This window comes from Pyrgilauda ruficollis, unplaced genomic scaffold, assembly GCF_017590135.1.
Source record: "Pyrgilauda ruficollis isolate IOZ18807 unplaced genomic scaffold, ASM1759013v1 scaffold102, whole genome shotgun sequence".
Taxonomy (NCBI): domain Eukaryota; kingdom Metazoa; phylum Chordata; class Aves; order Passeriformes; family Passeridae; genus Pyrgilauda; species Pyrgilauda ruficollis.
The window spans coordinates 122-71,959 of record NW_024508324.1 but is presented as its reverse complement, the minus strand read 5'-3'; the positions used below and the strand labels follow the sequence as shown (position 1 = coordinate 71,959).

Here is a 71,838-nt window from a genome sequence, read left to right as displayed (position 1 = left end):
TAAAATGCAGTTTTGCTGAAGATGATGAGGATGTTTATGGCCCTGAAGAAGTCCAGGCCTGAGCTGGCCCTCCAGAAGATTTTTGCATCCTGAAAAGGTGGATTCTCACTCTTTTTGTAGGACGTGCCCTTGTGACAGGAACCTGTCACATCACAGACAGCTCAATGAATTCTGACAGATTTTGCATGTTGTATTTGTGGGAAGCAACACAACACCAGGTATTGAAAAGAAACACTAAAACATTCCACATTGGTCACAGTTTCATGCAGTGCTGGGGGTTTCTTATGTATAAATTTTTCACAGCTTTAGACCACACAAAATTAATTAATTAAATAAATCAATAAATAATTTTGTTTAAACTGTTTCAGAATGGTGCTGGATTTCTGAAAAAAAATAAAGATGAGAGAAAGCATTACTCATATACAGTGCCATGGAAGCCTTAGTACCAACTGTGAACATGGAGTAGTTTTCATAAAAAACCAAATTTCAACATTTTTAATAAATCTTCTGAATCCTTCTCTTGACTCACTCAGAATTATCTGTCATGGTGATGGATTTCAATTCATCCCTGGACAGTTCTCATCTAAATAATGAAAAAAAAAGATCACTTTCTGAGACTCAGATAACAAAAGGCCAATGTGGACTTCGTTGCCCTTCACTACTTCTTAAATTTTACATTCTCAATAGGTTTTCATCCATTTTCTGCTGTAGACAGATGCCCTACCACTCCTATCAGGTGAAATGGCATTATCTAATGGCCTTCAGAAAGAAATGTTTCAAGAAATCAAAAATGATGAGAGGAAATGTCTGCCCTCTGCACATCAACAGCTGAGGTCATCTATCACTGCCAGTAAAGCTTTTTATTTTTTGTGTTCTGGCCCAAATCCAGACTGTGCCAGGTCTGCAAGATTAGTTTTGATCAAATGATATTATAGTTGGCCTTCAGTTAGCTTCCCTTCTTGCTCATCTTTAGCAACCAAAAATCAGAAAAGGCATAAGATTGCAAAGGCATAAGATTGACTATTACTACTTATATTTTTGAGGTTCCTTTTGGTCAAGCTGTTGATAATAATTATTAAGGTTAGAAGCTTACATAAAAAAAAAAAAAAGAAAATAGAAAGCATCTAGTCACTTTGGACTCTCCTGTAAGACGTTAATTAATTACAATTAGACTCAGGAAAAATCTTTCAACATTGGTGTGACAGAATGAATCTTCCATGACTGTAGCTTTTGAAATCCTTGTTGCTTGTGAACAGAAGCCTAGATATACTTGAGGAAGGATTATTGTAACATTTCTCATCTGCTTGTATGGGAAAAAAAAAAAAAAAGTAACAAAAGTGGATTTATTGCTATCAGATATCCAAATCAAATAAACTGGAGAAATCCACAAAATAATGTGTATCTTGTTCTTCTCATGGAAGTTCATCCTTTTATAATTGGACTTTGACATTAATCAGTTTTGTCATTCCTACCTTTTACATAATCTTTATGACTCAGATCTTAAGATCAGACTGAAAATAAAATACTAAAAAAGCATTAAAGGGTACCCATAGATAGTAAATATTTGAATAAATGGATAAGTCCTCTGAAACTAAAACTCTCCAGTGAAACAAAGATGTTTCTTTTAGCTATGAAACAGCTAAAGAACATTACTTTTTTAACACAGACACCAAAACAGTGTCTATGTCTGTGTCTGTCTGGGTGTTTTTTCTCCTTAACATACATCCTACTCTTGCGGTCTAAAAGGCTTCTGGGTGGGTCAACAAAGAATGAGAAAATTAATATACATTGAGAGCCTGTGAGGAATAATATACCCCAAAAGGCACCAGTTCACCTCACTTCACATACAATTAGAGAAGCAACAGTTAAAATAGTAATGGTTTCCAAGAGATGGCAAACATTGGCCTTTTTTTGCTGTTTTAGAGAGGTTGATATATTTAGGAGAAAACCCACAGAAGCCAGATCCACAGTGTGCCGCTGTAGTGCCCGTGTCCCTGGGCCAGGGCCACGTGTGCCTCCAGGGAGGAAGGAGGATGAGGAGGTGAAGGCTGCAGTTCTCCCAAAGCACCTGGCTAACAGAATTTACTGCCACCCCCGAGTGTGATCAGCAAAATTCAGGCTGATGTTACAGAGAGGTGAAATGGAAACAAGGAGCCCTGCCAGCCTGTGTCCCACAGCAGCCAGCTGGTCATGGGTGTTTCATGGGTGTGTCACTTTCATTTCAAATGAGAGCACAGAGAATGTTTCCAAGCTCCTGTCAGTTGACAAGAACCAGCATGAAGAGATTGGAAATTGAATGTACTGGTAAAAAGCCTCTACAGGGAAATGCAAGGTAAACAACTTTGTTGAAAAGAGCATTTCCATTTCTCCCCACCATCTTTGGTCTAAAAACATAAAGAATGAGGATTTTACACTTAAAGAGCAAACATTCAGACAGTTTATGCCTATGGTTTGAATCATTTTATGGTTTGAATTGTAAATAGTTCTGTTAGCAAGGGGTGCAGCAAATTGATGTAGAAGGGAATGATGCTGAGCTCTCAGGGATGTGATGGATGCTCTCAGGTCACTGCAGACCACCCAGAGGACCCAGCTGAGGAGCAGGATGCAAAGGGCACACAAACCTCCCTCTCTAGGTGTCAGCAAACAGCCTGAGTGTGGTTTGGCCTGTCAGTATGAAAGTGAATGTACCAACTGAATTGCTTGGATTTGTCTCATACTTGTGCCCTGCTGTCCTTTCCGAAACAGTGGAGCAATTTGTTCTTTCCGATTTATCAATTCCAGATCCTTTCAAGCTTAAAGGATGTGATTCAATTATTAAGGTCATAAAATGCTGCAGTTTCGAAGAGGCTTGCTCAGATTATGTTTGCTGGAAACACAAGACAGGTTGTAAGCTGGTGTCAGCTGCTCAGAAGGTTCACTCACCATAAGGATGAGTTGCTTTGTCACAAAAAGTGTAGATGTGTCCGTGCTAGAATGCTTGAAATCCAGGAGCTACACGGAAAAGAAAAACTACACCACGTAATGAAGAAAAAGGAGGAGATATATGGTAGCAGACATTCCAACTGTTATGACAGGAACATTTTAATTAATGACAAACCATTTTTTAAGTTTCATTTAAAAAAATTCAAAACTAAATGAAAATATTTAGAGAAAATATGCTGAGTCAAACAGTTATGGAGTTTTCCATTTTCCGTCATTTTCCAAAAGAACTAACAAATCAAGATAAAACACCATTTTCCAAAATGAAAATAATATTTTTTAAAATATCAACCATCTTTTTCATCAAAATGTCACAAAAATCAACCATTGTCTTTCACAGGAATTCAATCTCAGTCCTCTCTGTAGTGGTGAAGAAACAGAGAATTTGGTTCTGTTCCAGTGACAAAACCATCTCCTGTATTATACTGCTGGACTGCATGTTTGACAGCAGAATGCTGGACAAATCTAACCTCTGCTTGACACCACAGACCACAGGAGAACACAGTAGGTCTTTTCAGCTTCATGGGTTCAATAAATCTTGGTTTGTTGAATTAATGATATTTGTTCAAATTGATCTGAACTTCCATGTAGACTGGGCTTGGGAATTCTTCTGACAATGTAGATGACTATTTTATTTCAAAGATATGTACCAAAATTTACAGCATATTAAAATAATACTAACAGTTTCCAAGTGAGAGTAACAGTAACAGGACAGAAAACAGGTATCTGAAAGTCAAATGAGGACTTTTTCAACAGATGTAACTGATTGTTCATTTTCACTATTTCTCTCTCTTTACAGCCATTGTGGTCAATCAGGGAACCACCCCCAAGAGAGCCCCAGTACCTGAGCAGAACACAGTGCATCAACTATGTCATTTCAACCTAACTCCACATTTCCTGACTCTGATGAACTGTAGGAAATCATACCCTTAGTCTAATTTCAGCAAATTTTCTTCATAAGAACATGCTTTTGCATTCTGCTTAAGCATGGAATAGTAGAAAAAAGTAGAATAAAAGTGCTTTAAATGATTGTAAATTATTAATAAATGGGGCTGAAATACACAGACAGAGATTTCTCATTTCAACAATCACAGAGATTTTATTATGTTAACCCCACTGTCCACTGTGAAAATTGCATAGATGAATCATTTTGATTCTGAGGCTGTGCTAATTTCTGGCTCATTTGGGTTTGATGATCCTGGAAACCCTGAGACTGGAGGTGCTTAACAGCTCCCTGCAGAGCCCAGTGTCATTGCAAAAGACAAACCTTGGTGAACATCACATTTTCTTGTTACCTCTGGGTTTCACAGGAAAAGAGTTACCCTGTGCAATTTAATATCATTACTGTGCTTTTCTTAAGCCAGTTTGGCAGAGATTCATCTCACTATCTTTAGACATTCTGGTACACTGAAAATGAGAGAACATGAGTTCTCTGGGCTCCCTTGAGAGCCTGTGGAAAGTCAGGAACCTCTCAGCAGCACTTCATCACATCTGTATCACATACTTACCTTGGCAAGGGATGAATCACCTGCCGGAGGTGCATGTACCTCTTGACAGTGATTCATTTTAGCCCTGAACAGGCTGAAAAACTATCTACAACCAGGTGTTTAACTTCTGGACAAGCTAAAGCAAGGCTGATTAATCCCATCTGAAAGCCCTAAGTAGCCTTTGCTGTTTATTTTGCTTTATTTCAAGTTATAGGAGAAGGAGAGTTTATTCAGCTAAGACCCCATCTGGACATTGTCTCTGGTGACTCCATTTGATGTGCAAGTTATATATTTACCCACTTATATTAATGGTGCTGGTACAAGGAGGATGACACAGAGGCCCAGGGAACACATATATTGTACCTTTACACTGGAAGGGGTCTGAGACAGTGCCCCAAGCTGCCTCTGACATTTATACCATTCAGCTGGATGTTGCACATCATACAATCCTAAAAATGTAGCTGAAGTTTATTATGATAGTCAAATTAGCTTAAAACTGGTTTGTTCTCTCTTGTCATATTTAATGGCTTTGATGTCAGTTCCAGTGCCTTCTAACACCAGGACAAAGAATTTTCTTGTGCATAAATGTACAGGTTTTGGTAGATATGTTAAATGTGTTCAGTCACAGCAAGCATCAGCAAAAAGGTACATAGCATTCCACTGTACCCAAAAGACAAGGAGCAAAATTTACAGACAATCAAATTTAATTGTGCTGCTTAGCAGTAATTCCCTTTTTTTCTTTGTCTTAATATGGGTGGAGGGAAAACAAAAGGTAGAGCAAACAAGCACTTGAAGAACATAACAAGAGCTTCATTGAAAGATCTGTTGAAAAATGGACATGAAAAAGGAAGATGAGACTGAAGGTTCCATATTTAATTCATAAAACATAAAGACCTTTTTTTTATTTATATGTAACACAAAAGAAATGCAAAAAACATATACTATAATTCCAACATATACCAAAAAGACATTATAGAGAGGATTCATGGCAATATTCTGACTTAATCAAGTAGAAAAGTCACAATATTGGGAAAGTGTCAGAGTATTGTGTGTCAGAGTATTATTGTGCTTATAGGGTGTCCGAATTTAATTCCATACATTTAGATTTAGTTGTCTGATGCTCAGTCAGGTTCAGTGACCAAATTCTTGCAAAGTCAAAAAGTTTCCAAGACCCAGACTCAGCTGGATTTGTTTGAAAACTGCAGCTCTCTGTCTCTTAGAGCAAGACAACAGAAGCAATATACCTTCATTAGAAGGGGGAAATTCTGTTAGGACATAAAATTGAATCCTAGCAATGAAGGAGTTGGGATGGCTGCTTGGAGAGATTTCTTTCTCATGAAATGATGAAGAATAAAACCTTCTTGTCTATAATCAATATGATTGTCCTACTAAATCAATTTTTACTTTTTGAATAAAATTAATAGAGTCAGAGACACTGACTCTAATACTAAGTCAAAACAAATAGGATTTGTCCTTTTCAGCATTACTGTCTGAGCAAAAGCAGTGTTATTCATGAACCTTCCATCCACTCACTGCTTGCAGAGGCCTGGGCACCAGTCAGTGCCTTCCAGGTCCATCACCTGCAAGTTCCAAGCACTTCTGGATGTCATGAGTTGTACTAAAGGACACACAGAAGAAAGAATGTGACTCAAATTATCACAGAGGCAGACCTGCTGAAAATGATGAATGGTGTTTAGATAGCAAGGGCTGGGTTTTCTTACAGCCAAGGGCTTCTCTTACCATGGAAGCTGGGTGTGCATGGGTTTTCCATTTGATTTTTCTTGCAAGCAGTAGGTTTCCTCAGCTTCAAGAACTTCTGCACATCTCTGGACCTGGTATCACTAGCAAATGAATTCACTCTCAGCACAGAGCCAGTGAAAGTCTACTTAAGCTTTCTTAATAGAGGCTCTTAAATGCTTTGCAGATAAGCTATTAAGTGCTTTGTAGATAAATTAAAAGGTGGGGATGAAAATGAAATAAAAGGCTCTAAGAATGAGTTGTATTTAAGTCTTAGCTCTTCTTGTCTCTATAACCACAATTAGTTTATATGTTAATTACTTTCAAGGGAGTGAAAATTAGACTGTGATACCAATTCAATACACTCACCACTAAATGTGGACCATTCTTCCACACTTTTATAGACATGCCTTTTAGTTTTCTCTTTCCTTCCTCTCTGCAATAAGCATTACTGCAGACATTTCTCTTTGCTCTTAAAGTATTCGGAAAAATTGATTCTTGCAATTTGCACTCTTTCTTTTGCCGCCTCTATTCCCATAAAAATTGAAGCAAGATGGCTGAGACAGAACAGGGTAGTTTCATGTAATCATCAGCCTGAAAATCATTCAGATAATTTTCCCTAATCCTTTCTTTTAACCAGAATTAGTTTGTTTCAAATATACCTCTTTCATGACACTTTCTCAAATTGCTCCTTCACAGCAACTCCCAAGAAAAGAAGCAGCATCAGAGTTCCCAAATTTCTAAGAAATTGTCACATATCAGACTGAATACAGAAGTTCTGTCATGCACATACACAATAGCCAAATGGCAAGAAAAGTAAATTAGGATGAGGGTTCAAGGGCCTGCTCTGGATCAGACAATGTAGGGGCTCAGGACTGGGAGAACCATTTGCATTATCAATTCCCTTTTTCACCACAACACAACACACAGTTAAGCCACAAAAGTACCTACTGCATGCATATTTTGCAGCATCCCTGAGGGTGAAAACTAAAACTTACTAGTATGAAGCAGAAAAATTAATGAACAACTGAATACACAGAAGGAGATCTGAAGACACCCGAGACATCACTTACATTTCTGTGATATCACAGCATTTCTTAAAGTAATCTGGCCTACTTCACCTAGCAAATTCAACACACCAGAGAGATTTATTTTGAGCTAATCAGGCCCTTAGGCTATGTCTGTACTAGTACAGTCCTAGGTTGAAGCTCTGGCCTGCGATTATCCAGATTATCCAGACTGCTCCCTGTCTATGTTCTCCCCTGCTCAGCCTTCACCAGCTGGCACTCTCCCAGAGAGTGGGAGGGATATTTGGGAAATACACACCCCAAGGGCTTATTTCCAACACAAAGCACCAGGTATACCTGATTTGGGTCCCTCCATCTGCCACAGCCTTCCAACATTATTCCATTAGGCTTTGCACCTTTTATTTGCCCTTTTGTTTCATCTCATGGCAGACAAATTTTATTAGCACCATGCAAAAAAACAGTGCTACGTTATTCCAGACACTTAAGGATGAGAAAACGTCATTGTACTGTGGTTAAGGGACCTGTGTTAGCGTAACTCTTACCTTCTCAAGCCCATTAATTTGCAGTTGCACAATTACTTCAATGTACTACATCTGAGTTGAGCAGTCCTAATTTCATTTTAAATTCATGTCAATACCAAGCTGACATTCCCATCTCCAATATTTATACTATTATTTGCTCTCTCATTGTTAACCTAATTGAAGAGTGTAAGTTCCATAAAATTATTGTAGTGCTCACTTAATATTTACACTAGCAATGAAAGAGTACTCTACAGAAAAGGATCCAGCAGTCCCTGATACATTAAATGTCATTTCTCCAGGAGTGAAAACTGTGGCTCTCTGCCACCTCTGGAATAGGGTCCTAGTGATGTACTGCCTGCTGCTCAGTAGAGTCACTGTTTCAGCCCACCGCATTATTTGTAAGACATGAAAATATCTTTTTAGGTCCCCTTTGTTTCACTGGTCAGGAAAAGCTATAAAGGCAACTAAATGGCTTTATTCAGCACATGCTTCAGCTCAAAACCAGAAGACATCACCTTGCCTGTCAATGTTCTTACATAAAACTAATGGTGGAAAACCTGGATGCCAAGAACACTGTTTCTCATTTTGTGCCATACAAATGGCACACTTTTAATGGATTCCTAAATATTATCTCATATCTTCATTTTCACTGTAGGAAATTTGTACACTATGACTGTAAATTTAAATCCAAGCTTAATACAGTGTTGCATTGTAAAAGTCAATATATCCATAACGGTAGGAAGGAAGTAAAGAATATAAGTAGTACCTGTAAGTTTCTTAAACTAAAGCAGATCTCATGCTTTCCAGATGGAAGCAAGGCAATAATTCCAACCTGGTTATAATTTTTATCTATTCAATATCATTAAAAGAACAGGAAAATAATGTGTATATCTCCAGGTACAAGTGATGAAATTAAACTGTTAGATGATTCTTATTTTTCAGCAAGAAACTACCGCCTTTTCTGATATCCACTCCAACAGAAGTATTTTTAGGCTAAAGTATATATATATATATGTAATTGTTGCAATAAGAAATAGGCTGAAAAATTACCTTTGATATTGTAATTGTAAATAAAAGATCAGCATTTTTCTTGCAGAAAACTTGGAGCATTATGAATTGTACTTCTCTGCAGTCCAGACTTACACTTTTGTACTCTTGAGAATCAGATAATTTATTACTTATAAACCTGCTTAAGTCAATTCATTTGCAATTTAAGATTAATAGTATATATTGACAAAAATTTGGATTCATTATCCTTATTATGCCTTTTCTACTCTTTAGGTAAAAAATGACCAGAGCAAAACAAAGTCAGATCTCAAGAAGAGCTCAAAGTTTTGAAGTAAATATGATATACCTCCAAAATTTTGCTCCTTCCAAAGGAAGGTTGACATTAAATGATTAAAAATTTAAGAGTACATTCCAAAGGAAGAAAATTGTACTGGGAACCATGTCTGTCCATCCAGTTAGCAGCTAGGTTGAGGAGAAGAGAAACATTCACTTATCTGAGCATCCCCATCCAGGACAGGTTAATCCTCAACAGGCCTTTTAAAGGTCAATCAAATTTTGTCTCACAGCCATGAATTTTTTTTGAGGACATCAGGACAGTCAGATATTGTAACAGCAAGCACTAAGCCCCAAAATCTTTTTGTGATACTTACTGGTTTTCATTATAACTGTGAGCAATTAAAGCTGATAACCAAAATGGTAAAAAAAAGCATAAAATAAAGGAGCATGGGGAAATTAATAAATGAAACAGACAGCTACAATGTATATCAAAGTGAGTGACTTAAAGTAAATAATAAGGGCAATAAAATCACCAGTACAACTTTTCCATTAAAGTTATAATTAAAATAAAGGAATAGTTTGTGATACTTAATCTTAAATGTAATTAACATTAGTTGGCAAGGGCTGGCTGAATGATTGCTGTTTATCAATGTGCCTCCAAAAATGGAAGTGACAGAAAAATGAGTCTTTGTGGGCCTAATGGTCTCTCTGGGAGAATGAGCGTGGGAGAATGGATTCCGCTTTAGGATCTGTGCCTAGGGAACAGCCTTGCTGAAAGGGACCTGGGTCCTGCTGGACAAGCTGCAGATGATTCAGCCCTGCAGCAACAGAGGTGAAACATGTCCCAGGCTGCATCTGCAGGGGCACTGCCAGCAGAGACAGAGATGGGATCATCCCACCCCACCCAGCACTTGTCAGGCCACACCTGGAGCACTGTGTCCACTTCCTGTCCCCAAAATATAAGAAAGACGGGGACAGATTGGAGAGGGTTCAGAGGAGTGAAGATGATATCAGAATTTTTAACACAGTGAGAACAGTCAGTCAGGACAATCTCCCCAAAGACATAGTAGAGTCCCCATTACTGCAGGTTTCCAAGATGTGACTGGACAGGGTGCTAGATACTCTCATTGAAGATCTCCTTCCCATGAAAGTTTGGACCAGAGGAAATTTCAGGATTCCTTCCAGCCTGGGCAGTTCTATAATTCTATGATTCTGTTATTTGGAAGCCTAACCCAAAATCCCAAAATGTTATCAGATAGAGCATATATCTGAATTACATTGTGAAAATCATGCTGCAAAGCAATGATAAAAAAAAGCCTTCTGCAGTAAGAGCACAGTACTCACAAACATTTGCCAAAAATTATTTATTCAGTTTGAGGTGAAAATGTGCATAGTGTATAGGTACACTGGTCCTGAACAAAAACTACCATGTAGAAGGTTACTCATTGTGTCTCACAGTGGCAGGTTTTTTCTGGGGTATATGTTTTTGGCAAATCATTTAAATAGCTAACAACTGAATCCTTTGAAATAGCTGTGCACTTTCTGAAGGATAGCTGTTTATATAATCTAGCATGAGCAATATGAACATATTTAAAGGTAGCACATGTGTTCACTCGATGAATATGGACTATTAAAAGGATTTTATTTTTTTTAATATCCTGCTGTTATTTTTACTGTTCTGAGTAGGCTGAAGTCTCTTTATTTAACTTTATCTCATAGAAAAAGATTATCCTCTCCCTATTTTCTGCTAACTAAAAGTAGAAAGAATATGAAGGAAACTGTGCTTTGGGGTAAAAGTGACCCTTTTTTGACCAAATCTTCCTTCCTTTCTTATAGAATTTTGCTGATGCCAAGTCTGATGTGACGGTGTTTGTAGCACAAAGCTATTTTTAAAGCTGGAGGGAATCTGGAGAAGCGATTTCATGCTATTGCTAAGAAAAGATTTGTCTTTTCTCGTTCGTATGACAAATGCCTAGCAGATGTGAGAGGATTTTTCCCTTAGATTAAAAATGTCGATGCTCCCTCAGAACTCATAAAATAATACGACGGTTGAATGAAACCCAAAATACATCTGTGTAGTATTTCTTCCCCTTTCTGGTGCCAGCATGTCAGGCAGGAGGCTCACACTCAATTAGCATCTCAGCAGAGCCCCAGCCCTGGCAGGTGGTTGGGCAGGGAGGGCTTCAGGCTTCATTTGCAGCTCCTTTCTTCTTTCTGCTGAGTTACCCTTCAGAACCTACACACAGGCCTACTGGAATATTTTCTGGCATTTCCTTCCCCAGAATCATTTACAGTGCTAATCAGCAGCCCCTGACTTCCAAGGACCTACCTACTATTCACTTCAGGAGTGCTGTCCTTTTATACAAAAGCACAAGCAGGTTTTTAGAGCTCTATACCTAGTTCCTCAAACTTGCATTAACTCATACATTAACTGACTTTTAAGATCTTACTTTTCTGATCATAAGAGAATAAAAATTTTTCATCATTTGTGTTTTGGTATTAAAAACAAAACAGAGAATAGGTGAAAAAAACCTGAAGACTACATGGCAGCTCAGCAACATTTATTTTCTGTGATTGTTTCTCTCAAGTACTATTGCATATAACAAGACTCCTAATCACAACTCATTATAATGTTAACTTTGCCCCAGTGCCATCTATGAAATGTCTCTTCCTTACATGTTTCCTCCTATTTTCATTCTTGTTCATGCTGTCTGCTCACCAAAGCACAAAAAAATACTAATTTTAAAAGTTCAGGTTTTAGTGATTTCCAATTACCCACCCGGAAAGGCTGTTTCATAATGAAGGAAAGACAACAGCGCTGTAATGGCTGAGGTTTTTGTCACACATGGGAGCTGATCTGTAAAGCAACAATGCTAAAATCACAATCCTCCAGCGTGGGTCATTAAGGGTCCATCCACATGATGAAATGGAGAACAGACATGAAATCTCTCAGAACTCTGAGATGGCCTCTACCTGCAAAAACATTTCCACAGGCTGAGCCCCACACAATGCCAGGCAGATGTATTAGCCTGGCTTGTAAGCTCTTTAATTGCATCCATTAGGGCAAGTATTTAGTCTAATGAACACAGTTAGATTGTTTCCTGTTTCAGAATTAGCTTGATCATTACCAGTTTGATGATCTGTGCACAGCTCTTAAACTCAGCACAGATACACCTTAAAAGCTACATCCTGAAAGGCATTTAGGGACTTAATTCCTATTTGGAAATATTGTGCAAGTCAAGATTTTTTTTTTTTTAGTTTGATGTGTTAATACTGCTGAAATGTTCACCTGAAGGGCTACAGTCAGGGTCTGTAGCTGATTTTCAGCATCAGACACTGAGGAGGTGGAGAGCAGTCAGGAACACTATATTCAATGTACTTGCTGGAAAAGCTCAGGGTTTTTTTCCTGGTAAACATATTAAATGTGGCAATAACATGAAATATTGTCCACTGCATGTGTAGTAAAAAAAAAAAAAAAAAAAAAAAAAAAAAAAAAAAAAGTGGAGCAGGGAGGAATTATTTTGTCTCAAAGTACAGCATTCTACTGCTGGAAAATAAACCACAATTCCAGCAAGAATGACCTGGTAGCTCAAAATGGAGGAAGTGAATGTGAACAGAAGAAAGAAAAGCACCAGAACCACCTTCTCTATGGTCAGTCCTGTCCATCCAGGCAGAAACAACCTCAGCACCCTGGAATACACCCCATATTTTGGGGAACTCCTTTCTTTAACTGGCACAGGTACAACACTGTCTAAAAACTTTAGGATGACTCAGCCTGATTCCTATGGACTGTTTCACTTCTGTAAACTACAGCAACATGCTAAATCAGATTATAAATGGGCCTGGGAACAGGAATACTGAATTTGCCCCAATAAATCAGATCTGACATCTATCTGGTCTCACAGTCATCAGTATCAGGCATTCTGGAGGTCAGTTCTCATGACCTTATATCATTGCCTCCCATGTCTATCATCACAATTTCTGCTGATTCAATATTAGTTTGCTTGCTGATGCACGAGGTTGAACATCCTTTTGAATTTGTTTTTTTTTTTTTTTTTTAATTGCAACAATATCAGAGATACACGGGAAGAGTTTTCCCACTAAGTCCTTTTAAAGCCACATAAACAGCAGATTTTGCAGAAATGTGTTGGCTTTATGTATAAAAAAGACCACGTCCAAATATACGTAAATCAACACACATCCACCCAGCCCATCGCTGCCCAGGACTATCACAATGCTGGCGCTGAAAGATGCGGACACAAAAGCTATATGCCCCCAGCAGAATGTATAAAAGGGCCTGGAAAACGCCGAGATTTTCGGGATGCTCGGGAGCAGGGACGCTCCTCCCGCCGGGAGCGGCTGCCGAGCGTGGTGTCCTGCTGCCCTCCTGCGGGCCGAGCCTCCGCTGCCGCCGCCGGGACAAACCCCGGGAAAAACATCCAGGAAAGCACATTTTCACAGGGAAACTTGACACGCAGAACAAATCGAATCATGGGAAGTATTCTCTGCTCTCCTGAGCATGATATCATCTGTATACAATAAGTGAGTTATGAAAAACAAACGAAAACCAAACAAAACAGTCCCCCAAGCCCCCAGCCAAACAAAAGGTATGTTTTAGCTGTGTTCCTGTCTCAGAAGGGTTCAAGATCTCTTGTGTCATTGATAGGAAAAAGCTATGCATTTTGTTTTCACACCTATTAACGGAGCAGCATCTTTTAAATGACAAAATCCTAGTATTGTAGAGTCCTTGAGGATGGAAAATACCCTTAAGATCATCTACTTAAATGATAACACTGCCAAAGGTTTGGCAGTGTTGTGGAAATAAGCATCCCAGACTACATGTGACCTAGTGAGACCTTGGAGAGGGCTGGAATAGGAAGAATTAGACCCATGAAACACAGAATAAATTGTTTAAGGCCAAGAGAAGTGCAGACTTGCTAATTTTGCAGTGTTTTCTGTGTCTCTTTCCTGCTCTGCATGCGTTGGTATCACCCTGGGCATCTAATTCTTCTCGTGCATCACAGAGGAATCCTAAAATCCTAGCTCTGGACTGTGATTTTTCTGGGGGAGAGCAGGTGCCCTCAAGGTTATATGTAGCACAACTACGTACAGTACAGTCAGATGCACTTTTATGTTTCTAGCTTTTAACTTGCTTGAAGTCATAATAGAACTGAAGCCTTGAGAGGCTGACCTGGAACAGAGACTGGACAGAGTTAAAAGAATAAAGTAGGTATTTATTAAAAGGCCTTCAAAGGATACACCTTGGGCAGTAGAGAGCCTGGCCAGGGTTCTGTCCAAGATGGACCCAAGCTGGACAACTTATCACGCGTTTTCACACTTTTGTAAGTTTTACATGTTGGGGTTAATTGCCTTATTACAGCTTCAGGTTATGAAGTTCCATCCTCCCAGTTTGCTCTCCTCAATTTGCTGTTGTTTAAACTTTTTGTGCCTGAAGCTGCAGCAATGTCCTTGGCTCTCTCTCTTGGAAAAGGATTGTTTTATCTAACTAGACTGTGAAGAGAACTTGCTAACACTTCATATGAAGTTCAGAGTCACACACTAAGGCAGTACAGAATCTGGAAAATATGAAAGCTAAAATTAAGGCATCAGTAATAATAATAACAATAATGACATGAAGAAGAAGCCAGGTTTTATTAGATGAACCTATACAGCTAGGGAAGAAAAGGCCAAAAATCCAGATCCTTAGGTTCTCCCAGTCTAACATATTCCTGCTCCTTATAAATATTGATGAATATTTTCTTAGCAATAGTGCATTTTTACCAGGAGATTCAAAGTGGATCTAAAAAAAAAGACATTTATAATTCCTTTTTAAGCTGAGCACAGATAGGTCCTCCCCTAGAACATAGTTTTATCCCATATGCTGTAACACATCCTCTCTTATGAGATCTGGTACTGGAGAAAAGGCACTTTGCTTTTGCTGTCAGGTATACAATGGTTAATCCTTTCTACAGAGGTTTTGCATTTCTCTGCAGATTACCATTAACTGAAATGTGCTGCAAGGTAACTCACAGTGCAGAAATAATGTACCTGAATGGCCAGGATGTAATTTAGTTATGTCTACAGCAAATGAGCAGTGCTCAACCCCAAGAGTAGCATGCTCCAAAAGTACTACACAGCACAAAATAATTCTGTGTATAGTTTGTATAAAGCTCTGCTTCCATTTGCATAATTTTTGCAGTGGTGACAAGTTGCATGAGCACAAGTCAGGCCAGATTCAGGCATCTTCTGTGAGGTGATTAGTAATAAATAAACTGAGCTGGGTATTATCATTGAGCTTTTATTCATCAGGTGCCTCTGAAGGAACATTTGCATTTGTGCAAAGATCATTGTTTGAATGAAAAATTATCCCCACTAGAATCAAACAAGAATATTTGACATAAGTACAGAAATCAATTTAGAATCTCCCTTTGCCAAGGGACTCTGGTCCTAAGCCTGCTGCTGTTGAACTCATCAGATAGATAGGGCTCATTATCCTTGTAGGGGATTAAGGACCACTCCTACAGTCCTGCAGGAGGCTTCTAGTCAGCACTAACACCTAAATGTCCCCCTAAGTAACATTCATTCCTGCACAGGCATAAGGCTGCAAACACTCCTAATGGTATTTCCAATACCAGAGAAAAGTCCTGTCCTCGGACTTTTGGGCTATGGGGTCATGCTGTGCCTGTATGAGGAGGGTTTATCCTCAGTATGAAATTTTTCTCTTCCCACGATTTTGGTGAGGAGAAGTTGCAATTAATATACTTCAATTTCAAAAGAGAAAAAAAGTAATTACAAAAATTATAGTAATTGGGGCATTCATCGCCACTTCAAAAGATATTTTCTTTAGCATCCTTGCTGAAAAGTGCTTTCAGATTTACTAAAGAAATGTCCTCCCCCCCATCATTAGTCTTCTTTAGAGATGAATCCTAAACAAATATTATGGAATGAGTATGAAGTCACTGAAATCAAAGGATACAAGTCAATGGCTCTGTTATATTGAAAAGTCCTTGATCTTAAGGGAAAAAACCCCAAGAGATTACTAAAAATTAAATCCATATTGTTGATATTGTGAATGAAAATATGTTTGAGCTTTGGACAATGCTCTCAGGCACATGGTGGGATTCTTGGGCTGTCCTGCACAGGGTCAGGAGTTGGACTTGTGATCCTGATGGGTCTCTTCCAACTCAGGATATTCTATGGTTCTACTATCTAGATAAAATTGCAGTCATACCATAGAGAGACAAACAAGAACAAAAAGCATGGGCATAACCACCTGGTCATTAGAAAAGTTGCTGTTGCATCTAAAATACACGTAAACTAAGCTCTAGGCAGGCCAAGACAAGTTTAAACTAAACAAATTTGACAAGTCTTCATCCCGAGGTCTTGCAAAATCAGTACAAATCAGTACAAATCCTGTGACCAGTTACTAGCAGTTTACCAAGCTACTACGCTGCAGTACACTCACGGAAAACTTTTGTTTTTAGAGAACAAGGCAAGGTGGAGAAAAGGAAGCAGTCTGTAGTAGTGAAACAGCAGCCAAAAGCCTGCAAACTGAATCCTGACTGGAGCCTACAGGAACCGTGAGAAAGCTGACAGTTCTTCAAGAGAACAGTTCTGCAGCAGTAAAAAGCAACTGGTTTTTCCTGAGAAAGAGTTCTAAGACTGTAGAAAACAACCTACTTTCCCTGAAAAAGAATTCTAAAACTGTGATAAACACTAGCCACCTATATAAACTGTTTTTATGCTGTTAGATTAAAAAAAAAAAAAAAAAACCTATCTCTCACAAACATCTTTTCCCAGCACGTATGCACCGAGGGTTTGAGTGACCAATCACACAGAGTAACAACTAGTTACTAATCAATTAAGGATAAACAAGAGATGTTCTTAAAAAAACCTATAAAAGAAAACATGTGAAATAAACAAAAATCAATCCTTTATTCCTACACCATAAAACATGTCTTAAACCAAAATCAATCCTTTATTCCTATGCCATAAAACATGTCTTACATACTTCTTTATTGAACATCACAACAATGCAGTTAACTTCCCTTGTGAGTTGTTTGTTTTCTTTACTACAGTTCTATACTTTCATTTGTTCTATATATCTTCCATTTGTAATTGTCTTTCTGTGGGAAAAAAAAAAAAAAAGAAAAAAAAAGAAAAAAACCCACAATATTTAAAATGTTGGCACAGGTAGGAAGCCAACCTGAGTACAAAAGAGAAAACAATATCTAACAGAGGTCTCAGAGGCATAGAAATGGGACATAAACCAGCCAGAAGTCACTGCAGCCGTTCTCACTTTTGCTTGTAGTGTTTGCTGGCTCCCAGTCAGCAGTTCCTTTGTTTCATGTGCAGGTGCTGCTCCCTGGTTTCACAGGGAGCCACAAAACATCGCAGCATTCCCATGGGAAGTGCAGGACTTACTGGGCTCCCACCCAGCCTAACTTCCCAGATTTACACAGGGAGCAGCTGAGGTATCTTGGTTTGTTCAGCCTGGAGAAAAGAAGATTGAGGGGACACCTCACTGGGGTTTGCAGCTTCCTCACAAGGGGAAGAGGAGGCTCAGGCACTGATCACTCTCTGGTGATCAGTGACAGGACCCAAGGGAATGGCCTGAGTCAAAGGAGGTTTAGATTGGATATTAGGAAAAGGTTTTTCAACCAGAGGGTGGTTGGACACTGGAACAGGCTCCGAGAGAAGTGGTCACAGCATCAAACCTGACAAAATTCAAGAAGCTTTTGGAAAATGCTCTCAGCACATGGTGGGACTCTTGGGTTGTCCTGTGCAGGGCCAGGAGTTGAACTTTGGTAGTTCTTACGGGTGTCTTCCAACTAAGGAAATTCTATGATTCTATGATCCCATTTTTCACGTGTTCCTTTATAACCTGGACCAAATGGGTCATGTCCAAGCCTAAAAGATAGCCCACATTGCAGAAGGATGCAGGATGACTCGGGAAGAGACAGCAGGAAAAGCTATGAGCTGTCCCTGGAGTGCTTTAGGACTGCAGGCAGGCTCCTGAAGCCCAGAAAAAGCTGTGTGGGCTCAGGGGTGCCTAGAGGTGTTTGGAAGCATAGCAAAACACTGCAGCACATGTGAGAGCACATGCATCCCATGATCACTCTGGAAGGAGCAGAAACAGCAGGTGACCTTCCTCTCCCAGTGTGCCAATCCCCATAACTTCCACAGACAGTGAGCCTAGCTTTTTTTCACACCAGACACCCAGCTCAAGATGCCAATGCCTGAGCTGTGTTTAGCCATTCTGTGGGTTGCCCACAGCACCCACTGATTGCTTTCTTGCTCCACATCAGGCAGTGGGATCTTCCCTTTGACATACAGAATCATCAAATGGCCTGGTTTGGAGGAGACCTCAAAGATGAGCTAGTTAAAATCCTCTGCCATGGGCAGGGACACCAGACCAGGTTGCTCAGAGCCCCTTGTCTTGAACACTCCCAGGGATGGGGCATCCACAGCTTCTCTGGGAAACCTGTGCCTCAGCACCCTCACAGGGAAGAATTTCTTCTTCATATCTAATCTAAACTGGCTCTCTGTCAATTTGAAGGCATGGCCTTCACTCTATCCTGTCTCTCCAGGCCCTTGTACATAGTCCCTCTCAATGTCATGGTCCAGCACCCTGGGTACTGCCAGGTGGGTATTCCAAAGGGAGGCACCAGCATGCAAAAGCCATGGGCAAAACGTTCCCCAGAGGATCAGCCCTTGAAGAGACCTTTGAATTTGGAGAGCATTGCAACTGCATCCTACTGATCCCATTTCCACAACTGAGAGACAGATCTGTTGGCCATTAATATGGATTTTACATTATTAGTCTTTGCTAATCCTTTGCAAAGACTAAGGCAGTACCACAAGCACTTTAGGGAGATGAGGGCAAAGGAACTGCTCTGTGAATGATCCCTGGCAGAAAAAAGTTGTGTGCTTCCTTGGCACTTATTTAATTTCCTACCTGGAATGTATTTAAGGACTAATAAGAAATAAACATAGCTATGGGAAGAGCAGTTGACTGTGAAAATGCTTAAAAGTAATAGACATGGCTTTCCATGGCCTTTTGTGAGATGTGAATAACATTGTTGAGTCTTCCTGTATCCTCAGAAGATCCATTTACACTAAGAGTGAGCTCCCTGCAGTTTTATGGACTCGAAAACCTCATCTCTAAAACTGGTGAATTACCAATTAAAAGCAGTAATGGCAACTGCAGCAAAGAAGTCATGACAGGTAGTAATAAGATCTTTTCTGTATAAAGACAATGAAAAGTGCATTTGCTTTCAAGAAACGATGATCCTCATAAGAGATTACGAAGACCTTACCTCAAGCTCCACATGGAGTAGAAGGAAAGAAAAATAACACTTGAGATTTGTGAATGGGTCTCCTGTGGGGCTGGTTCGCTGAAAGATCTAGTTCATTATCTGTGGAAATGTAAATGTTGTGTCACCACCAGGGGGAAAAATGGAGTGAACTTCTGTTTTAAAAGACAGAGCCTTGCATTTTCTTTAATTTAGCTGCAGTAAAATTAGTGGCAATCTTAAATCCCTCTTTAAAGTGATGCTCCAAAATCTATGTTTTTATCTAAACCAGCATATTACATTTCTGCGCCTCTGCTGTGAAGAAAGTCTTCAAAACGTCACCTTACCTAAACTCATAGCATATCACTCTCCTTAAGCAGCAAATTATTTGAAAAAACAAAGTCTATTTCTGGTTCTACTGATGTTTTTTCACACTGCTGAGGTGTTGTAAAGGTTCCCCAAAGAGCAAGGACATGGTCTGTGCAGACATGATTTCCTGTTTTGACCTCTGCTGTTTTCTGCTGACTTTCCCTCCATCACCTGTGTCTGCTGCAGAACTAAAGCACAGTGCACAACAACAAAGCTGCTTCCAGAGGTCCACAAGAATTTCTTTAGCAAATAGGTATCACTAACCACATCACTGTTAACATTTCCTGTACATAAAATATTAATTGAAATAAGATTTAGATGTTCTTGTCTCTTACTGTAGTTCTTTTGCCCCAAAATATTTACTACAGTCTGCACTTCAGAACAGCTTTAGAACAAAATAAATATTTGCACTAGTCTCTGTACTCTTGTAACTTATGCTACAAATTACAGGGCAGTTAAGGGGAAGTTAATGACTGATTTTGAAATGCAATAATAATTTCTCCGGTGCTCTTATTTTTCTTTATTCTGTTGTGCATAAAATATGTTTATATGAATTTGTATATATACAAATTTATAATATATCATTTTCACAGGTAATTTGATGCAAATTTATCACTGTAAAGTAGAAATTAGCAAATAAAATGAATTGCTGTATTAAAATTCAGCTCAGAATTTCCTGATGACCATTTACTTTAAATTCCCTTCAAAATAAGCTTTTTCTGTTTAATTACATGTGATAGCCACCTAGGCAATTAAATTTCATTTCTCCAAGAAGGCCACATTCATAAAAGGATGTTTATTCCGTCCCTACCCTGGTGCCATGCAGAACTGGAGGAAGACAGTGTGAGTGACAATTGCAGTGTTATGCTTACAGGAAAACACTATAAATAGAGCAGCTAAACTTAGGGACACACCTGCTGTGCTCTCAGAATTTAATCCTCACACAAGGTGCTGAGTACCGTGAAGGAAAAAGCTTATGGGAATCACTAGGCATTAAGATGATCCATCCACTGCAGAGTGGGGCATGGGTGACAGAAATGCCAGTGTTGCCGCAATGCCCCTGTAATATGTTATTTTGAAGCATACTGAAACACTGTGTCCAGAATTTTCATGGCATGGATACATGCTAAAAAATGTAAGACCAGAAGATGATTACTGAGCCACACCATCATCTCCAGTGTAATGTAAGAGGTGTATAAATGTGAATTTCTGCCACAGCATTTCCAAAAGCACCAGCTCTTCCCAGGAGTAAGCTCCCTTGGTAAGTGCCTGGGAGGAAATTCCCTCAAAACCAACATTTAAAGCCATTATCTAGATCTTTGCAGGAAAATCCCCATCTAGGTACCTTCAGCAGTTCTAAATATTTTTTTCTTGCCTGACAGTTTTTCAATGAGTGCAGTGCACTCCTGCTCTTAACAGGGATTTGTAAGCCTGCCCTTTAGCTAAAAGAAAAAAAACCAATGTCATATACATCCCAGGAATGGGGAATTAAATAAAAATGTTGGGTGGTGTGAAAAAAGGGAAGCTGAAATGTGAAAAACTGGTCAAAGGGAAACATATATTGCCTGCAATGTAGCTTCATCTCCATTTGTGTGTTTTATATGTGTACACCATGATCATAGAATCATAGAATGGCCTGGGCTGGAAGGAACCTTAAAAATCATCTCATTCCAGCTCTCTGCAGGAACATCTTCCAGCATCCCAGCTTGCTCAGAGGCCCATCCAAGCTGGCCTTGAACACTCCCAGGGATGGGGCATCCACAGCTTCTATAGGAAGTCTGTGCCAGTGCCTCACCATCCTCAGAGGGAAGAATTTCTTCCTAATCTCTAATCTAAACCTAATCTCTAAGCAAACTCTGTCAGTTTGAAGCCATTCACCCTTGCCCTGTCACTCCAGATCCTTGTAAACAGTCTCTCTCCATCTTTCCTCTGGGCTCCCTTCAGGTACTGGAAGGCCACAATTAGGTCATCCCAAAGCCTTCTCTTCTCCAGGATGAACAACCCCAGTTCTCTCAGCTTTCCTCGCAGCAGAGCTGCTCCATCCCTCTGATCACCTTGTTGCCCTCCTCTGGCCTGGCTCCAACAGGTCCATGTCCTTCCATGATGATATTAAGGACAAAGGACCTCAGAATTAAGACAGGAATGGAAAATTTCAGTCCCTTAGTCCAACATGATGCTCTCACAGATATTAATTAAACTATTAGACTTTAGAAACTCCCATATGAAAGCTGTCAAGATTTCTCATCACTGTGCTTCAAGAACCTTATTCTTCCTGATTACTAGATCATTTTGCTAGGTTTCAAGATTAACTGTGCCAGCTTATACACATTTGTTTCTATAAACGCACCATTCTTCAGTGTTTGAGCTTTTTCCATCCCATTCATTTGCTCAGTGTACTAAAACAGAGCAATCATATCCCTTCAGCCTTCCTGCTACAAGCTGAACAGAACAAAATCTTACCTTCATACTTTTAGAGAAAGGAATTAATAGGAAAAGAGATGCATAGGGAAAAATCACAACTCTGCCTGGAAAAATGACAAAACTATTGTTTATTTATCCATCACAGTCAGAGCAGTGGTCCATAAAGCACTTCTAGGTCACATAATCAAAGAGAGACAAACCAGAGAGAATGTTAAACACAGTGTAACATCTTAGTCTTATTATGAGATTGTGTTTAGTCATTTCTAATTCTGTGAAAGAGGACTTTTCTGCTAAGTCAGAAGCTAAAAAACTACATGAACCACACAAGTTGAAGGGGCTGTGAATGCTTTGTGTACTTTTTTCCCAGGATGGAAGCAGGGTTGCAACTTTTTTTATTTTCAAAAAAAGATAAGGGATGGATATAGGTGGTTCTGTGTGGAAAACATGGATTGCCAACAAGTGTGGGGTACACAACAACCATTACAGTCTTAGGGTCTTGTTGCAGTGCGTTTTGGGGTGGGGCACCCCGGGATGTCCCCGGAGGGCCCCCTAGGCTGTGAGTTGGCTGGCAGCAGCGGGCAGGCAAGGAGACTCCGCACGGCTTCTGAGGGTGCTGATCAGATGAAGGTTTATTTGGGGTCCCAACCCCGGGAACAGCATGGTTACTGAGGGAAAAGGGGGGAAGGGGGAAGGAGGGGGAGCCTAGGGGAGGGAAGGGACAAGAGGAGGGGAAGAGGCTGAGAGAGAGCAAGGGCTATGAGAGAGACTGATCTCATAGCACAGCTTAAGAGGGGAATTGAAGTGGGCGCGGAATCACATTGGGCCAATGGGATTACAGGTACAGGATGGCTCAGGGCAGGACCACAGGCTTAGAATATACCATACATTTCGGAGGGGTGAGACAGAGCATACCATTTAAATAAAATGGAATACAACAGGTTCTACTGAAGCTTGAGCTACAGGAAATGTAAATGCACTGAGCTCATGACCAGTTCCAAATACCTGCTTTATTTTCTGTTATTTTTATTTTAAAAGCACACAATTTTCAATACCTTATCATTTTTGCTTTGCAAAACAAAAAGAACAGCTGAAAAACATGTCTTACATATGTCATAAACAGAGGGTGGCATGCTCCAAATAGCTGATGAATTATAGCATGCAATTATTCCATAAATAATTATGGCAGCTTTCCAAATCTAGTTTTCTTTTCTTCCAGTACCACTGGTCTTTATCGCAGTAATGGAGTTTGTCACTAGGAACTGTAAATTCACTCAGGAGCTAAAGGGTGTCTGAGAGTTTTGCAGTATTGATTGGAGGGATGCTATGTGGCAATCACTAGTATATCAGCCCAAACAGCTATTACCCCTTCCATGGGTCCCATGAAACCTACCTGGAAGTTTATGGAGTTCTCATTTCCTACAATGAAATAAATTGCATTTAGAAGAAACTCTCAAGGGACTTCCAAAGTCAAGAAAATAGCGCATGTCAGGCAGTTAAAAAATAAAGCAGGAAAAGGTGGCCATAAATAAAAAGTTGCTGGCAGACCTGGGTTCTCTGGTTCTTCACTGAGAGCTTCCCAGGGAGAGATAATTTTGCAGGGCAGGTCAGAGTTGAAGGAGGAAGACAAGCAGGGTTCCTCAGGCTGTCATCCCATGAGTGGGCACGTGTCGTTTCAATTTAAAATTAACATCATTTGGGGAGATTAACTTGTAAGTTACACAGTGCTTTATACGAATCAAAATATGTGAAGTAAATTAACACAAAGCCTTCAGTTTCCTCAAGGGAAACACTTTTTAGCATTGTTTCCAGTTGATTTAGCCTTTAAATGAGCAAGGTTATAATTGGTAATTAAGCTTGCTGCATTTTGGGCATACAAATGAAGACAAAAAGTGAAGTTGTAGCTTCTGAGGGGAAAATGAGAGTAAGCATATGGGAAGCAAATGAGGCTAATATGACACAATTCACAGCTTCATTTACATCAGCATGCAAGTCAGGCAGGCTCCCTTGGATTAGTTAACACTTCACTTGCTGAACTTCAGCATCAGGTGTTCTGCCTAAAGACAAGCCTAAAGGATGAGTAAAAACACAGTTATGAGATGAGAAAGTGATGAAACACAAAATACCTCGAGCCTCACTCACACTCTTAAATGTAAAGATATGCCAGAATGACACTACTGGGTGTGGAAGAGGGTCTGGAGCTCCCCCTAACTTAGAAAACATATCAATCATGTTTGTGTTTGCTAAAGCTACAAAGCAGCTTTGGCTAACACTGTTCATTTTATTTTGTACAATTTTCAGCTTTCTGGATTTGGCCAAGTTTTCTACATTAGCACATTGGTAGAGTATCCAACTGATTTGCAGGAAGAAACAGGAAGTTTCCATACATCCAAGTGAGAGACCTTATGGAAAACTGAGTAGGACAACAACTGAATGGACAACTACCCTTTGAGCCAAAACCCACTGAAATGACTAGGAATCCTGTCTCTGAATTAATGAAGTTTTATGTGAGTGATCTGTATAACTACATGGTAGCACCAAAATTTGGGATACTCATGAGAGAAGTCACTTCCCAATAGCAGACTATGATTTGCACTTTCTTCCAGTTGTAACTTACTAGTCCTTCTAACCATGTTTCAATCCTTTTGGTTGCTTCTGCTGCTATTCAGCAAGGCAGCTCCCTCCAGATTTTGGCATTAATGTCTCTTGGGTGCTTTTCCCAATGTGAGCAGTCAGAAGCAGCTGCATTCAGGATCATGCTTTGTGCAAAATCTGCTGTAATTCAAAAGAGAAACATGCTACCTTGGCATCTCCTACACTCAGCAATAATTTAATTCTACTTATGAAAGAGATTTCTAAATGCCTATGATCCAGAAAACCTCTAGGTCAACAGTCTTTCTCTGCTAGGGATTTTATAGCTGGTACAAAATTCTGCCTTTGACAAATATATCAGGAAGGATAGAGAATTAATGAACCAGTTTTTTTAAAAACACTAACCAAAATATTAAAAGCTGACAAAGCATTTGGCAGGCTTGTGAAATGTTAGCTCTAAATCCTGTATGTCTTCTGAATATAAACGGGATCTAAGCAAACCTGCACTGAAAAGCAAGAGAAGTTTCATTCAGACTTTGCTCAAGATTTCATCAAGACAGTTGTTACCTTTTCCTTCAAGAAACAAGTAGCAGTGTTATTTAACACACCTGTTCACTAGTTCACTTTGCCAAGAAACATCCTAAGGAATAAATTTCTAACAGATTCTCATAGCAAGACCATTCCTTATGGCCAGAATACTTAATTCCACTTTTTTCCTTCCCAAAGAAGCTGTGCTTTAAGGGTTTTTTATGTGTGGGCAGATGGGAGAGAGAAAGACTGGCAAAGAGAGATGGCAGGTAGAGTGAGGGAGTCAGAGGAAGAAATAACGATAATATCTCTCCTCTGCACACATTTGTGTCTGCTTTTTGTAGCCTTGGCTGTGTCCTTGGCTGGCAGAGAATTGACTTTCAATTAGTAGGCATTGCATCACTGTGATGCAAAACGAGGCCTTGTGGGCTGGAGATAAAGTCAAAAGTTAATAAGTGCATTGCCAAAAGATATGTCTAGTCATTTAATGTTTCAAATTACATTCCAGTTTGGGAGGTCACACACTGTTTTGCTGAAACAGAGCCAGAGCTGCATGCTGGTTGCTGCACAGCCTGCTCAAGTAGGTCAGCGCGGCCGCGCTGCTGCTGCGGCGTCTGTCCTCTCACTGCTCTGCTCCATGCAGTGTAGCTCCTCTTTACTGAAACATGACTTTGTACCTGGCACACATTTACAGGTGGAAATCTCCTGTAGTTCCAGCCACTTCTAAGGCTTCTGATAGCCATGAGAGCCCGTCATTTGCCTACTTGTGTTCTTTTCTCAGTGTTATGAAAAGTAGCATAGCAAAAAGGACGAATTGATAAGCTTTTGTTTCATCCACCCAAAAAACATTTTGCCCTTTAAGCTGCTGCACAGAAGAAGGAAGAATCATTCAAACTTCATGGAAAATTAGCAAAGATTTGGGATGATAACAAATACCTTTATGCAAGTCACTGATCCCAAGATGCGAAGTCTGAAATGCATGAAAAATATAAAAATTGGTCAGCTGACAATTGCGTGGTGAAGAGACTGAATGCACTGGCCTTTTTACCTTATCTTTAACGTCACAAGTTTCCTATTCATGACATCAGGTATTTTGCAACTATGCTACTGCAAGTATTTTGCTATTGAGGGAAGTCTTTAGGCTGCTTGTATACATGAATAGGCTGCCCTGGCTTGAAAACTAAACAAATAAACCAACAGAGGACAATGAGGATGTCTAGGCTGAAGAGAATTGAACAAATTATTACTGTAGGCATTCCCTTACATAGACACCTCTATCTGTAAATGTATATGTATATGTACTTTTTAAATAAGTCTCTACCCATTTTAACATGTTCTATATTATTTTAACAAATGTCTAGATATCATCCAAGATAAAGATATTTTGGATAATGAGGATTTTTTTTTCCCCAGGAATTATGAAGCAGACAAAAAATTAATATAGTAGATGCTGAAAGAATAAACAGTACTAGATAATAGCTGATGTCTACACTGAATAATAAAATTTACATAAATATACTTTTATTTCCCCTAATATCACTATATAGCTATTAGAATAACATCAAGCTAATATTGATAATCAATAGAATTGGATCATTATTTCTTCATTATTCTGGACTCTGTGCAAGCATTGCTATCAAGGGATATAAACACTACTGAATTAAAATGGTACATGACACACTCACTCATTCTGCTGACATGGCCTTTGGCAGAGGGGAATGAAAAATGCCCCTCCTTAACCTCTGCTAATAGGTTTTAGATCTTTCTCCAATTTTAGGTTTATTTGGGAGTGAGACGAAAGTCCCAATATTTTTTTTGCAAATTTAATGAAAGTGGGCATGTAGGATGAAGAGATCTTGACAGAGCATTTACACAGGAAAAGAGTACAGTGTGAGGGTATCAAATATTTATTGAGTACTAAAGATATGTGAAGAGAAAGATGTTTTTAATGTCTCAGCTCAAAGAAAATCTCCCATAACTTTATCTCTTCGCACAGACTAGAGTTTACTCAAAAGGTACAAATCTGTAGAAAATTTCATTAGTACTAATGCTCACAGGCCCCTGTGCCAATTCCATTTTCTGGGTATTTCCATATGAATGAAGTTCAGTGTGTGGTTTGGCAGTAAAGATGATCGTTAGCAATCCATCTTTGGTCCAGCTATAGAAGCAAATTTCTTAACAGAATCAATAAAAATAATTTAAAAAAAAAAAGCAAAATACTGTTATATCAATTAAGATATTTTAGGGTTAAAAAAGAAACAGACATAATGCTCATTAAATAGAACCAGCAGGCATCTGATTTGAAATGGGATTAGTTCCCCAATCCTGCTGTGCTGTTTTCATGTACATGGATGGATTAACAAAACAGGTTGGGTTCAAGCTTTTTTTCTTTCCCCCTTATTTCAGATCAGGACTATCAGCCATCGCTTTTTTCTGACTTTGCAGACTAAAACTTTTAATGACTCCATCAATGGAAACTAGGCCACTGTCAATAGTGAGCCTAATACTAACTGGCACTCTTTGGAGATTAAGGCTCGGCCAGCACATAGAGTGACATGTCATTTTAATTTTTATTAAGCAAAAAGACACAGCTTAACACAGCCTTCGCTTCTCATTAAGTTTATTAGAGACAACATGTGTGTTGGGCAGCTGCATGGAGCACCACCTGCATTTTCCAAAGGCTGATAAATGGAACCAAGATAGTCAGGAATCTGGTATGCCCAGGGATACAGTAAGGAAACCCAACAAACAACAGGTTGTTGAGTCTAGTGAGGGACATGAAGAGCAACAAGAGCTTCTTCAGGAAAAATGTGAGCTCACTACTTTGCAGGGCAAGGGATCTGCTGACACAGGAGATGGAAAAGACCATGGTATGGAATGCCTTTGACTACCAGTAAAAACCAGCCTGCAGAAATCACAGGCCCACTAGACCTGGGACCTAGTGGAAAAGTCTGGAGCAGCAAGGGCTTATATGATTGATGCCCTGTGAGAGGAGACATGAATCTTGACTCCATGTTTCAGAAGGCTGATTTATTCTATTATGATATATATTATAGTAAAATGCTATATTAAAACTACACTAAAAGAATAGAGAGAAAAGGATTCATCAGAAGGCTAGAAAGGAGAGGAATGATAACAAAAGCTTGTGACTCTCAGAGAGTCCAAGCCAGCTGACTGTGATTAGAAACAACCAACATGCACCAGTCTCAGATGCACCTGTTGCATTCCACAGCAGCAGACAGTTATTGTTTATATTTCTTTCCTGAGGCTCCTCAGCTTCTCAGGAGAAAAATCCTAGCAAAGGATTTTTCATAAAATATCATGGCTACAGGCTTAACCCTCACTGGGGGAGAATCAGTTAGGGAGTATATAAACAACCTATACAAAATACCCAAAGACCTGATACCTGATGGGACCCACCCATGACTGCTGATGGAGCTGGACAATGTCACTGTGAGGCTACTCTCCATCATCTTTGAAAGGTCAAGGCAATCAGGAGGGGTTTCTGAGGACTGGAACAAAGCAAACACCACCCCCATCTTCAAGAAGGGTCATAAGGTGCTTGAAGGAGAGCTACAGGCTGGGCAGCCTTGCCTTTATATCTGGGAAGAGGATGAGACCTATAATCCTGGAAATCATTTCCAAACACATGAATGACAAGAAAGTGACTAGGACCAGCAAGGATTTATGAAAGGAAAATAATGCCTCATGTCCTGAAAGCCCTCTTCCATAAAATAAGTAGCTGAGAGGATGAAGTACAAGCAAAGGTGTTCTTTATCTTGACTTTAACAAGGCTTTCAACACTGTCTCTGATGATATCCTTGTAGAGAAACTGATGGTATATGGACTAGATAAAAGAGGTGACTGAAAACTGATGCAACTGGGCTCAAAAAGTTGTGATCAACAGCTGTTAGTTCAGCTGGAATCCAGTCCCTAAAGGTGCAGGCCAGGGGCTGATAAAGAGCCAAGACTGTTTAACATCTTCAACAGCCACCTGAATGATGGGACAGTGTGTGGCCAGAGTGGTGGAAAGCAGTCTGCTATGGGCACGAAACTGGGAGGAGTGTGCTGCCCTTCAGATGGTCCTTGACAGGCTGGAGAAATAAGCTGGTGTTCTGAGTTTAACACAGAAGTGCAAAGTCCTGAACTCCAGGAGGAATAACCCCATGCACCAAGACAAGTTGGAACCATCTGGCTGGAAAACAGCTTTGCAGAAAAGGAGCTGAGGTCTCTGGTGGGCAAGTGGGACATAATCCAGAAAAGTGCCCTTGCTGTGCAGAAGGCCAACAGCCTCCTGAGCTGGATTAAGCAGAGTGTTGCCAGCAGGTCAAGGAAGGTAATCCTTTCCCTTTCCTCAGCCCTGGTGAGAATATCAGGACCCTGGAGGGCTGGGTCAGGCACTGGGCTCTCCACTGCAGCAGAGGTGTAGCATCACTGCAGACAGCCTGTCAGTGCCTCAGTGACTGAAGGCATTTGTCTCACAGGGAGATACAGAGAGCTGAGAGTGTCCAGCCTCGAGCAGAGAAGGCTCAGAGGGATCTCTTCAGTGTGTCAAAAAGACCTGATGAAGGGATTGAAGAGGAGGGAGCCAGGCTGCTCATGTGGTATCCAGCAACAAGAGGCAAGGGGTACTAAGTGAAATATGGGAAATTTCACTGAAACATGAGAAAAACCTTTTTACTGGGAGTGTGGTTGGACACTGGCACAGGGTGCCCAAAGAGGCCAAGCAGTCTACAACCTTAAAGGTATTGAAAATCCAGGCAGACACAACCCTGAGCAATCTGCTCTGGCTGACCTACTCTCAGCAGGGGTTGGACCAGGCAATCTCCTGAGGTACCTTCCTTCCTCAGCCAGCCCCAGCTGAGTGTGTGATTGCAAATATTGCAGTGTGTCATGCCCAGGTGATTCTAAAATTGACAGCCTACATTCTGCCTCATTTTTCATTTTCTCCAGTGTTTAGGCATCTAGGCTGGATTAGTAATGGTCTCTTTTAACACCCTGGGATGGCACTAACTCTTTTGCTGATGTGGGCAGTTTCTGGATGTACAGTCAGTGCAAATACACCCAAACTCACCCACCAAAGCTGGAAGACAGGGCTAAGCCAATAACCTGCACACAGGGAAGACAACATCCATGCTTACAGTGAAACTGTCTCCACATAAACACACAGGAAAAGCATTTGCAACAGAGAAACTCAGTGGCCAGAGTATTATGGTGGGTTCACCAGCCACACAAGTGCAAATTCATATTTCTGCTTGCTTCTGTAAGTACATCCCCTCTGATGCCCTATCGACTCGTTTCCTTAAATGTGTGTGTGTGCATAAATACAAAAACAGTGACAGCAACAAGAGGCATAAGTTGCAGCAGTGTCACTGGTTAAATGAGTTTCCAAAGAGGATGATTGTGTTGCAGCAGTAACTGGAGCTGGCCTTGCAGTGAAAAATTCACGCACTTCAAGCAGGTATTTGTTTCTTGAGGCAGCCCTTACCATCACAGAGGAGCCCTACCACTTGGGGGGTTATTATCACCAAAATACAGAGGATAGAGAAGAAATAATTCAAACAACATAATTGAAAGAGAAGGTGGTACTCATTTTTGACAACCTTCACTAAAGGTTTTTAGTTTGTCGTAGTTTGTACAATTTTACATCAGCACCTGATTTTTCCTTTTTCTTTTTTTTTTTTTTTTTCCAATCTATTGAAATTTTACTCCAGGAAATGAATAGTGGAAGGAACCATGCAACATATCAGCCCCTTCTGATGTCCTGCTAGAGGACAGTAGTATGAGGATGTTGTTTTTCTTGCATTTGCTGCTACAGAAGACTGTAGTATGAGGACAGCACACTCAGTATTCCAATAGCACAGCCGATGCTGCCAGTTCTCTAGGACAGTTTAGAGCATTTGCCAAGATACTGAAACACCAACATGGTTCAGAAGCCACTCCTTAATCTGTATGTTAGGTAGTGATACACATCTCTCTGCTCTCTCAGACAGGTAACTACTTTACTGTGTCCTTTTTATGTTGACATTTCAACATGTGGAAAGACCACAGAACTTCCATCATGCTGTAGGTGTATATGGAGGTTTCATAATGCTGTATTGATGATGTTACAACATATTATTACAAAGATTCTCTTTATCAAAAATCAGGGCTTTCTGTGCTACTCAGTGGCCTTACATTTAAGAAGCCAGTGGCACTTTGGCTCTTCCCAAAATTTCTCACGTAATAGTATTTACCAATTAGCCAAAACTTTCACAAAACTTTTATTCAAGCAAAATGAGACTAGCAGACTACCTTAGATGATTTTCAGAAGACCACAGTTAGGTGGCTGCAAGGCTTGTTAGGAACTGCATTAGTATTTGTAATAAAAAGAAGACTAGAATTTGTAGGTAGCAAAAATATGAGGAGTAAAACTGGTGAAGAGAATGGGAGGTGCAGAGCACAATGCATTTTACACATTCAGCTCTGGGCAATGATGCAGAAATAAGTCTTGGGTGAGACAACAGCATGAACTAATTCCTTTGAAGTTTGTGAGGAACTTTCAGCAAAGGAGGAGGCACTTTGTAAAAAGGCCAGAGGTGGTTGTGTGAGAAACAACTGAGGAGACAGTGAAGACAAGTGTTAGTGACAGAGAGCTGTGCTCAATGCAACAATAATGCTGAGCCATTGCAGAGTCAATTGTTCAGAAACTCTGAAGAGGACAATGAGCTTGCCTTTCATGCTGATGAACCAGAAAGCCAGAAGAGAGACATAGACATTATGTCAGCAAGGAAGGTAATCCTCGCAGTGCAATTCTGAATGAGCTCTCGGAGAAAACAGTGGAAGTCACAGGAGACGCACAGAGAAGTTGGTAACAGCTGAGGTGTGAAGTGACAGGGGCACTGGGACAGTCAACAGGGCTGAATCTCTTAATTGACATGTAGGAACAAATAAAATACTATAGGCACATGGTTCATGTACAGCTCCACAGAGACTGCAAGATCTGGTGCCTTGAGAGGCTACCTGGAACAGAGGATAGACAGTGCTAAAGGAATAAAGGAGATATTTATTCAAAGGCCTTCAAAGGATACACCTTGGACAGTAGAATACCCTGGCCAAAGCTATAGCCAAGCTGGATGACACTTTTTCACATGGATGACATGTTTTCACACTTTTGTAAGTTTTGGTCCATTTACACACTGGGATTAATTGTCCAATTGCAGTTTCAAGTTATGAAGTCCCATCCTCCTAGACTGTTCTCCTCAATTCACTGTTGTTTATACTTTTTGGGCCTGACGCTGCAACAGCGTCCTTGGTTCTCTCTTGGGAAAGGATTGAGGAGAACTGCTAACACTTCATATGAAGTTCAGAGTTACATACTAATTCAGTACAGAATCTGGAAAATATGAAAGCTAAAACTTAAGGCATCACTCTATTCAATTTGAAGACCCAAATGGCTGGAAGGGCAGTGAGGCATTTACAGTACAAAGATGGAGAAAGAGAGGTTTGTGACAGCAAAAAACCAGGACCTGAATGTACTGTGCCAAGTACAAGCTGTGGTAGCTGCCCTCAAGCAGGTGGCAGAAAGGTTCTGATTTTAACTGGGCATTAAAAGACAGGCCAAGAACAGAGGGGTAGAGCTGTGAATCACCACAGTAAGATATGAGTCAATGCCAAATTCATGGATAAGAGACCTAGAGACAGGCTTACAGCCATGAGGACTTCAGGGGATGTGTATTACAGATCCTGATTAAAAGCTGATTAACAAGAATCAGCTGCTTTAAGAGAAATAGCCAAGAATTAGAAGGCACACTGGACAAAACACAAAAGCCAATATGAAATCTTGGTTTCGGAAGTGATGGAATGACTTGAATTGTTAGGTGACACTGAGAGGCCAAAGGAGATTCAGGTGGAGTTGGAGGGCTGAGATCTTGACAGGAGGAAGGCATGCTCAACTTGGGACAGCACTTTCTGTGACTTGCAGACAACTCTGGATTGTTGCGATGATCAAGAAGGAAAATGAGGCTGTGCCAGAAACAAAGCTGTGGCAGTGGGCAACACATTCCATTAACTTTGGGAAAAAAAGTCAAAAGAGCTTTAAAGAGAACAGTTGATCATTAAAGGGGCAAGAGGCATTGTAAAGGCTATCTAAATCTATGGATGGAAAAGGAATGCATAAACACCACTTAGAAATTAAGCGCTATTTCATCATTACAATTAATCAATGAGATCTTGTTAGGATTGGGAAACCTTGTGTGTGTTCATCTGACTAGAAAATCAGGATAAACTAGTTTACTAGAAAGCCTTTTACTAGAGTGGGAAGACATAGAAGTCACTCCCCTCCTCTGTCTCATTCATTACCTGTTTGAATACACACATACTCATCTATCACGTCTCTGATCCACTGTAGCCAGCAACCTGTTACAAGCCTTTGTTTATAAGACACAAATTGTTGCTCACTCTTGTTTGCTGTGACTTTCATGTAATTTTAGGTTGGCTCAGCTTCCTTCATTTTGTGGCCTATTAGATGAATCGCAGACTTGTTTTTCTAACCTCAAAAAATACAGAACATGACTTTCCAAGGAATACTTTTCCACACTAGCTCGGTATTTCATTTCAGAGGCCAATCATGAAGCCAAAAACCAATGAGTAACCCATCCTTTTCTCACCGCTTTGCTGAGATGACATCTGTGAATCAGACCAGTGGTATTATGGTAAGCTTTTGAAATTTTGCTTTGTGGTTTCTCTTAAGTCTGGTGCTGAGTTTACTGAGCTGTTCTGAACAGCCCTGTATCTTCTGCCAGTGATTAATGAACAGAACTAAACTTGCACAGGAGGAGACCTTAATGAAGGCATGCAGATCAGTGAGCTCGGGAAGAAAAAGAACAGATAAGAGATAAAGTCTGGTGGTGTGCTAAAGCACAGACAGGGGTGTTTTACAGAAAGAGGAGTGGAGAAACTGTATGGTTTCATATGGCAGAACTGGAGGGACGTGAAGGAAAGGGACAGGAGAAAAACAGTCACAAGAGGAAGAAGGGAAAACCAGAAAAAAGGCAGGAGAAGAAAGACTCTGGTCTTTCTCTGGATGTCTTTACCCAGGTATTCAGACAGTTGGCTTAAATTGACTCTACTATCACTCTCTTGAGGATCTGGGCCGTCATGCAGGAAACTGGACAGGAATCTGACAGATGCTGGTTACTTTTCAGCACATATCTCTGAAAAACTCTAAAAAAACCAGGGTGGAAAATGGGTAGAAGCAGTGAATAAATACTTCAACCAGCATTGCTGTCAAAAAAGAGGATCATAAGATCAGGGCCTGGAGCGAAGATGAAGCAAAGGGAGTGGATGAAGGAACAGAAGGACTAGGAGCAAAAGATAAAACTAGTGGTTACATCAAGTCTGATGAAATTCAAGCTGCTGAAAGGTCAGTTACATTCCCACCCCAAAAATCCTTACACCACATCTAGCACTGATATAACTGAACATAAAGACGTTTCAATGAGCTGGTGAAAAAAGTCCTTGATTTTTCTCTTTAATTTTGTTTTCTTCTCTTTTGTATCACCTCAGTGACTCATTTCACCTTGCAGCAGCCATAGGATCACCAGATCCAACACAAAGGAAGTGGCAGGGACAGGGAATGTGGAATTGCCCGTTTTCAATTAGGTTTTATGCCACACACTAAGGGGCCAAAGACCAGTCAATAAAGATATTAAATAGGACATTATAGTAAAGGTTGCACACTGAATAAAGTTGAAAGAGAATAAGAGATAACAGGTCATGAAATAGATGAGTGGGAACAGGATGGGGGGTACAGCCAATCATTCCTATCTATGCTTGTCTTCCAGGAGTGAATGATGAAGTAAACTAGGAAAGGTCAGAGAACACAAGAACAAAAGATCTGTTAAAAAAATGGACAGCAACAAGTAAAAGAAACTAGGAAAAAATCCACCAGAATACAAAAAGAAAAAAAAAAAAACCAAAACAGATGAGTTGGAGAAAATGCATGTGTTTATTAACTTCAGACAGAAATGCCTGAGGAACATGAAGATCTGCCAGAGTGCCTGGAAAAGCCACAGGTGCCTGACCTACTGAGGGGAAAAATATCACCAAACACAGGGGAAAGCAGAAGGGAGAAAGCAGAGAGGGCAGACAAAGAAGTCAGGCTGATTTCAATATGTTACTTCTTAATTTTCAGGGAGGCAGATTTACTTCACCTACTCTAAGTTTAACATTCAGATTTTTGACAAACTTTTCTCATTTCTTGAGTCTCTTTTAATATGCAAACCTACACAGATACTTTCATTTGGGCCGTGTCAATATTATTCGTGGTCTCCACTGGAAATCTCCACTGCAGTATTTTGCCCCACCTCCCCCTGGATTCCTGTTTAACGCTATATTTTTCAGTAAAAATGCCTTTTAGCTTTAGAACTCCTAAATCTTTGCTCATAAAACTGGAACTCAGTATGTTTATAAAACACTGCCACAAGCTTTCCTTTCCAAAACTTTGGTATTTGGAGGGAAGACGCTGATGGAACTCAGTCCATGATTTTAAGATAGTGTCCAGAGTACTCATTGTCATGAGTACTCTGGACACTATCTTAAAATCTATGCATCACCCCTTCATCTGCCTTTCCCCAGTGCTTGTAGGGCTGCACTGTGAACCACAGTGAATCAGCCTGAGGCAGAATTAACTCTCTAACTTTAAACCAGTGATCCAGTCCCTTGTGTCTCCTCATAAACACAGAAACACCGAGAGAAAACAGTGTGGGAACATGACCAAGCAGCTGGGGGAAGGTGAAGCAGTGGGAATTAGTGAAACATGATCACTGCCAAAGCCTCCCTGTTAAGAAAATGCAAACTCAGTAGGGAAAAAGAAACATAGAAAGACAGAACAGATTTGTTTCCTACTAAAATAATTTTCCAGTGTAAGTAAACTGTTAGCTAGAATCACATGCACTGATAAACCAAGGGTGGAAATACAAATGTGTATGAATACATATAAGCCACACCACCGGCAGCAGCTACAATTTCACAATCTTCATATTGGTATTTGCTAGCTTTTTTCAGAAACTTGTGCCTGAAACATTAGTTCTCCTTCACTATTTTTACTGCAATGACCTCTATATTTTACAGCAATATTTGACAAGAAAAGCAGCTCAGGTACCGAGAGCCACACTGTCTCCCACACGTCATTTATTAACAAGATTCATGACTTTTTTGCCCTTGGATTTCACAGCAGCTGCCGCTGCACTGTGGCAATGAGCTGTTGAGACTCAATAGACATCAGATTCTGGAGGGGAAAATACTTCAATAATTATAGATTTTATAAAGCTCCACCACCATTTGTCCAGTCTCCCTTTCCGTTTCTTAATCTTCCGACCCAAGCTGATGTGCCTTTTTCTGTCTTAATTTTTCTTCTGCAGTGAAGCCAAGGTGCCGCTTCTTTGATACCCTTCATCAAAAAAGCAGATGACAAGGAGAGAAGGAAATGCATCCCTCTCCCAGACCCAGTTCTCAGCTTGTGGCAGAAACCATTTGAGGACAATTCCAGCGAGCTCTGCAATGAAACATACTCCATCATCCTCCAACAGAAGCAAATCTAAAGTCAACTTGCTACCTAAGAGCAGTAAAGGATGGAACGCCAGCACAGCAGGACTTTTTTTTTTTCAGAAAATCATAGAAGCATAGAATGGCCTGGGTTGGAAGGGACCTTAATGATATTCTTGTTCCAGCCATGCAGGGACACCTCATACTAGACCAGGTTGCTCAAACCCCAATCCAAACTGGCCTTAAACACTTCTAGGGATGGGCCATCCACAACTTCTCCAGGTGGATGTTCAAGGCACTGTTTCAGTGCCACACCACTCCCACAATAAAGAATTTTTCCTAATATCTAATCTAAACCTACTCTCAGTCAGTTTGAAGCCATTCCTCCTTATTCTGTCACTCCAAATCCTTGTAAAGAGTCTCTCTCCACCCTTCTTGTAGGCTCCCTTTGGGAAAACTGCAATTAGGTCATCCCAAAGCCTTCTCTTTCCCAGGCTGAACAATCCCAGTTCTCTCAGCCTTTCCTCACAGCAGAGCTGCTCCATCCCTCTGATCACCTTGGTGCCTCCTCTGGCCTGGCTCCAGCAGCTCCCTGTCCTTGCTGTGCTGGGAGCCCAGAGCTGGATGCAGCCCTGCAGGTGGGGTCTCAGCAGAGCCGGGCAGAGGGGCAGAATCCCCTCCCTGCCCTGCTGCCCATGGGGCTTTGGATGAGCCCAGCACACGGGGGGTTCTGGGCTCCCAATGGCCAGGGCATGTCCAGCCCCTCACCCACCAGCACCCCCAGGTCCTGCCCAGGGCTGCTCTGGATCTGTTCATCCCCAGCCTGGATTGGTGCTCAGGTTGCCCTAATCTAGGTGCAGCAGCTTGGACTTCATCTTGTCAAACATCATGAGATTCCCATGGGCCACTTCTTGAGCTTGTCCAGTCACCTCTGGATGGCATCACATGCATTTGCCTTTTTCTGATAAAATCAAAGAAAACACCCCAAGAAAACACAATGAAAGAAACAATCAAAACTGCAGCTATGTGTTTCAACACAGGAGCCTCTGGAAGATTACTTAGCTCTCCCATAAATAATCCCACTTTGACATGTGGGACCAATTACGTGTTGTACGTAATTTCCGTCAATTGTAGAAATTCCCCAAACGAAAGGATCGACCTCTTCCCGGTGTTACCAACCAACAGAAAAAGAGTAGACAGGCAAAAACTGGTGCCCAGGAAGTTCCACCTAAACTTGAGGAAGAACTTTACTGTGCAAGTGAACACATGCTGGAACAGGTTGTCCAGAGAGGGTGCGGAGTCTCCCTCACTGGAGATATTCAGAAGCATCTGGACGCACTCCTGTGCCATGTGCTCTGGGATGATCCTGCCTGGGCAGGCAGGTGGGACCAATGATCCTCTGTGTTCCCTTCCAACCACACCCAGCATCTGTGATTCGGAGCTCCAGCAGAGCCCTGGCCGGGTTTTAATATCGGTTCCTGAATGGAATCGACATTCCATCACTGTACCTTTTGTTTTTCAGCCCCCACCTCTACCAAAACCTGGTCGCCCCGGCTGCCGGGCGCGCTCGGCACAGTGTCACTGGGGGCAGACGCGCTCGGGGTGACTCACGCCGGGCAGCCCCAGTCGCGCCCGGAGCCCCGCCCGCCCGCCCGCGCGGCGCAGACCAACTGCTGCGGGGGGAGCGCGGCCGCTCTCCGCCGCCCCGCCCGCTCCGAGGCCCGGGGAAACCGGAGCTCCTGGCTGCTCGCGCTTCGCTGCCCAGCTCCGAGGCGACTGCAGCCGCCCGGGTGCGGCGGGGCGCGGTCCGAGCCCGCTGGTGCCCCCCGTGCCGCCGGGCCGTGGTGGCGGCCCGAAGCGGCGGGCGGTGCCCGGGGCTGGGGCTGGGGCTGGGGTTCGGGATCGGGCCTGGGATTCGGGATCGGGGTAGGATTAGCGGTATGGGGTAGGGCAGAGCCGGGGATGTCGCGGTACGGGCGGTGGCGGGGCGTCCGCGCTGCCGGCGCGCGGAGGGAGGGAGGGGGCAACGATGATGGAGCTGGTGATGGAGTTGCTGGGGAGCACGACGGGATGGACGGGGCAGCCTTCGGGCGAGGGAAGGGGGAAGTCTTGGGTCCCCGCTGTGCGGCCTGCCTCAGTTTCTCTAAAGGGAAAACTTTGCCGGGACGCTCCCGCCCACGTCCGGGGCCCTCCTTCCCCTCGAAGGCGCGGACCTGCGGCCGGGTGGCTCCCGCGATAACCCTCCCGTCCCTTGTCGCCGCCGTCCCCCTCCCCAGGGCACTATGAACGAGGAGCAGTTCGTGAGCATCGACTTGGACGATGACAACATCTGCAGCGTGTGCAAGCTGGGCACCGAGAAGGAAACGCTCTCCTTCTGCCACGTCTGTTTCGAGCTGAACATCGAAGGTAGGACTGGCAGCAGGAGCCTTCCTTGGCCAGCCCGGCCGGGGGCTGGGCGCACAGCCACCTCCTCAAAAGCTTCCATCGGGTTGCGGGTTTGGAAACGTCTGTCTGTAGGTAAAGTTTTAAATCAGTTTGTTTTCTAGCTCGTTTCTGGTAAAGGTGGGCGCTGCTCCTCCGGACGTGAAGGTGAGCTCCCTCTTTCCAGAGCCTCTGAAGTGCCCTGGTGTTTATTCCATCCCCTGGCATTAGACCTCTGATGTTGTACTTGGGATCTGAATCACGTTCTGCCTTTATTCAGTGGGTTTGCTCAATAGTTAGAGGGGGTCTATGTATAAAGCAAGCTTAAGTTGCAAATTTTATAGCATGATATTTGGGGTTTTTGGGAGCAGATCACTTTGCTTTCACTAGATCTGCTCAGGGGAACAGAATTTTTGTTTGCATAGTTTCTTTTTGAAATTATGAAATAAATTTCAAAATTTATTTTTATTTTAATAAAATGTTGGTATGTGTAATGTGATAAAATAGGGTTCATTATCAAAGCTTCCTAAAGTCAGCAGATTGTAAAGTAGGAATTTTTGCCATCTTTTAAAAGACTAAACTTATAGAACCATTTTGGCTTCTACAATAGTATTTTTAAAATTTTAAACCTGTTTTGGTAAAGAATTTCCCCACCTTGTTGCTTTTCTTCATGCATGAATGAGCAGTAGATTATCTTTGTCCTTTTTTAAGTCAAATTGCTTGTCTTTGGAGCAACAAAGTAATTTCTTCCCCTTACATAGTGTGGTCTTCCCCAGTTATATGTAGATATGACTATCCAGAGTAATTTATGTTGCGGTGAGGCAATTGAATATGAAGATCTTTACAGTTATGTGATTAGTCCCATCATTTCTGTTATCATTTCTTGATAACAGGTAGTAGACTTTTGTTGCTAGTAGAGGCAGTGTATTTCAAACTGACCCCTACTTTGATACTTCAGAAGTAATTGTCATGCTTTTTGCTTTTGTTTAGAAGAGACATGCTTGTGTACTTACAGTTTTTGTTAAAACTCAAGAGCAGCTGTCTAACCTAAGACAACCTGTCTGTTCCTTTGAGTTTTCTTATTGCTTTAGAATGTTAGGTTTAGACTTCTCAGTATGGAGAGAGGATGTTTCTCTCTCTAGTCTTTAAAAACATACCAACACAATGAGAATTAAGTGCTTCCATTACACTTCTAATCTAGTTTTGTTTTGAAAGTGTTGAAAGTGATAGAACACATTAAAAAATTGCTGTATAGTTTCTGTGCTCTGTTGTTTGAGATAAGCTGTGGATTTGTCAAAGCTGCTTGTTATGGCTGTGACTTTACAAAGTGATCATGTGTTTTAAGTGGAATAGGTTTGGGATTTTTTGTTCTAAATAGCCTTGATGTAGGAAAGACTTAATCTGGTCAAACCTTTGCATAATCTTCTAAATTTGCAGTTAATTTTAAAAGGAGGCTGCATGGAATAGAATAGTGATAAAAGCTTCCCTGAAGTTACACAGGCCATTGCAATTCTTTTATTTTGCATAATAAAAGTATACATATCTTTGATCATGTTAACATCAAAACGCCTCAATTTCTGATAGTCTGTCTTTTGTGTGACACTTTGAAAAGACGTACTGGTACTGCTCATAGGGAGGAGAGGCTTAAAGGTGGCAGAGGCTGTGTCAGTGACTTTTTATATAGAGTGATTATAAGGCTTTTTAGCTGAACTACTACATGAGTCAGCTCTTTACCATACCTGTGGTCATGCTTTTTCTACTTTTGACATATCTCTACATTCCTGTGTTTTTTTGTGACAAAGATTGATTTTTATGTGTCTCAAATAAGTCTTTTGGCTGCCCTGGGTACAGCATGAGCTGAGTGATTCACTAAAGCAAAATGTTATACTGGATGTTTTCATACTGACCTCCTGGTTATGTTTTAATGGAGTGCAGATGCATTAAAACTTGTTGAACAAAATCATCTTCAAGATGCATCAACTCTTGTACATGTGTTATCCCACACTTACAAGTGAGTGTCGATCTCGCTGATAGTTTGTCTTTTTATGTAGCATCATATTTAAAACTGTCAGCAATTGAAACGCATACATATATTAAGTATTTCAGGAAGTGAAGTAGGCAATTCTAAAAAGGTACTCATGCAACAGCTAAAACAGGCTTGCTCATTTTTGGTGTTGATGTGCATGTGGAACTGCTCCCTCAGAGAAGCAGGAAATAGCTGCTGTTGGAGAGCAGGCAGGCTATTAGTCACAGCTCAGCATCTTGCAGGATGCTTGAGTACTCCCACTGTTTGCAGCACCCTGTTAACTTCCATGTGTTAAGTGCTGTCTGACTTAATTGGAATGTATGGCACTTCTTCCATCTTTCCTGACCGTGCAGTCTGCACCTGGAACTGGGTTGGGGTAGAAAGGAGTATTACAGATGGATGTGCAAGGGCTAGCAGTGGGCTTGGCAGTCTTAGGTTTGCAGTTGGACTCAGTGATCTTGAAGGTCTTTTCTGACCTACGTATATTTCTGATTTGTGAGTCTAGTTATGAAATTCTGGAAGTAGGCTTCCCAGCTTTCTTTTTTTAGCAGGGCATCATATTAACAAAACTGCTGAGGACAATTCTGTTTCCCCTCATGCCAGCAGCATGTGGCTGCTTAAACCTGGACATGGCAAATCCATGTGCTGGGAACTGATGCAGCTGAGCCCTCGAAACAGACTTTCTCAGGTGTCAGTGAACAAAATACTACAGAAATATATTTTACTTAGCTGCATTTAATTACAGTGTAATCTAGTGATGGTGAATCTTTGCAGCTCCTGTCATCTGTGAGTTCAGCAGCTGTACAAGTTTGCCTGTGTCTCGATGGTGATGTTGTTGATTGGCTTGGGTCAGTAAGAGGAGGAATTCGAAATGGGGGACTTGGAGACCATCCCTGTCTCTAATAATGACTCATTTCTGGTTTATTGTTATGACATCACTCAGCCCTTACTTTCCTGACATTGGAGTGTTTATTTGTAACCTTTATTATGTTTGGACAGTATCTTGGTAATGTTACATAACTGGGGGGGGCAGGGGGGAATTGTGTTTCTTTTATAGTCCTTTGTAGAGAATACTGCTATGTAGAAAGCTCAGTCTGTGGTCTGTCTTGGTTAAATAACTGTTGAATTTCTGTTTAAGGAAGTCGATTACTGTGCCATAAAACCTTTGGTTTTTATCAGATATCAGGTTCCATCATGATTTTTCTAATAATAGATTTTTAATATTTTAGTGAAATAAACTGTGATTATGCTTCTTACTAAGTTCAGTTAATTCACAGAAACGCTGGTTTGAGTGTAACTGGGAGATCAGCTGTGGTGTCTGTCCCAGAATTTATTCAGGAGTGAAACATATGGATTATAGGATCTATTTCTCTGAAGCTGACTGAAAGAGTGATGGCAAGGGGAGAAGAAAAGATAAAGTGGGCATTGGAATAACGAAAGCCAATATGCAGGTTTAAACTTAACCATGTTAAATGTCATCTGTCTTTCTTGAACAAGGAAAGAGCAACATGCTCAGCAGAGTTTAGTAGTTCTGGTCTTCAGTATAAAAGGGGTGAGAGAAATGTTGTCTCTGGAAAGGGCAGTATTTTTTTCCTGTTGCACTGGCTCATCCAGCTCACTTAGTTTGAGGATTCACGCTCAGGGAAGCTGAGTGTACTAAGCTACACCTGAATACTTTTGTTGCCAAACTAGCTTTTGTGTCTGAAGGTTCATAGTCAGATGATATAACACAACAGAATATTAAAGTGCTTCTTAAAGTTTAAAATATGCAAAGTGCTTACATGTGAAATACTAAACATTTTGAAAAATGAAGCTGATTGTGGACAGTGTTTTTCAAGTTGTACATAGGATTTAGAATATCTTGGTGGGCAGGATCTGCTGGACTTTAATGTTGGGCTTTGTTTGCCCTGTGTAGATGAAGCAAGCATCAGAGATGGTGCATTGTTTGCTTTTCTGAGTAGGTGTCACAGTAGTAATCAGTGGATTGAAACAGGAAATGTTTTGAATTCATATGTGGCTGGTTTGCATAAGCCAGGAAATCACGTGTTGTGTGTTAGTGGAAACAAAGTTCTTCTTTTTAATTTCATTAGAGTATGAGAAAATGATTATTTGAACTCTGCTGGCAGAGATACAGTACTAACACCAAATCTGCAGTGATACCTCAAGGGTGGGGAGAAATGCATGAAAACTGAAAAATACACTTGTGTATATATACTTGTGTATATATAAAAACTGTCTTTAAATGTATACATCAAAAAAACAAAATCCTCTGCCTGAATATGGTGTTTTGAAACTCCGGTTGTAGCATTTCCAAATTGTGGATGCTCCATCCCTAGAAGTGTTTTAAGGACAGGTTGGATGGAGCTCTGAGCAAGCTGGTCTAGTGGAAGGTGTCCCTGCCCATGGCAGGGGGCTGGAATGAGATGATCTTTAAGGTTCCTTCCAGCCCAAACCAGTCTGTGGCTCTGTGTGACCATGCATCCCATATCTCACCCCTCACACTGCAGCAGCCAGAGGGTCCTGTCTGTGGTGCTGCTTAGAGGTGGTCAGGTTTCTTCCCATGGGAAGGCATTGCAGAAGGCAGCTGTGTCCTGGGATCCTCTGGACACCTGTGGGAATCCCAGCTTCAAGATGCTCATACTTCAATGTTTTTGTTTGAACATCAAACTTGGAAGTCTATAGCAATTATGATTTACGTTTGCATTACATAGTGTATCTGTCTTTAACTGGGTTTATGCTGGTATTTCTTAATGCAGTTATGTAAAAACATGCATTTCTTCACATTCAAGAGTTGTAATGGAGACAAATGGTAATAGAAGTGGAAAATAGAAGTGGAATAGAAGTGATTGTTTGAGATGATTTTTTACTCTTTTGCTGTCCAGTGCTGCTAACTACAATAACATCTTGGAGAATGCTGGCTGACAAGGAAACTGGCTCACTTCCATTTCTGTTTAGAGCTCAACAGCTGAATGGCAAATGACAGTTCCCATCCCAGGTGCTGTAATATAAGAGACAGTGTAAGTACTGGGCATCCATTCCCCTGATTTATGTTGAAGTAGTTAGGTTTCCATGGTCCTTTAAAGTGCTGATAGACTCAGCTTTTGAGACAATTTCAGCATCAGGTTAGTGCCTCTGAGTCTCCAGAATGAGACAAGGATGTTATAAATAAATCTGTCTTACCACATAGCTTTTTTCCTTTTAAGGTCTATAAAATCTTGTATAATATTCTCATTCTGTGTTCATTTTAAAAAAAAAAATTAAAAAGGAGAGGGTGGGTTTAGTTGTTGCAAACTGTAAGCACTCAAATTTCAGTTTTTTTCCTTTTTACACCCTACAGAAGAATATCTCACTGAAATAAAATGTCTTGTAAGGTTTAGTTGAAACAAGTAGAAATCACTGATTTAATTCTGTTCCAGAATATTACACATCCTTATTTTTTTAGTGTTAATGAAATTATAAACAGTAAAATAGATTATTCTGGCAATAAAAGCTAAAAATTTCCATTGTTGCCCTTTAGACTAGACAGATGAGAACTTGTTTCAAGGCAACATTTGCAGGCCAGGGGTATGACTCATTTCTGCAAAGTTGAATGGACATGTGAAATTAGCTGCAGTTTCCACTAAAACTCTTAACTACAAATTCAAGTCTGAACATGATTGGAGATGTTATTCTTACTCTGAATGCTGTACAAGTACCACTGAGCAATGCCAAGCTGTGAAGCTGTTTCAATAAATATGTTTTTGCATTCTTAATGTGCAATTTTGGGAGGTTTGTCCATGCAAACAAGATAATTTGAGTATTTATGTTACCTGGCATCATCTAGACTGCAGAAATACCAGCTTATGACTTCCACTCTCTTCCAGGTCTATTTAACTGATTTTTCTTACAAATTATGTGGCATAATATTTTCAGTAGTGAAGTTTTCATCAGAGTGCATTACTTTGTTTAATACAGTAGCAAATTCTTCTTAGTAAAGTAGTTTATAAGGAACATGATTTTTGAAAATATATTTAAGGGGCCAGCTGGATCTCTGTTCTGTCTGATATCTTTGCTCTGTGCTAAAATACAGATGAGCTGATAGGAATGAAGTGGGAGGTGATTTGTGTGCACGCTTGATGTATGGAAAGTACTGACATTATCATATGAAAGCGAGGAGAGAACTTTAATTTATGAACAAGATAATATCTAGTATTTGCAAAGTGTCTGGTTTTAGAAGTTAATGAATGGCACTGGCATTTTCCTTCTAGCCAGTCTAATAAATCATAAGATTTAAGTCTCCAATGAGATTGCATGTAAACCCTTAAAAATAACAGTTGGCTTTACATCTTGTCAGGCAGATGTACTGGAGATACACATCTCTAATGATCATGCTTTTCACTGTTGGCAGAATTGTACAGCTGAAGAGTATCAGGTTTTTGTCATTTAGACATGTGGATAACTTGTTGTCTTGGGTTATCATGGGCTGCTTTTGTCTCATGCATTTTGAACAGGTCTTGGGATCTGCTTTTCTGGGAACCCCCCTCTTTCAGCACTCTTGGTAAGCAGCCTATGCAGCAGTGGCTTAAAATAGGTTAGACATGAACATTGAATGTCTTGTGAAGCCTTTCTGTCTGCTGCAGGTCTTGACCCTGCACACAGAGTAAACCACACTGGAATGTTGGGTGCTAGTTGTTGGTTTTTTTGGGTTTGGATTGAAGGTACTCGAGACGGTAGTTTATGTTTGGATTTAAGTGTTTATTATTTTTTATTAGTAAAACAGTCTCACTATTGTGAGTTTGACAGTTTTTTATTAGAAGGTACAAAATGGTTAACAATTTTTTGTTGCAAGGTTTTTTAGACTAAACTATTAAATTAGGAACTGACACCTAGATTTTTTTTTTTAACTTAATAACTGATTTTAAAGAGTCCACAATGCAGACTTTTTTGCTCAATTACAAGATGCCACCCAAACCCATGAAGAAGAAGGAAGAAAAAGCATGAAGAAGAAACTCAGGACAACACTCTGTGCTCTCTATCTTGCTTCTATTCACAACATACTAAAATTTCTCACTAAGTGATACATCTACACTACTCTCTATGATTTATTTCACACTTTTGTGGATTCTAGTCTATTTTGAAGTCTAGGAAACTTTCTCCATGAATGAGGGTCAAAGTTAGTGCTCCCCTGGGGGTTAGGGCACCCCAGAGCAGAGAGAAATATTCCTGGTGCTCTGTTTCCACACTGGAGCTCATCTGACCTTTGTGTTCCTAGTGGACACGCAGATGTCCGGGAGCTGTTCCATGAGCTGGCTGAACATCCCTGTTTACAGAGTGCTGCTGAGGTGGACAGCTGAGGGGAGCAGCAGCTGGAACATCTGGGAACACACAGTGAAGACCAGGGCTCTGAAAGTGGGCAGCCACAGGCCAGGGTTCTTGCCTACTCTAGGATTAAAGGAGAAGAGTGGAGGTGTCTGTCACAATTCCCTCTGGAGTTCACTGTTTCAGGTGAGGTGAATTGTGCCTGAGAAGCATTGCTTCACTGGCTGTGAAGGCAGGTCTCCACAGTTAACTCAAACTGGAGGCAGAAGAGATAGTCAGGTATAAATCTTTCTAATAAGTACTTGTAAATTCTTTAAGGAGGCTTTAAGTAACTAATGGCATAGTTCAAACTCATCATTGACTATTCATGTGTCTGCAAGTATTCCTATTTATTTTAGTTCATCTTAGATTCAGGGGGAATTTTCTACTTCAGCTGCTATTCACCATTGCAAAAAACAATGCATTTACAGCAGTACATTAGAAAATGCTAAGAAGGGAATGTAGGCTAATGTTATTTCCAACTGATGGATCTGAAAGACCAAATAAGAAGTTTTGTTGCTTTGTTTTGTTTTGTTTTTTAAAGAGAATAGCAAACAAATGAAAAAAATCCCACCGTTGAAGATAAGCAGGCTAATGATCACTGATTTATTTTTTTTCTATGGAAACATTTGTGAAGGGATGTGGAATTACCTTGGTATTCAAGAATATTCCTTTTAAATGGGACTTGTTGATTGCTATTCTAATCTCCAGATAGGATAACTCTTCTAGCCAGCTTTATATAAACATAAGCAACCATTTCACTTTTAGTTCTGTGTCTTTATAATGAAGAAGAGTTATACATAGTTCTCAGTGAATCAGTTGCAAAGGCAGAAATAGTCCTTGTAGGTTTCTTACCCTCAAAAAAGCCAGAAAGTAAAAAAATTTAATATGATGGAAACTTTCAAGTACAAATGCCTTAAAATGGGGTAGAATTTGTTGAGATGTGATTGCTCACCTGATTATCTTGTAAATATTTTCCCTGCTCTCAGCTACTTTACAGTTTTGGATAAATAGAAGTTACAAAAATGTGTGTTAAACTGCCTGATTGCTAGTCATGCATTTAGAAAATTACTTTGTAGGAGTGGATTAAGAGTCATGTTGACAGGCTGCCTGGCATAGCTTATGAATTGAAAGTCAGGGTTTGGGTTGAGGGTTTGGTTTTTTTTTGCCTAAGCATTAGGTACTTATGTAGGCAGTCCTGTTCTTCGAGTCAATATGCAAAGATATTGTTGAGTGATACGTTCATATTTCATCTAGGACACATGAGTTGCTAGAATCAGAAACAAATAATGGATTGTAAGCAGTTATGTTGTTTTATGATTTGTCTGGAGGTTTGGCATCAGCCTGTGAATCATGTGCACTTGAGGAATGATCTCTGGCATGAGCTTGTTTCTTAATAGCATCTGTGCTGTCTTAAATTTGTTAGATATGGTCTTTAGATATTAGTGAATTTTGTGGGATTTTTTTTTCCCCTGCAGATTAAACTTTTCTTCTCGGTGTGGTTGTTGGGTGGGGTATTTTTGTTGCTTTTTGGGGGCTTTTTCCCCTTCTCTGAAAAAGTAAATTTGAAGCTTAGGGCGTACTTGGACAGAGTCTGCAATCCTGTTCTTGGAAAGTAAGACAAGGCGCAAATGTACACACCTGCAAATGGGGGAGTAGGGGGGTAAGTTGATGGTTTTATGATTGCAGACTTGAAGAACCAGACAAAAAGTAAGAAAGATTGAGGTTGATATTAGCAAACAGAAATGTGGAGACAGAACCGAAACCTGGTGAAAGTCCCCGAAACTCACAATAGCTGTTTATCAAAACTACAGTATTGCTTCTTGTTTTGTACAGAAATCTTGCCGTGCTTTATTCATCTGTTGATATATAGTGTTGAATAAAGCAATAAAACTGAATAATTTTTATATATCACTTGGTCCATGCCAGCTCACCAGATTGTAGCTTTTTCTGCAGTTGTGATGAAGGGAAAAAATATGAAGTAGTCTGAGTAGAGTATGAAATCTTCCCAAAAAGAAGTGGACGTATTTTCTGCCTCATAAGGCTGATGGTATTGCCCCCAACAGAAGGATTTGTTCCAAAGAACCATATCCTAGCTTGCTGTAATTCTGGTGTGTGGTTGTTAGTTTGTGCTGGCGCAGCAGCTGCGGTCCCTGCTCAGCTCTTCCAGAAGGTTGTGGCTGATGTTCTCTGCATAGGAAAGGACTAATTGTCACCTTAGGACAAAAGAGAGATTGATGGTTGTTTTAGTTTTGTGTGTGATTGTTACAGTAAAAATCCATGCTAGTTATATGAAAGCTGAAGCAGGTATGTTAGCAGTTCTCTGCAAAACTAGTTTGGATTTGCATATTTTCAGTTCCTTACTTTATTCAAGATTGCTTAGATAGGACCCCTTTGGAGGTTTTGTAGTGGAGTAGAGAAGGGGTAGGATGTAAATTCTGATCTTGTATACTGGAAGTGTTTTGTAATAACCTGCCCGAGCTCAGAAAGAGGGACATTTTGGCTAATGTGTGGCATATAAATAGCAAAGCTTAAACTCTTGAAGTAGCATGGGGTTTTTTTCTTCTGTAATAATTGCTCATTTCAGGCACTCTATTACTGAGTTCAGATAAAATAGATCTCTTTGAGCAGCATGCCTTTAAAATGGGCAATGTTAGCAATGTTCAGAACTCTTAAAAGATAAATTCATCAGAAGGAAAGACTTAAATAACCTTGAGCTTAAGACTCGGACATAATTCAGTTGGGGCTTCATGAGGTCATGCTGCTCGCGTTCTTTCTTTGTCTAACAATTTGTGTGTTGGCTATTTTGTGTGGTCTCGTGCTCCTCCCCTACTGGACAAGTAGCATTTATTCTCATTGAAATAATGAAGCAGCCTCAAAGGAGTTTCTTTTTTTAAGCATTCTGTCATTTGTTGTGCGGGTGTGTTTGTTAGGTGGGTTCCTGAGCATTATTGTATGGAAAATTGTGCAAAACATGTTTTTCAGCCCATTGATTCTTTTCTTTAAGTAAAGGAAAGCACTATGAGCAGCAGCAAAGTAGAATGTTGAAGAATTACTTGGGTAAGGCAAGTAACACTTAACAAATCACTCTAGTTTTCTAGGGTTTGTAGTGTTGTGAATATATTTGCCTTATAATTTCACTTGACAGTGTTTGCTTTCCCTTGATGGCTTAAAGACTTAAGGTTTCCATCATGCTACTTGAGTTAAGCAGGCTTGCTCTATTTAAATGGCGCTGATAAGTCATGAAAACAAATTACTTGCCTTTCTTGCTTTCAGTAGAAACATTTGTTGGGTTTTTTTAAGTGTCTGTAAAGACAGAGAGGTAAAATAGCATTGCAAGTAGGCAGCAGATAATGCAGAGTTTAAGATAAGTTGGTGAGTATTCATTTGCTGAAAGGTTGAAAAGTATTTTGAGGTGTGGAGTGAGAATATTGACTGCCCACTGAAAGGGGGCACTCTGTGCCCCCTAACTCTTACTTCTGGAGTAAAGAATGTACTTTACTCCAGAGCTTCCTTCTTAAAAGTTGCCTCTGGTTAGTATGTGAGTTTCGTTTCTTCTGATAGCTACCTCATGAACAGAAGGAACATCTGTTTTCATGACTTTACCTTTTTCCCTTGGTGCTAAGAACAAAATTAATTCCACTGCTGTTTTCTTTTATTTTCCAGTTTTTTAGACATTTTTGCCCCATAAATTGTGTGCACTCTCAGAAACTCAGCCAGAAAATAAAATTTTACCTTTTCAGATTAGTTTTGAGAGTAGTGTGGGATCTTGTGGGATTCAATAATTTAACAAAAACACTGTATCACTTTTTAATCGTATGGGATGGGGAGATTACACTTTACCAGAAGAATTTAGGAGCGTAAATCAACTAGAACTGAGACTTGTTGTAACATGTAGCTTTGTTCTAATCGTCTGTAAATGTCTCTGTTACCAGATTTTGTTATCTGTTGCATTTCATGGTTTTTCTTTTCCTTTAATCACTTTTTATGGCTTAAAGATAGGATTGCTGCAGTTTGGTTCATGTTGCCTAGATTGAGATCCAGTTACATTGTTTGGTGTTTTAAATACTTCGGCATTAAGCACTTTCAACCTCTGATTCACAGGCATGTTATTGTTGTTTGCAGTGACAAACTTGTTAGACAGAATTGGTTTTCATTGTATTGAGACCCTCCCAAGTAATACATGGGGTACTGAGATAAATGACAAACTGTTTATTATTCTGGACTTGGTTCTAAATCTACTGTGTATGTGAAGAAAAATAAATATCCACTGAAGTTGCAGAAAGTCGTTTTGTACTGGGGCACTATTAACTTTCTGGAATAGTCATTTCTCATACCATCTGTGTTCACTCACCAACTGCAGATCTTCACAGATTGTGTTCCTTTTTAACCTGTCAATCACTAGCAGTTACTTAGAGGTTTAAGTTACCTGCTGTAGCTATTTGAACAGTCTTTGAGGGAGGATGAGCAAAGAGGAGAATAAACATCCATCTTGTGTGATGTCATGGTTTAACCCCAGTGGGATGGGGAGAGAATTTCAGTTTGTGGGTTGAGACAAAGACAGTTTCAAAGGGAGAGCAAAAGCTGCCCGTACAAGCAAAGCAAAATAAGGAATTCATTCACTGTTTCCCATGGTTGGGCAGGTGTTCAGCCATCCCCAGGAGAGCAGGGCTCTGTCATGCATAACGGTGACTTAGGATGACAGACGCCATCACTCCAAACATTCCTCCCTTCCAGCTTCTTCCCCCAGCTTTACACACTGAGCATGATGCCATATGGTGTGGAATATCCCTTGGGTCAGTTGGGATCAGCTGTTCCACCTGTGTCCTTTCGCAGCTCCTTACGTGCCCCCAGCCCACTCGCTGTCAGGGTGGTGAGAGAGGCAGAGACGGCCTTGACTGTGTAAGCCCTGCTCAGTGATAATGAAAACACTACAGCACAAATCCAAAACAGCCTCATATTACACTGTGATAAAAATGAACTCTATCCCAGCCAAAACCAGCACACCTCAAATGAATTTCAGGACAGTTTAATGTTGGGCAGTTGTTTAATAGAGCTTGCTTCCCTAGCTAGGCTGCAGGCTTGTACCAGTGCAAAATAATAAACTATGACTGAAATCTGAGCTATGTTTGAACACTTGAATGAGACAAGGCTGCACCCTGCAGTATTTGAGCAGATGGCTCATAACATTATGCGTAGAAGATGGGAGCTGGTATGAGTGCTGTCAGACTGCTCTTCAGGATCGTTCTATAGAACTTGCTGGTACACAGTTGGGTTTATTTTACTTCTGCAGCTTATACACTTGTGTGTAGGGGGCATGCAGCATGTGTGGAGTTGTCAGTTTGCTTCATCTCTGTCACCGTGCAAGAGGCACACACTGAAGTCCTGCTCCAGAGATCATGGTGTGCAAAACACTTTGTGTGACAAGGACTCAAGCCTGAGGGAAACTTCACAAATTTTGCACTGTGAGGTACCCTTGTTTACTTCAGTGGTAAGACTGTTAGTAGGAAAGCATCACTAAAGTTTTTGTTTTCTTGGTTGCTTGTGAGTAAAGATATTAAAAAACTAACAGTAAATGAACTTCTTTCTGTTATGTCTTTACAGGAGTACCAAAGTCAGATCTTCTACATACAAGATCTTTGAGGGGGCACAGAGACTGCTTTGAAAAATTCCACTTAATAGCAAATCAGGACTGTCCACGATCAAAGCTCTCTAAAAGTCCTTATGCAGAAGTAAAAAATATCTTGAGCAAAAAAATTAACTGGATCATACAATACGCACAAAACAAGGATTTAGACTCTGATTCTGAAAGCTCAAAACCATCCCAACACCAGCTTTTTAGCTTCAGACATCAGACTGATAGAAAATTACTCCCACAGTTTGACTCCCCAGTACCCAGATACTCTGCAAAATGGATAGATGGGAAATCTGGAGGCATTTCAAGCTGCTCACAGACTCTGCTGGAACCAAGAGAATCCACTGATTTCAGACTCGGTGCTACCTTCTGTTGCAGCAGCGTTTTGTGGTCCAACCGCAGCCAGGTCCAGAAAGCTGAAAAAGCTGAAGGTGATTCACTTGCCAGTGTTCACAGGAGACATCCTCAGCACAGCAGGGAGGAACGTGAGTATACATCCATTTACACACAGCCTAGCAAGCAAGGACATTCTTTCAAATACCTATTGACCATTTTGTGTCTTCACAGAGCATTAGTTCTCATCCTGAAGTCCAGGATACAAAATCTGTGGGGAAAAAAGAGCTACCTGGCTGAGCAAATAGGGTGCTTTGGCTGGTGTTTTGTTCTGTTTTGGTTTGTTTTGTTTTTTTTACTCATAGCTGTAGCCCAGTGTGATACAGGACATGTCTAATTTATGCAAAAAATTTAATTTCTGTATGTCATTCCTGCGAGTTGCACAGCCCTGGCTGTGGAGGTGGAGGTTACTCAGCTCCTGCAAATCTCTCTCTTAGTGAACTTGCACAGTGCCCTGAATTACATTTCACGGAGACCTGCCCTAAACAGCAGAGGAAATTAGAGGTCATGTAGTAGAACAAACTTGTGAAATAATAGTACAGACTTTCCAGTGCATTTTACTGGATTTGTTTTTTCCTTGTGTTTGTTGAGCATAAGAAACTGGGAAGGCCCTTGTGCCACCATGTCCTCCTAAAGGCTGTAGCAGAAGACCTGAACTATCTTTTGATGACTGTGGTGATGCTGAAAATAACAGAAAATTAGTTTCCCTGTTAAGAAGACCACTAGAAGAAATCTTTAGAAAAAGCTAGGATATTTTAGTGTCTCTGGAATCAGGCTGCATTAAATGTGTTAGGAATAGTTTCCTAGAGGTATGTGCTGTTACCATCATGCTTTTTAGGCAGCACTTGGTCCTGAACTGGTGTATGTCCACTCTTACATTCGTAGATGAGGAAAGTAATTGGAGAGGGTTTCTGAATTTCAAAAGACCTGAGAAAAAAAACAAAAGCACTGATAACATATTCCAGGGAAAAACAGATGATGAAAAACAAGGTCATAATGGAATCAGAATGTCAGAAGAGTCAGAGATACTGTAAAAAGTTGGAATTGGCTTCTTTAGCCTCGCTTTTTTTTAACAAACTGACAACTCTGTCCTTGCAAAGCTGAGTCATTTCTCATTCTTTATGAAAGGATTTTACTTATCTGCTGCATGATGTGTCATGTTGCATTTGTAGTGAATTAGTAGCCTTAAAGCCATAAATCACAGCAGATACTACACTGGGCTGTTTGACCACCTGTCCACTGGAGTCATAAATTGGGATTACATAAATCAGGACAGCATATGACAAAGGAATTAGGGAAGCTTGACCCGGTTTATGGGGTTGTCTAACTGAAGTTAGTGACTTGGAATTTATGTCCAGTCTTTGATTTCAGGATGCAGACCTAAACCTGCATTGAGCACAATAGCAGGTTTTTTCTTCTGACTACATAATACAGCTTTGAGGCATTTGCTTGTATCTTGCAGTATTTACCTTTAAAAGACATTCATTTGGAGGCTCTATGATTAAGTTTGTATGTTACATGTAAACTTAGACTGCCAGAATTAGGTACCTTCTTATTGGAATACTTTCAGTCTTAACAACATAGCTGTTTACTGAAAAAAGTATTAATGGAAATGTAAATAGCTTGGCCAGTATTTTTTCAGTTTGCCTCAGCTGTGGATCGAATAGTATTTTACCATTTAAATTCAGTACTCTGTTCCTTCTCCCTTTCCCTTCTCTATCAGAATAATGTGCCATGAAACAGTCCTGTCCCAAAACACTCACATGAAACATGTGAATCAGTCTGTCTGCCAGATGACAAAATGTTAATGAAAATACTGAAGAATACTACCACTGGGTATAAAAGGGGGGAAATCTTGACATTTTTAGTTGTTAGTTACTATATTAAATTTGGTCAGGGTTTTTATGGTGCTTAAAGGGTGAGAAGGGTTTTTTCAGGTTTATTGATAGCTGAAGGTAGGAAGGAGCACCATTTTACCTGATTGATGGAGGAGAAAGGTGAATCTGTTTTATTCTTAGCTGGGATTATGTCTCGAGTACCAGGTCTTAGCTGTTGCCAGCTTCTTTGGTTTGGCAGTACTGTCAGCAGTTTAACATCCCACAACTGCCAGCTGTGAGAAACTTTGAAAGAGAAAGCTTAGGATAATCAAATAATCCAGTGGGTAGCTAAAACCCATCTTTTTCAGAATTCAGGACTTCAAATTTGCCATGTAGAAGCCTTTTGCACAGAGAAATCTTTGGAAAAAAGCTGCAGCATCATTTTTTCTCTCAAGTATGCAATGAGAGCTTTGCTAAGCTGCAGCAGAAACAGCTTTGCTGAAGTTTAAGAACAGTATTTTAGAGTTGCAAGGTCTAAAAGGCTGTGCCAGTGCCCAGTACCCCCTGTGGTTGCCCAGTACCCCCTGTGGTGTTCAGATTGTCGCTTTTCACCATGGTGACAAGGGCATCTCAGCAGCAGCCATGGCACTATGTGTGTCCACTGCTGGGTTGAGGGAATCCTAGGAAGCAGGCCAGTGCTTCCCTGCTGTTGATCAAGGGCAGTGAAGAACGCTTTCGCAGTTCCCTCCTCTGAGGCTTAATGTGTATTTTCTGTGAGGGTGATCAATGCGCAGAACCTGAGATCCAGAAGGGCTTTTGAATGATACAGAGGATCTTATAGTTCTCACCAGGAGCACAGAAGGAAACCTCTTTTTATATGCTGGTCTTCATATCAAGCCAGGATTGTCCTTCATCATTTGTCACTGAGATACTCAGTGCAAACTGTGCAGGTTATTCCTGTATGCATAAAGCACAAACCTTGATAACCAAAAAAGGGAGCCACATGCTAAAAATTCTGTCAGGAAGTTGCTTCTTGCAGGCTGGGAAACATAGCAGGACTTACCTCAGAATTGTCCCCTTTTAATTGTCCACAATTAAACAGCTGTGCTTTCATGGGTTACACTGGGGAAATCATGTTTTACAGTCAGGGGAGGGTATAGTATTTAAATGTGCCAAGCTGTTCTGACTCTGGATGCTACTGTTTTTAGGGCTTTGACATTGGAGAGGTTTTCTAATGGAGTAAATCCTTGTCTGTGTCAACATTAAAAAGAGAATTTTCAAACTTTCCCCAAATCACTGATAAGTACTGTTGTCTCTGACTTACTGCCACGCATCTCTTGATTATTAGGATTCAAATAGGAGAGATCTTGAGAAAGTCAGAGTCTGCTTAGGGATGCTTATGTGACTTCGGTAGTAGTAATAACAGATTTTATTGTTGCAGTGACTACAATGACTCTAGGAGAGTTAAAGCAACTTAATGAAAAACTGCTCAAGCAAATCCAGGGTGAGAATTTTTCAATACTCTTTGTTTTGGGTTTGTGGTGCTTTGTCATAAAAAAAGGTCTGGTTTTAAAAAAGAATTTTTGATTACCTTTCTGTCAGTTAAGTTTTTAACTGATGTCTCTTGTTTTGCATGGAAATGTGTGATATAGAGAGATTTCTAGGTGCTTTCATTACATAATCTGCTTTGGTGCTGCAAATTGGCACAGTATTCTCTTTAAGAATTTGACTAGAACCATAGAATTGTTAAGGCTCATTGAAAATGACCCTTAAGATCATCAATTGCAGCCATTAACCCAGCACTGCTAAGGCCCCCACAAAGCCAAGTGGTTCCTAAATGCCGCATCTCCATGTCTGTTAAATGCCTCAGGGATGGTGACTCCACCACTTGCCTGGGCAGCCTATTTCAATGCATGACAACCCTTTCCATGAAGAAATGTTTCCTAATATCTAATCTAATATTCGACTGGTGCAAACTGAGGCCATTTCCTCTCATCCTGTCACTTGTTACCTGGGAGAAGAGCCTGATCCCACCTGGCTGCACCCTCCTGTCAGACAGCTGTAGAGAGTGATAATGTCCCCCCTGGGCCTCCTTTTCCCCAAGCTGAGCCCCCTCAGCTGCTCCTCATCACACTTGTGCTCCAGACTCTTCCCCAGCTCCATTGCCCTTCTCTGGACATGCCCCAGCACCTCCGTGTCCTTGCTGTGAGGGACCCAAAACTGAACACAGGATTGAGATGTGGCCTCACCAGTGCCCAGCACAGGGGGACAATCACTGCCCTGGTCCTGCTGCCACACCACTGCTGATTCAGGCCAGAGTAAGCTTTGTTTTCAGTTCTAAACTGATCCACCTTGGCTCAGGTTGTCTATAACTAGAAACAAAGTGATGCTGTTCTGTTTGCAGTGCATACAAAGCTGTGCTGGAACCAGGAAAAGCAGAACTCCTGCGCATGATCCCACTTAAATGTCTGTGCCTCTTCCCCAGTGTTGTTTGTCGCTGCTTCCTAAGCCTGTGTCAGTACAGGGACCAAGTGCATTGACCCAGTGCTGTTGTTGCAGATGTGTTTGAAGAGCTGGCACAGCAGGTCCAGGAGAAGGACTCCCTGGCCTCCGAGCTCAACGTGCGCCACATCGCCATCGAGCAGCTGCTGAAGAACTGCTCCAAACTGCCCTGTCTGCAGATGGGAAGAGCAGGGATGAAATCCAACGTCCCCATATAAAGGGAAACAACTTCCATCCCCCCTAGAGCAAACTGTCCCTAACAGCATTGATAACCATTAAGTACAGCTGCACCCATATTTAGAAGCTTTTGAGAAAACTTGGGCAGCTTTCTCTTTGTATTCGTAATCCATGGGAAGTCTTATTCCATTTTGGGTTTAACAAAAAAGGCAAATATTTTGGGTATTAAAATCTGCGGTAATAAGGTTTATTCACATTTGGGGATTATTAATTTTTTCCCATAACTACGCATGAGCCTTGAAATGAATTATGTGTTTTGTTTATGATAAAATTGTTTCTAGCAAAGAATGACCTGAAGCCTGTAAACCTGCCTCCTTCATACGGAGGACAAAACAAAAATTTGTCTTTTGATCAGGTCTGATCCTGTTACATCCAAGAGAGCTTTAAGGGGAGAACAGTATTAATGAAACTCATGTTTTCTTATTTATTATGAGCAATATTTTATTATTGAAATTTTATACTAAATAAATATCACTATTTTAGGTACTTTTCCAGGTCTCTTTATAAAATGTCTGAGTTACTCTGTGTAACGTTTATGCCTTGTGTATGATTGTTTATCCTTTTTCAGGTCTGTATCTTTCATGATACAATTTTAAAAAGTATTGTTTCCCAAAGAGATGAATTTCACATGTTGAAGAAAAAACTTTAGTGGTGTATCAATTATTTTTATCAGCTTTATAACTGAAGAATTTGGTTCGTGAGATATTTAAAAAAGCACAGCACTTGCTTTAAATTAAAAAAAGAATCCATACTTTGGTTTTAATGCATAGAAGTTGTTTTATATGTGTGAAATTTTCAACGCTGAAAAAACTACTTTGACGAAACTCAATAAATTTGTAATACTACACTGCCTTGTTATGATTTCTTTATAAGGTTGGATCAGACTGATAAAATGTTTTAATTTTGAAATGCAATTAGCAGTGATGCATAATAAATCAGAACAGCCTTTGTATTTTTTAAACTTATATCAATCTACCATGACAAAAAATCTTAGTTTCTGCCAAAAATACTGCAGGGCTGCATTTGAGTAGCTGAAAGTTGCTGAGTTGCACTGAAAATATCTGGGGGAGGATGGAATGAGTGGAAGATACAGAACACACACACACAAAAAAGTTAAATTGTCTATGTGCTTTTAGCTCTTTAAGTGATAATGGGGTAACTTCTATAGCTGAGCTGAAGGCATGACTAGCCATGAAGAAAGGTTTAGGTTTGGTTTTAAACTCAAGCTGAGAAATAAGCCAAAGTTCAGAGTAGGTTTATTGATTGGCCTGTGTGTAGTGATAACTGCGTGTCATAGGACAGGTTGGTTTTAATTGTGGGTTTTTTGGTTTGGTGGGGTTTTTTTTTGTTTTGTTTTGTTTTGGTTTTGGTTTTGTTTTTTTGTTCTTACATATCCTCCAGCTGTTCCAAAGCCCCTCCACAAATGTATGAGTAGGGACTTGAGCTTGTCTGAGTATTTTGTGGTCCAGGAGGGGAAAAAGTCAGTAACATCATTGCTTGTGTATGCAAATGAGCCTATGAGTAAGTGGGCAGTAGAAAATCCCTGATTCTAGTTGTCAGAAGATGGATTGATCTCCATGTGCAAGTCTGTCAGTACCAAGGTAAGGGTCGGGTGAGAGAAGCATCTCTGAGAAGGACCTGAGGGTCCTGGTGGAGAACAGACTATCCCTGAGCCAGCAGTGTCCTTGTGGCCGAAGCCAATGGAGATCCAGGGATGGATTAGAAAGAGCATTGCCAGCAGGTCAGGGAGTGATCCTGCCCCTCTGCTCAGCCCTGGTGAGGCACATCTGGAGTGCTGTGTCCAGTTTTGGGCTCCTCAGTCCAAAAGAGACATGGAGCTCCTGGAGAGCTCCAGTGGAGGTTACAGAGATGATGAAGGGAGAAGCATCTCTCTTACGAGGAAAGGCTGAGGAAGCTGGGGCCATCCTAAACCTCCCTGGCACAACCTGAGGACATTTTCTCTTGTCCCCTATACATGGAAGAGCCTAACCTCCACCTAGGCCCACCCTCCTGTCAGAGCCTTGTAGAGAGCAAGAAGATCCCCCCAAGCCTCCTTTGGTCCAGGCTGAGCACCCCCAGCTCCCTCAGCCATTCCTCACTACACTTGTCCTCTTGACCCTTCTCCAGCTCTTTTACCCTTCTCTGGACACCCTCCAGCCCTTCAATGTCTGCCTTATAGTAAGGGGCCTGAAAAATTCCTCTTCTTCCCTTAGCCAAACCAATTTAATCCAGACACTTACTGAAAATCACAGTCAGACTGGACTCTCAGTATTGCACCAGCACAGGCTGGGGGCTGACTTACTGGAGCAGCTCTATGGAGAAGGGCCTCGGGGTCCTGGTGGAGAACAAACTGTCCCTGAGCCAGCAGTGCCCTATGGGCTAAGGAGGCCAATGGGACCAATGGGATGTGTTGCGAATAGCATTGCCAGCAAGTCAAAGGAGGTGATCCTGCCCCGCTGCTCAGCCCTGGTGAGACACTTCTGGGAGTGCTGTGTACAGATCTGAGCTCCTCAGGATGAGAGAGACAGGGAGCTCCTGCAATGGGTCCTGTGGAGGTTACAGAGATGGTGAGGGGACTGGAGCATCTCTCTTATGAGGAAAGGCTGAGGGAGCTGGGGCTGTTTAGCCTCAAGAGGAGATTACTGAGAGGAGATTACAAGAGGAGATTACTTCATCAGTGTCTGTCAATGCCTGCAGGGAGGGGTGAGAGCATGGACCAGGCTCTGCTTGGTGGTGCCTGGCAATGGGACAAGAGGCCGCAGGAGAACCTGCCCCAGAGATGGGGGTAGCAGAGCGGGTCTGGCTGCATGGGGCCTGCACTGGCTCAGGATAATCCAGTTTGTGATAATCCAGCTCCCTGCAGCCTGCCCAGCACTCCATCTTCACCCATGATGGACCTCATGCAGACCCCCAGTTTCAGCTGTGGTATCTGAAGGGGCAGCTGGCTTTTGAGAAAAGAAACAGGAAGAGCTGAAGGTGGAGGTGGTGGAGAATCACAAGCTCGTCCTGGAGAAGGGTCAGTCACTAGCAGGACATCCTGGGGTTCAGGGAGGGCTCTGTGGGGCAGAGATCTCCCCTTGTTTCTCTGACTTTTCTATTGTGACCCCACCACAACTCTGCTCATGCATGGTCCATCCTGCCAAGCCACAAGTGAGACTCCAGGTTCTTCTTCCATCTTATATTCCCTTATATATCCTGGGCAACAAAAGCCATGACCGAAGCAACACCTATGCTGAGCAGTAGCACTGGTAGCCTGGCTCTGATCTCCTGCTTCAGAGAGTTTCTGTGCAGAAATGCTGTTGTGGGGGCTTCAGGTGACATGAAGACTTGGTAACAAGCCCTTTCTTGCCCCCTTCCCCAGATGCTCAGATCACCACAATGCAGCAGCAGATTGACTGCTTGGTAAAGCTCAATGAGAAGCAAGCTGAAGACCAGCTGGAGCCCAAAGAAATGGAGGAGATGAGGGAGAAGATGGGTTATCCTCCAGGAACGTCCACTCCTTCCTCCTAGGTGGGACCTTGTCACTCCCACATCCCCAGACTCCATGTTGTCTGTCTTTTCCCTAGCAGTGACTCTGCTAGGTCCCTGGGCTCTGGCAGGTGGGGTTCACCTGGCTCAGGCGAGCCCCCTGCTATGCCAGGGTGGGCTCTCCGTGGTGCCCAGTCTGGGGTGGGGCACAGTAGGTCCTCATTAGCTGCAGGGTTTCATGCAGGTTGGTGCTGGCTGCAGACTCCTGCCTGCAGGATTGGCCACTCCAAATGTGCTGCCTGATTTCAGCCACTTGCTGCCTTTGTGGCTGATGGGGCTTCACCTGGGAAAAAGCAAAAGAATTGGGCAAAGAGGTGCCTGGCAGAGCTGAGGCTGTTCTGGGTTACACTGGGGTGCACAGGGAGCCCTCCTGGCTGGTGAGGGAAGGGTGAGACTTGTCTTATCCCATGGGGTTAGTGCTGCTGGTGTGGGGAAGCCAGGGCTGATTTTCCTCTTGCCTTTCACTCAGGAGGAGGAGACAAAGCGGCTGCTGGAGCCGGCAGCCAGCCCGCCCAGCAAGGTGCTGAACGGAGCGGAGCAGAGCTACCACAACCTCCCGTCAGCACGCACCGATGAGCAGGTCATGCTGTCCTCCATCCTTGCCAAAACAGCCATGTAAGCCTCAGGCCGTGCCCATGGGGCAGGCAGCACGCCTCGGGGACCAGCGGTGACCCTGGGTGAGGCACGCAGCTGGGGGGCTGCCTGGCTGAGGGCCCCGGTGATCAGCCGTATATGCTGAGGGGAAGGGAGGAGCTGTGGCAGAGCCCCCCATGTCCCTCTGTCCTCAGACAGCCCTGTCCCTCAGCTTTGAGCCGTATGGGGACACAGAGACAAGACGCCAGATGTGAGGTAACCCCTCGGCTGCTGGGCTGAAAGTAGGGACAGGGTTTGTATAAGAAAGTGAGTCCCTGGGGATGTGGAGAGGGTGGCTGGAGGGGCAGCAGCACTGGATCCCCTGTTGAGGAGGCTTTTCCTCAAGTGTGCAGGGGCAATGTAGGGAGAGGGCTGTGTCCAACCTGGCTGGGAGAGCTTTGGGATGCTCATGGGCCCTTCTGCTCCTCTGCCTGACATTGGAGAGCTAGAGGCCACTGGTGTGTGTCCAGCATGCAGGGCCACAGCAGCTCTGAGCACTGCTTTGCTGTGGGGTGCGGCTGTGGCACCCCAGCCGCACAATGCGGCTGTGGCAGGGCCCTGGGCAAGCGCCCAGGTCCTCTGTGAGCCCAGGGCCTGGTACAGGGTCTCTCAGAATATCTGCCAAGGACATTGTCCTCCCAGTGGTTCTTTTTTCTCCAGGTGGCTCCATGCCAAGCTCCCCAGAGCCCAGACCAGCCCCCAGCTTCCTGCAGCCTCTGCCTGCCTCCCTCTGCCCCAGGCCAGCTGTGGGCAAACAGTCCCTGGCATTTCCTTCCTGGCGAACAGCCACTCCAGCCTGGTGTACTTGTGGCCAGCTGGCAGCATTCATTGGGCGAGTTTGGCCTTGAGATGTTTGTTTTGTGGTGCTGGTGGGTGCGGGACTTTGTCTGCCCTGGTCAGAGGACGCTCTGAGATGGGGAGGGAACTCAGGGAGAGCAATGAGCTTCCAGTGGGAGCCACTGTCTCGTGTCTCTGCAGCAACATCATTGACGTGTCGGCAGCAGATTCCCAGGGCATGGAGCAGCATGAGTACATGGACAGAGCCAGGCAGTACAGGTGGGACCTGCACTTCTCCCCTGGGGTGCCCGCAGTCCTTCACAGCTGTGTGTGTCCCTGGGCAGGTCCCTGGGGTTTTGGCCTGGGGGAGTGAACTCGGCATGTCGAAGGGCTGCCTCATCTCAGAGAGCAGGGTGCAGCCTGCTCAGGGAGAGCTGATGGCAGTGCAGGCAGCAGAGCCCAGGACAAAGGGCTCCTGTGCTCACCCAGCCCTTGGGGCAGATGGTGGGGGGCTGGATGTGGCTGCTTCTGCTTGAAAGGTGCCTGTGTGGGAGAGCTGGAAGCTCCCTCATCCTCCTGGTGCAGGGAGTGGAGAGGGCTGGATGCTGGGAGTGCAGCACCACTGCTCTCCCTTTCTCCTCCTGGGGGTGCTGCATGCCTAGGGGTGCAGCACCCATCTTCTGGATGTCCCCATATGTTGGCATGGCACTGATATTCGCTGCTCTCCCCTGGCCATGCTCAGCAACAACCTGACGCACTGGAAGAAGCTCCCACTGCTGCCATCTCTGAATAACTAACCGCATCAAGTGCTCGCCAGTGACCCTGTTCCCTGTGCAGACCTGCAGCAGGTGAGCAGGGCTGGGCTGAGCCCTGAGCCCTTGCCATGCTCTCCAGAGACACATCCTCATCCTGGAGGAGCAGTAATGCCCAGAGCCCTGACATGACTTTTTAGAGCTGAAGGCAAAGACTAGGTCAGGTTTAAGGCCTTGTTAGAGGTGGGAACAAAGCCCAGGATGGGCTTTGGGACTCCTTAGGGCTGGAGGCTAACTTCCTGCAACAGTTTCTTTGGGATAACTGGGGGTTTCAGTAGTCACCTGTGATACAGGTCGACACCAAAGAAGAACTGGTAGTACAGTCTGGCATCCCCTGAACCTGCCCCACCACTGCTGCTTCAGTGCTTTGGGTTGTTTTTGGTTTTTTCCCCATTTTTTTTCTCTTTATATCCCTTCCCTCCCCGTGCTGCTGACACAGAACTTGGACAGATATCCTGTTTCCTACTAAATGCCAAGGCGCCCATCATTGGCACGTCGAGCCCACCTGCATTGCTTGAGGCTTTCTCCTCCTTGTGAGTGGGTGGGTGGGTGTTTGTGGGGAGGAGGCTGTGTCAGCTGGACGCTGCCTTGCACAGAGACAAGCACAAAGGGAACAGCCAGTGTGAGGAGGCCCTGGTGTGGGTCAGCACCATGTGCCAGGTCACCAGGATGGATGGGCTGGAGCCAGCCAGATGTGATGCTCTGCATGGGGCCTGGTGGCTCCAACACCATCCCTTCCCATTTTTACATGTTTAGACCTTTATTTTGCTTTTTTTGTTTGCTCATTTGTTTTTTAAAATTACTATTATTTTTTGCCACAGTAGATAAAGCCACGTTCATCCAGTGCCTGTCTCCACTGTCCTCTGTCGGACACAGGATGGAAGTGATGGGAGGCCCATGCCCTGGGTGGGTGGTACACACATCTGTCTGTCCCTTGTCGATTCTTTGATCATGTCCCACAGGGCCAAGAGGGCAAGGGAACAGAGAAGGTATGATGACCTAGCTAAGGGGAAGGAAGCAGCTAAGATTCATAAATGTTCATGGTCGAAAGGAATATACAAAGTCAGAGGGTTTTATTAGTAAATTACACACTTGGTCTTAATCTCATTCTATGCTCACATCCTACAGTGCAGGAACTACAACAAGGATGTTTTTCCAGTGCCGCCCTACAGTTGTTTATTACCAACAACTGTTGAGTCCTGGCTAGACTCAACAGCCATCCATCCAGTTATCTGTGTTTGAGACACACACGGTAGCTCTCGCGCTCTGGGAGCAGAATGCGCAGGGCGTCCCGGTGGCAGGCCGAGCGCGCCCCCTGCAGTCCGACGCGTGTGCCGAGCCCCGCCCGCGGCCCGCCCCCGGCCCGGCGGTGCCCAACGCGCAGCGGCGGGGGCGGGTCGGCGCGGCCGTTCGAATAACAGCGGCCCGGGTCCGGCACCGGAGCCCGGCTAGAACTGGAGCCTCAGCAACGATGCGGGAGATGAGGGCCGACACGATTCCCCAGCCAGGGTACGGGTAAAGCTGACACGAGGCGGGCTCCGGTGGTTCCCTCGGCGGGTCCCCTTCCCTAAAGGCGGGCGTGTTCTTCGTTTCCCGGGGTTGGCAAAGTCGGAGCCTTCGCCAGCTGCATTCGACGGCCGCGTTCCTCAAGGGTTCCTTTGCTACCCCCAGCGCAGGTTTGAAAACACCTTCTCCTTGTGCCCTTCCTGTGCCGTGCTCGGGGCTAACCCATCCTGAGCCTCCTCAGGCAGCCCAGGCGCTGCGGAGATGACTTCCGAGGGTCTCCAGCGAGGGGTGAGCGCCCCTTCCTCGTTCGAGTCCTCCCTGCTCTAGCTGGTGACCCGTAGGGTCCGGTTCCCGTTGAATCTGTGGCTGCGGGGTGTGTGCGTATCGGGGGTAGTTTTTCAGGGGTCAGCTGGGATGTAACTCCAGTCAGGTTAGAGGGAGGCGTAGTATCGGGAGCCATTCTCTGCCGAGCCCCGGCTTCCCTGAGCTGCGCTGGGGCCGGGAGCGGGTCTGTGCCGGCCCCACCGGCACTCCGTCACTGGGCCTGGGCAGGGTGACGGCAGTGAGCGCGTCCAGGGTCCGACGATTCCCCTCCCCATGGCGAGCGCCGGAGGTTTCTGTGCCGTGCGCCTTTAACGAGCGCGGCCCTGGCGCGGTGACGTGGGGTGGCGTAGGGCCAGGAAGGGGAACCGCCGCCTGCCAGCCCCGCCGAAGAGAAGCTCAACAACTTTTCTTTTGTGCGTGGCCGCTGCCTCCCCGGCCCTTCGCGGCTTGCCGCGCTCATGGCGGATTAACCCCAGCGCGCCGACGACGGCCGCGCGGCCCCGGTAAGGCCCCAACAAAGACTTTCTGCCTCTTCCTTGTTTTGTTTTCCACGGGGGTGGGGGGAGCGAGGCTGGGGCGGCGAAGCTCGATTAACCCCAGTTTGCCGCCTCGCCGCAGCGTACGGCTCCGGCCCGGCCCCTCGCCAGCCCCCGACGTGCGGGTCCCCGGGGCCGCGGGTGGCCGCGCCGGGCTCGCCAACATCCGGGCGCTCGGCTCGGCGGCTGCTCTCCCCCTCTGCCCCGCGCCAGCTGAGGGCCCGTCCTTGCCAGGGGCTGTCGTAGGTCGCTCACCCGGCCTGGGTGCTTCCGCAGCCGGACCCCTGGCCTGGGACAGCCCGGGGCCCGCGGGCCGTCCCCCGGCGCGTTGGCTCGTCGGGAGCTCCGGAGCGCGGGCTTGCGTAACGCCGTGTTGTGACCGGAGCGGCGGGGGAAGGAGGGGAAGGACAATGCTGCCGCGACCGCCGCCACCGCCGGGACTCGTTCCCCGGTCCCCACCGCCTCCCGGAGCTGCTTTCTTCGGGGATGCAGCTGGAAGGCGCTCACGGCCGCTGGCGGGCTCCCCGACCACTTCCCGCCTGCCATACGAATGACACGTTCTCACGGCGGGGCGTGGCGTTGTCTCAGATGCTCAGGGTGCCCAGTGTCACCAGTGTCACAGCCAGGCTGTGACCGCGGCAGGAGCGGGTAGCCCTGCCCGTCCAGATCTCACACCAGGCACCCGTGTGTTTGCAGACTGGTTCTGGTAAAACCCGGCTCGATGCTGGTGGGACACGGTTCTCTCTGAGGGTCTGCATCCAGTGCTGCACGAGTGCTTTGCCCGGTGCCTTTGGGTGGATTTTTAGGGAGAGGTCTTGGCTGTGCCACCGGGGGGAGGGACAGTAGTTGCTGAGTGACCCAGCCATGGGACAGGGATCTGGGTTTTAGCCAAATTGAGGGAGGACCTGTCCTGCTGAGGATCCCATGCTTCCCAGCTGGACTGACGGCAGTGGGAGCTCTGTAGTCCCCAAAACCACCGTGACTGGTTGAGCACTGCAGATCCCAACCAGGCTCCTGGCCCATCGTGGTGCGGGTGTCCAGGTGCAATACAGGGTGAGGAGCTCCCTCCTCATCTGGGTGACTTTTTGGTTCCCAGCAGTGGCACTGGGAGCAGCCAGTGTGGAGGCAAAGGTCGCTGTGAAGGGGACCTGGCAGTGATCCCAGATCCCGTCAGGGCAGCTCATCCCTGCTCCCATCCAATGCAGCGAAGCCCAGCGAGCTACCTGTGCCCCCAGCACGTGGTTCTTTCACTAGCAGCAATGGGAAGGGGAGCTGGCAGTGCTTCCATGGCTTGGCCACTGCCTTGCTGGGCAAGAAATGTTAGTGACATTTGGAGGCAAGGGAGGGAGGAAGGCACAGCAGGAGAATGAGGAGCCCGAGCAGCAGTTTTCCATTGATCCCTTGTCGGGATCCTAATCTGTGGGAGTGGACCTGGCTGCTGCTCAGCATTGCTCCCCACTCTGAGCCTGTGGGGAAGCAGGAGGATGCTGGCTGCTCCCGCACAGCTGACCAGTTCTGCCCCATGAAGTGCTTCTGTTGCCTGGAGATGTCAGGCTGCTGCTGAGTATAATGTGGTCAGGATGGAGCCTGTTTGCTCCATCCTGGGACCTGAAGTGACTGGGCAGGAGTGGGAGGAATGCCTCCTTCAGGAATTGTGTTTGTTCCCTGGGAGCAAGGGGCAACTAAAATCTACAGGCCATAATGGGCATCAGAGGTGGGACAAATCCTGGTGGTTAAGGAGCTGGCAAAACAAATTGAGAGTGTGTGAAGCTGCCATGCATTGCTTTCAAACCCTTCCGGTGGGAGGCTCACTGGGAGCCTGTCTACTATAATTACCTCCTGTGTGGGGTAAGGAGAGCCTGCCTGCAGTGGGTGGGGAGGAAGGAGCTGACGGCACCGCAGATATATTTAGTCAGACCTGGTAAATCTCCTGGGTCTGTGCTCCAGCTCGGATTAGTAGGGATCCTGGTGGCACATGCTCTCTAAAGAGGCCTGGCCATTGCTTGATAAAGTGGGGTGCCAGCAGGGTGATCTGAAGCAGCTGGCTGATCTGAAGAGCTCCTGGTGCCACGAGGGGAAGTCTGTGAGGAGGAGCAAATCCTCCTGGCAGCCTCTGTCCCAGTCCAGGTTCTTGTTTTTGGCACCTTGGGAGTAAGAGACAGTACTGAAGCAGTGCTGGTCAAGCATAATTGGTGTGGGTTTTGGGCATGCTATTTCTGAGCTGCAGTTTGGTTCAGTGACCCTTGTGGGTCTCCTCCAACTCAGGATATTCCATGAACTGGTGGCTGCTCAGGAAGAGTGTAGTCACAAATAAGTGCATGAGGAAGCTTCAGCCTCCCCAAAATCCAGCAAGAAAAGCCCAAGGCTCCATGTATGGACTGGTCCCTGTGGTGCTTCCTGGCCAGTGGGGCCACCACAAGCTCCCTGTGCTGTGCTGGATGCCAGGGCTGGCAGGCAGAATAGGAAGCAGTGCCAGGGGCTGTCAGCTGTCCAGCTTCAGCTGCTCTCCCAGCAGGGTGATTCCGGGTGATTCCGCTCCCTTGCATCGTGTGGTTGGTCCTGGCTCTGCTGGCCTGGTGTGGGGACAGAAAGCAGAGCAGCGCTCCAGAGCCAGCCCCTGGCTCAGCAAACCCTGCTGCACAAAACTCGGCGTTGGTCTAATCCCTCCAGAAGGGGTTAATGCAAACCCTACACTCTTCCAGCCACGGGAGCAAGGAGGGGGAGTCCGTGCTGGAGTAGCCACTGCCAGAGAGGATCTCCTTCATCCATGGTTTCCTGTAGAGTAAGGCCCTCCACTGGTGCTGGGGAAAGCGACTGCCCCTGCTCGGTGTCCCTGACCTCTGAGAGTCTGGTCTGCTGGCTGCAGCTTCCCTCTCCACAAAGTGACTCCCTCACCCCACATCAACAGCTTTGCAAGGTGCCAGCAGCTTTCCTGCAGCAGCCTGTGGAAGAGAAAGCTTTCTGATGGAAAACTTCCAGATGGAAATCCTTGCTAGGGTCTGGGTTCAGAGCAAAGGAGGTCCTAGGTGTGAAGGGCAGGGTGCTAGTGGCTGCTCTGGTGATGCTGCCTTGAAGCAGTTTTCCTAGCTGGGTACCTGGACTCAAGTTCTTCAAATCCCAGTGGAAAACCTTTACCTAAGCAGAAATCCTGGGAGGGGAAATAGGAAGTATCTCATACTCTTGGTCAGCCTTTCATGGAGGAAAGACACCATAACCCACCTCATATCCCCCCCTCCAGAGATGGAACTCTCTGTTTGTGCTGATGTTGGAGGAGAGATGCCAAGGTGGGGAGGCTGGGATTTAGGGTGGGGTTCCAGGGCGGGGAATGAAAGTCGGTCAGAGTTAATGGCCAAGGATGACCACTGAGATCTCAGCTCTGGAGCCCATCATGCCCCATGTCCCTTCTCCCTGGGGATGCATTACAGTGCCCTCCTGGCCATGAGTGCCACCTCAGGGGAGGCAGTGTGCCCAGTGGCTCCTGTGTGACTGGGAATTCTGCTTCATGTTGCAGAGCACTGGAGGTATAATTTCACTGCAGAGAATGTGGTCTGTACAGAAACTCTTGGAGAGGAGAGAGGCCAGGATGAAGTGACTGAATATGATATTGAAGAAGGCAACCACTGGACTATTATGGACAGAGGGGGAGATGGTGATTGCTTTGTTTCTGAGGAAGAATCAGAGTCATCAATCTCAAGCCCCAACTGTGGTGATATTAAAGATTTGAAACAAGTGGTAAGGGAAAATGGATTAGGCTCACTGTATTTCAAGCAACTGCTGAAAGGAATATATTGTAATGTAGATTTAACACCATACGGCTGTTGCTATATCTCCTCCATAATATTGACAGAATCACAATGCACCTGTGATTCTGAGTGAAGTGGAGAAAATTCTTGAATAGATTACTTGAAACTTATGCTGGGGGCCCCTATGCTGCATTGACACTGGCAGATTTAGCAGGAGACCCTCCACATGACAGGTGTGAAGATCAAGCAGCATACCTGCCTAGAGTAGTACTTAATGATATTCAAAATGCTTCTTGCAAAGCCCTGCAGCTGACTCAGGCACTGGGGACTCCAGAAGGGACTTATACAGAAATAAGACAAGGGCCAGTAAAGCCAGTAGAGTTCAACATTTATTGACTGCCTGGCACAAGCTCTAGAGAAATAGTGTGAAGATGAAGTGGCTTGTCCACTTCTGCTTTGCAACTTTGCTTATGCAAACACCAGTGAAGGATGTGAAAAGGTTATCTGAAGCTTGCCTGATCCTGAACCTGCCTTGCCCCAAATAATTGAGGCTTGCAGTGAAATTGGCAGCCCTCACCACATAGCGACCATTCTAGAAAATGGGAGAGAGATTTGGAAAAGCTTTTACAAATCAGGCAGAAGCGAGGGATGAGAAACTTGCAAAAGCCCTCAATGCCCTCAGCTTGACACTTCAGCAGAACAATAAGGCATTGCAAAATGAGACTTCCAAAAGATTATGCCATCGATGTGGAAAGCCTGGACATGTAGTAAAGAATTGCCCAGAGCCAGCAAAAGGCACAAAACCACCTCACCGTAGTGGCATTCCAGCAGCCAGAGAGCTTTGAAGGGGCCAGATGTGTGAATTGCTCAGGCCAAATTCTATTCACTGGATTGCCAGCCATCTGCCAAGTGGCCCTAAACTGCTGCCCCCAGGGGCACAATGCAAACTGACAACTTCCAAAGTAGTCTACTTTCTACATGATTATCATGATGTGGTACCCACAGGTGTGACAGGAAAAAAAGAGACAAGATTTTCTGATTATAGGCAAAGAAAGAGACCACATTTTGGGAGTAGTAGATTTTCCATCTATTGCTTCAGCAAATTGCAATGAAGAATTAACAGTTCTAGTGCAAGCATGGTGCCCCCCGCTTGTCATTCCAGCAAAAACTCCAATAGTCACAGCTATTGCTTTGCCATCCAGAATAGTAGAACAACTCACAGAATGCCAACAGATGCCACCTGAGAGCTCAAGTGTAGCACCAGACGTCTTTTGGGTACAACATATAGGTTGCAATCAACCAAAACTGACGTTCAGTTGAACGCACAACAACAAAACAATCATAATTACAGGTCTCTTGGACACTGGTGCAGATGTTACAGTTATTTATATGTTCTGGCCGAAGAACTGTATTAAATTGTTTTTCTCGGGCCAGTTCCCATAAGCCCTCGAAAAACACTTAATACACCCAAGGATAGCTCAGCTATTGCTTTGGGGGCATAAAATAAGCAGGATGGCTTCTGCTGCGGTGTTAGAAACAAAAAACGTTTAATAAAAGGCAAAATAACAAACAGAAAAACTCGAGCCAGCTACAGAAGTCTGCTCCTGATAGAAACACTTCACAAAAGCCCCTCTTCTCTTTTGTTCTGTTCTTTTCTACCTGATGGCTCAGGCAGGACTTTTTGGCTTCTATCCAATTAGATGTTCTCTAGTGTCCCGGCTAGCTGCGGCCAGCACCGCCGGCAGCACGGGGGCACTCTCCCGATCCGGGGCTCGGTCAGGGGAGCGCCTAAGGCTTTCGCCTTGAGGGACGAGGATCCGCGGCTGAGAGAGAGATATAGGGCTGCTAACCCACAGGAGGCAAAGAAGAGACGGACTCCAGAGGTAGTGCAATCCGGGTTTAATGTGCAGGGGAGCTACCAGGTGGAGACAAAGCCAACTGGGCTCCGACCTGGGTTTTTAAAGTAGGGCGGATACATAGGGGAAAGGTGGTCTCCAGCAAATCAGAGAAAAGGTGGGTGTGGTGGAAGGATAACAGGCACATAGGAAAAACCAATGAGGGTAGAGCAGGGGTGGAGTCCTGGCCCCTGATCCAATCACTCGATGCCCAGGATGGAAGGTTCTAGACAGAAGGGCTGGGGCACTGAGTGACAGACAGGGAACCAGGGAGGGACTGAGGGAATGGATACAATGGTTGCTATGGGTAACAGGGAGGCGAGAGGTGACAGACAGGGCGATCAAGGAGAGAGAGCCAGGGCAGAACCATTACAACAGAGGGGTACAAGGAACAAACCAAATCAGCATACAGCATAACAAAACACAATACAACATCTCCCCCTTTTTTGTTTAAAAAAGAAAAAGGAAGATATGTATGACTTAAAAACTGTCCTCAGCGTTCATATCAAAATCTTCAACCCAAGGGTGGCTGGGAGGAACAGGTGTCCACTCTTCTTCTTCTCGTAGCTCCTCACTTTCTTGCTGGTATCCATCTTCAATTTCTGCAGCCACCACTTGGTTGATGCCGACAGGGGAGATCAATCTAATAAAGAGAACTAAAAGTACAGTTTTGAAAATTTTATAACGAAAATCAAAGGAAAAACATCAGGATAAATCAAAGGTCAAGGTTCTGCCCCGGGAGGAGGTCCAGATCTCCAGAAAAGGGTTTGCGCTTCCTCCTCCAACAGGCTTCCTCTACCTGCGCCACAGTTTTGGGTGTTATGGACTTCCTGGCTGTAAAAGGTCTGACCCATTTGGAGGGGACCCACTTCAGGCCTGAAGGAGTGGACATGCAAGCGTATCCCCTCCCCCAGGTAACTAAATCAAAGGGTCCCTCCAACTTCCAGGTCTC

At 43.3% G+C, this 71,838-nt stretch overlaps 1 protein-coding gene and 1 pseudogene across 2 annotated transcripts; both read left to right on the top strand.

Moving 5' to 3' along the window:
- Positions 1 to 38,667: 38,667 nt before the first annotated feature.
- CUNH21orf91 (chromosome unknown C21orf91 homolog) lies at positions 38,668 to 57,977 on the top strand. Of its 2 annotated transcripts, XM_041469281.1 has the most exons (4): positions 38,674 to 39,170; positions 52,153 to 52,668; positions 55,835 to 55,897; positions 56,953 to 57,977. In XM_041469281.1, exons 1-4 carry the CDS (start codon positions 39,047 to 39,049, stop codon positions 57,111 to 57,113), a joined length of 864 nt encoding a protein of 287 aa, XP_041325215.1. In that variant the 5' UTR covers positions 38,674 to 39,046; the 3' UTR covers positions 57,114 to 57,977. The 2 variants fall into 2 exon arrangements, with proteins under 2 accessions (XP_041325224.1, XP_041325215.1); XM_041469290.1 differs by lacking the exon at positions 55,835 to 55,897 and having other exon boundaries at positions 38,668 to 39,170.
- A 1,962-nt stretch (positions 57,978 to 59,939) lies between these two features.
- On the top strand, positions 59,940 to 63,877 carry LOC121354531 (annotated as a pseudogene).
- The last annotated feature ends 7,961 nt before the right edge of the window (positions 63,878 to 71,838 follow it).

What these genes read in the sequence shown, in the direction of transcription:
- CUNH21orf91 (XM_041469281.1), top strand. Translation starts at nt 39,047, where the DNA reads ATGAACGAGGAGCAGTTCGTGAGCATCGACTTGGACGATGACAACATC. An exon ending in TTTCGAGCTGAACATCGAAG is followed by an intron (nt 39,171 to 52,152) that starts GTAGGACTGGCA and finishes ATGTCTTTACAG; the next exon opens with GAGTACCAAAGTCAGATCTT. An exon ending in TCAGCACAGCAGGGAGGAAC is followed by an intron (nt 52,669 to 55,834) that starts GTGAGTATACAT and finishes TTATTGTTGCAG; the next exon opens with TGACTACAATGACTCTAGGA.